Source organism: Acanthochromis polyacanthus, chromosome 1 (assembly GCF_021347895.1).
Source record: "Acanthochromis polyacanthus isolate Apoly-LR-REF ecotype Palm Island chromosome 1, KAUST_Apoly_ChrSc, whole genome shotgun sequence".
Lineage (NCBI taxonomy): Eukaryota > Metazoa > Chordata > Actinopteri > Pomacentridae > Acanthochromis > Acanthochromis polyacanthus.
Genome location: NC_067113.1, coordinates 2,970,667 through 3,042,755, shown reverse-complemented (window position 1 = coordinate 3,042,755; position 72,089 = coordinate 2,970,667). Strand labels below are relative to the sequence as shown.

General features: G+C 39.3%; 1 protein-coding gene across 1 annotated transcript; it reads right to left on the bottom strand.

Moving 5' to 3' along the window:
- Positions 1–16,989: 16,989 nt before the first annotated feature.
- LOC127533058 (uncharacterized) lies at positions 16,990–20,187 on the bottom strand. The gene is made up of 9 exons (XM_051945127.1): positions 19,973–20,187; positions 19,510–19,612; positions 18,904–19,079; positions 18,652–18,788; positions 18,338–18,431; positions 17,911–18,246; positions 17,667–17,823; positions 17,445–17,572; positions 16,990–17,310 (listed from the first exon to the last, which is right to left on the bottom strand). The coding sequence occupies exons 1-9, from the start codon at positions 19,994–19,996 to the stop codon at positions 16,990–16,992; spliced, it is 1,476 nt and encodes a 491-aa protein (XP_051801087.1). The 5' UTR covers positions 19,997–20,187.
- Positions 20,188–72,089: the final 51,902 nt, after the last annotated feature.

Here is a 72,089-nt window from a genome sequence, read left to right as displayed (position 1 = left end):
CTTGAGACTAAAACTAGAATCTTTTCTTCCTTTTCAGATTTACCAAAAAGAAGACTTCAAATGAAGCGGACTTGTAAGTATTGCTCTTTTTGTGCAGAAAAGGGGCTACTTACTACAGCATTACCGCTTAAAACATGGGGTGCCACAGTAGAGTCTCACCAATCCCATGCCTACATAAGGAATGCCTATGTACATTTAAATCGTTTAATGCACTGAAGGTGCACTTGTCAACATGGTACACTCAGAAAGATCTAGGGAAAGTAAGTGAAACCACATTCCACTGCCAGCTGTGTGACTTTCTGGAACCTTGCACTGAAGCAGATTTTTTCACCCATTTGCAAAGACATTTGAAGCTATAACAAAAGGTTACTTGTCCATATCAAGGATGTGACTTTCAGAGCAATGTCTATTCCACTTTTAATGCACATAGACGCAAACAACATCAGGTGCACTGTGACATGACATTCAAAGCAGAAACTGTTGAAAATATACCTGACCAGCTTCCTGCCAGTCTGGATGTTCAACCTGAGACTACTGTCCCTGAGGCTGATGATGGTGAGTCTGAGCTTACAGAGTTTAATGAAGATGTGGAAGATCTGGAGAATCAGTTAAAGCATAATGTAGCTGCTTATTTTCTGAAAATGTCATCAATTCTTAACATCTCTGAATCTGCCCTGCAAGAGGTTATAGAGCAAATCTACCAAATTTATTTGCTGTCTCAGCCATTGTTACAGTCCTCAATTCAAAGAATACTAAACCAGCATGATTATTCTGTAGTGCATGAAGTAGCTAGAGTAGTAACTGAGAACAATGCATTCCTGAAATTCACTTTTGCTGGGGGATCTTTGTCAACCGCTTGCAAGCGATCATCATATATGTGGTAATGCCTACTGAGTATATCATAAACAATGAAAATCAGATAATAGTATATGTCCCCATACTTAAAATGCTGCAGACATTCCTGAATAAAAAAGTAAACAGATGAGACCAGACAATTGAATTTCCCTTTGGGGATTAATGAAGTCTTTGTATTATATTGTATTGTATTGTATTGAATAATGGAGAAATCTTGGATAAGGCCATGCCACTGGAGTCAGGTTTGTCCCAGGGATACAGATCTTGCAGGGATGGCTCCCGCTTTGAAGAGAATCCTTTCTTGACAGCGGAAGAGTTCAGGGTTGCTCTTTGCTTGTACATAGATGATTTTGAGGTGGCAAATCCCTTGGGAACCTCGAGGAAGAAACATAAGCTGTGCTATCTACTGGGCTCTTGGTAATCTGCACCCCAAATATCGCTGCTCTCTTCATTCCATTCAGCTTGCTCTGCTTTGCAAGGTCAACAACATCAAAAACTATTGTTAAAGGGAAATTCTTCACCAACTCATTCAGGACCTTGTTTCTCTTGAGAAACACGTTGTGTATATTGAACAGTTAGACAGTACTATTTGTTGCAGCGGACAATTTAGAACCCCATTCTTTGAAAGGATTTTTAAAAGCTTCAGAGTTAGTCAGATGTGCCAACTTTGTATGGCAAAGTGGGAGGAAATACAACACAAGGATGTGCAAACAGGCTCTTTCCAACCAAGGACAAAGAAAGTCATGACAGGCATGTGCAAGAAGTATTGCAGGATTCTACCCTGGCCCAACAATCTGGTATGAAAGGACACTGCTCACTTACTGAAAGCTTAGAACATTTTCACCTTGTTGATGGTTATCCGCCAGACCTTTTGCATGATCTTCTGGAGGGCATTGTTCCAGCTGAGGTGGCTTTGTGCTTGAGAGCACTGGTATCAAAAGGGTATTTCTCACTTGAAGCCCTAAATGTCTATTAAAATGTTTCCTTTTACATTTTCAGATAGAACAAACCAATTCCAGCTCATCACAAAGAGTTTTTCTTTCAAGGGAACAGTTGGAGGAAACGGAAAATTGGACTCTTTTCCGAATTTTGCCGCTACTGATTGGTCATCACATTCCTCATGGGGATGAAATATAGGAGGTTTTAATGAACTTAAAAGATGTTGTAGTTGTCTGTTTCCTCAACTTTCACTATGTAGTCAATGTACTTTCTTGATTGCAAGATTGCAGAACAGAAAGGTATATTTTAGAAAGCTTTCCCAAACAAAAGACTACAGCCCCAAGCATCACTACATTGAGGACAACCCTCAATCACTTCAAATTTTTGGACCATTATGTGATGTTTGGACAATGTGTTTTGAAGGAAAACACAACTTGTTCAAAAAAGTTGTCCATCATGCTCACAACTTCAAGAACATACCCCTTACTTTGGCTCTCAGACACCAGAAAATGATTGCCTTCCAGTTAGCTACCAATTCCTTTCTCAAGCCCTCTCTTCAGGTGAATCAAGTAAAGACTGTGATGCTTACCTCATTCCCTGAAAATGTGCATACATTTATGTATGACAAGAACGCCCAGCAGAACACAGTTTTTACTGCAGCTTCCATCTGCATAGATGCCATCAAGTACTGTGCTGATATGGTCATTTCAATTGGATCTTGGATTTCAGACAAATAGCAAAGATTGTGGTGATCAGTACTGACATAGTATTTGTTTGCAGACTTATGACCTCATGGTATAATGAGCATCTTAAAGCCTATGAGCTCTGTAGCAGCCATTTGTCCACCCTCTTGGCCACACATCCGTCTGAATTGAATGACATTTTCCCTCTGTAATTTTATAGAGTTAAAAGCCAACAGTTTGTTATACTTGAAAGGTACATATGCTGAGTTATGTAAACTCTGAGATGTTACAATCTCACGCAAATGTTTTCCTTTTTCTCAAGATGAGTAACCAAAATGGACCAAAGGTTATTGCAGAGAGTTGTCATCAGTGAAGAGGATATTACAAAGATAACTTTAAATGAGAGACCAGATTCCACTGAAGAGTTAAAAGTGCAGTTGAAGAATAAATTGTCTTTGGAATGTGACTTTACACTGCAGTATGAAGATCCAGATTCCAATAACGCCCTCTGCAACTTGACAGAAATTGCAGATTATGTCAGAGAACTATGCTCAAAATATTCCCTCTTGTGACTCAAAATTTAACAGACTTATCCTCACCGATCACATTATCTGACACTGAGTACAGCACAGCAGACACTGAGATCTTGTCAACTTCTGGAACATCACCATTGATAAGGAGACAACAGTGGCCAGAGTTCTTTGACATACCCAATTTCTCAGTTGAAGACAAGCCTTTATGAGAGATAAAACACGGATAACTCCATCATGAGATATGAAGCATGACATCCTTGAAAAGCTAGCTGAGACAATGTACAGTTTTAAAGTTTACTCAGAAGACAACGATTTCAGTATTGCGGCAAAAGCACTGATTAGTAAGCACCCCTGCCTTAGTGAGCCAGGTGATCAGCCAGGATGGTATGGCTGGAAGAACGGCCTGAAATTTAAGATGGCCAATTACCGCGCAAAGCTCAGGAAATCTGTACATGAGGATGTAGCAATCAATGGGGGTAGAAGAAGTAAAGGCAACCTAACAGGAGAAACATCGGGCAAAAACATCAAATGACCAAAAACAGGTGAAGCAAATTATCTCCCTAATTTACCAGGATATGATGAAACAAGCCTTGAAAATGCCAGAAAAATTCTTGTGGAAGAAATGAAGAAAAAACAACCAAATCACACCCTGATCTCACAGCTGATGGACCAGACATTCCCACTGTGCAGACGGGAGATCGTGAAAAAGGAGCCTGCTGTACAAGACACGGTTAATTGATGGCCAGGACTCTTCATAGAGAGTCAGGTGTGCTCACATATAACTGATGCACAGGCAAAGACACACAATGTAGAGGAAACAAGGTTGTTTTCTGTAACTACAAATTACACGTGTCCCAGTGCCTCACAAGGAATCTCTCTGTGTATGCTGCAAGTTCCTAAACAAATGATGCCAATCCAAACACAACTTCAAGCTGTGAGGCTGGAGACCTCTGCTCACTTGTTGGAATGATAACTCACATTTCTTTCATGTTAAAGAAATCAGTATCTCTGACAATTCATTCTATTTCAGAATTATTGAAACAGATTATTATTTTTAAGTAGGAAGTAGCATGTATGCTGTTTTAATAATGTGAACTTTTGTATTGTCTTTTATATCTTGTAAGCTGTAATGTTGCGAATTTGCTGTTATAAATAAATTCACTATCAATGTGGTGCTTCTGGTTCTCCTCCCTCTCCTACCCCTCTTTACTTCGGGTGTTTGCTGAATTCAATAGGATTGCTAACAAGAACCTCCAGGGAGACTTCTTCCAGGCACTAGATCAGCACACCCCACAATTCATTGAGCTCTTCAAGTCAAAAAAAGGAACTGTTGGACAGAAACTATCTGAGTTTATGGAGCAGCTCACCTGGGTGGTAAGTAATTTCATTTTACAACTTCTAAGAATTCATATTCAACTTATTTTACTCTGACATGTGCCCAATAAATTTATCCTTAACTGATCTTGTCTGTCTGTATCATTAGACAGCAGACATTACTGGGCTGCACTCACTTGTCCTGAAAGGCATCCCCATCTTACTCGGCGACGACTCCAGTGAGCTGTATAGGTCATGCTATGTAAGTATTGCTTGCACGGCAAACAAAAACAAAAAAAAGTGTTTGGTTAGCATTATTAAAACCTCTCATCCAGAAAACATACAGATAGAACAGAGATGTAACTGTTGTACTTTGACATTTTGTGGTCCAATACATCAGCAGTCCATCTTATCGGCTATGTAGACACTCTGTAAATAATACTGAATGTTGCGCCTTAAGATCGACCTCTTAATGGGCAACTATCATTTTAAGTAAATCGACATCAGCCTATCCTGTGCTCTTGGTGTCAACATAAGAAAATAAAAAAGTAGACAGCATTCAGAGAGTGCAGGCCTCCATCAGCCCCCCAAACAACTACATTTGTAAGAAAGAATTGGTTAACTTAAACCACTGGGTATAAAATCTCCTTTCACATAGCCTGGCCTGTACTGGTAACTAGCATGTTCGACTAATCCCACAGGTTTTTATAAACAGAACTACTGGGTTTTATTTGTCTTATTTACAGGCTTCACAGGACTTTTCTTAATGGTAGCACTGATTTACAGAGTTCGCTAGCTTATGTAAGGTGGTAAGTTAAATGTCCTTCTAGATGATGCTGTTGCAATTTCTGCCTTGTGGGGGATCAAGGAGTTACATCATTTTTGTCATGTCTGGAACAGTTTGGTGTCTGATTCAGTCCATTATGACGTCATGTTTGTCCAGTGTGTTTTTGCGTGCCCCAAGAAGGTGTCTATGCTGATACACATTTGTTACTATTAAATCACTGTATTTCAACAGATGCTAAAAGCACAAAACCAAAATTATAAGCATTAGTATTGCCCACCCTGCTTAAATAGTCAACAGCAGTCATTCAAAACAAACTTAATTGTTGATTCCTGGCTCCCTCTTAAACCCTATGATTATTAATTTGTTTCATTTTTAGTTGCAAGTGTCCAGAGTGATAGTATTCAAAGACACAATTACCTCCTCGTATATATTTTTTAAGTTTTATTCATATAAGATACAATTGTTTTTTCTACAGTCTTACAGCACATTGTAAATGTACATTTGAAACACAGTTTTTTTAGCAAATAATTTTACAATTCAGTTTTTATATGAAGAGCAAAACCAGAAGGCAGCAACACAACTTGTTATTCTAAAAAAAAACGTGTATTCCTTTGCAGGAAATGTAGAAAGATAAAGTACAAGGATCTATCACAGTCGGTGTGCTCACGGTTGTCCATGAAGGCCCTATGCAAGGTCCAAGCACCGTACATGTTCAGACCCATCGTCTGGCCATAGTCCTCGAAGGCAATATTGTCATGGACAGTACTGACAACTTTCCTCAGGCAGTTTGCCTGGTCTTTGGCCTTGCCTATGCCTTGCATTTAGATTACCCTAATAGGATGGCAAATACGCTGAACTTCATGCAAGCAGTCATGCTAGGGTTAGGGAACAAGACCCTCTCTCCAAAACTGCTAACACTAAAGAACACTTTGCTGGGTTAGAACAGTAAGGGAGGATTGATAACCAATTCAAAGAGTTTTTTTTGTGTTGAGTCCCTTATGTGTTGATTGTATAGAACCATGAGATAAATGGTAAATGGTTGTATTCATATAGTGCTTTTTTATCCAAAGTGCTTTACGTGATATGTCACATTTACCCATTCACACACACATTCACACACTGATGGCAGAAGCTGCCATGCAAGGCACTAACCACGACCCACCAGGAGCAATTAGGGCTTAGGTGTCTTGCTCAGGGACACCTCAACATGAGCACGACAGGCTGAGGATTGAACCAGCAACCTTCCAGTTACAAGACGGCCACTCTACCCACTGAGCCATCCCGCCCCCCGCGCGATAGAACCATTTCTAGTTTAAAAGGGTAAATTACTAATTACTTTTTGTTTCGCATGATGGATGTTGAATTTAACATCAGAACATGTTTTTCCCCCCTAGAATGGATCTTTGTTATAGATTGCAACTCTTCACTTGTGAAGAGAATTTTGTTCAGCTTTGCACTGTATGACACTGAGACTTGATTTTTCATTGTTCATTGTTTAAAAAAAAAAAAAAAAGAACTGTGTTTTTCTTTTTTTTTTAAATGTTTGTTGACTTACACAAATGTACAAATTTGTGTGGTCATAAGGAGTAATTTTGGAATATGCCACAATTGCATGTGGTCCAGTTCTTTTTTATAAAATTAGTGCTGCTCGAAATTTATGTTTCTTTGTCCAATATTGCAGCCAGAGGTGTGTAAAAGCAGGTGTTTTGTACTCTAAAGAAGAAATTGAGCTCTTTTTGAGAGAATGGCTTGGTTTTCATTTGAAAATAAATGCTGCAGCCATTGCAAATCCTGTTGTCATTGCATTGTTTTGGGTTATTATAGATTGTTATAGTTTACACAGCATGTTTATAGATACATAATTAGGAGTAGCTTGATTAATTTTTTTAGTAGGCTTCACTAAACAAAATTAAATGATAATAATCAATGTCTTAAATTACATAAACTTAAATATATCCATCCATCCATCCATCCATTCTCTATACACCGCTTTATCCCCACTACGGTCGCGGAGGGTGCTGGAGCCTATCCCAGCTGACTCAGGCGAAGGCAGGGGACACCCTGGACAGATCAACAGTCTGTCACAGGGCAACTTAAATATATGTGCTACTAAATCTAAGTATAGCTAACTTACATGAACAAGGTATTGTAAGTATTGCTCACTCAGAATAAATAAGTTATTGTAACTGCAATCTTAAGTTTACCTTACTAAGTTTTTCAAGGCAACAAGTTTGCATGCTTTTTTTAAGTAAAACTAACTAATTAGATTTTACAGTGTGACTGCACTTCCAGGGAAGCTGAAACAAGCCTCTCTCCCCACCAGCATCCTCAGGACTTTCTACAGATATGTGGTTGAGAGTGTCCTGACATACTGCATCTCAACATGGTACTCCAGCTGCGATATGTTAGACAGAAAAGCCCTGCAGAGGATAGGGGGGCTGAGGGGGTCACTGGAGTTTCCCTTCCCTCTGTTCAAGAACACTTCATTGATGATTTGAGGCTGTATGTCAGGCAAAGGCACTGCAGAGATGGCTGTCATTACATCTTCGATAAATGCACAAGTTTACATTGGCATTTTATACACTTTTCTTTTTCCATCAATTGAAAGGATGTTTGGGGATGATGACACTGTTTTTGAAGATGATAATGCATCTTTCCATAGAGCAAAAATTGCGAAAACTTTCCTTGAAAAAGAAACATTAGGTCAATGTCATGGCCTGCAAATAGTCCGGATCTCAATCCAACTGAAACTCTGTGGTGGAAATTGAAGAAAATGGTCCATGACAAGGATCCAACCTGCAAAGCTGATCTGGCAACAGCAATCAGAGAAAGTTGGAGCCAGATTGATGAAGAATACTGTTTGTCACTTGTGAAGTCCATGCCTCAGAGACTGCAAGCTGTTACAAAAGCCAGAGGTGGTGCAACAAAGTACTAGTGGTGTGTTGTAGTGTTTTTCATGATTCCATATTTTTTTTTCCCTCAGAATTGAGTGATTCCATATTTTTTCCCCCTCTGCTTGACCTAAAAAAAGCAATTGTTATTGACTACCATAATTTTTTTTCTTGATTTCTTTTAATGTTTCTTAAAGCCAGAAAGTTGCCATTTTAAATGACTTTAGTTTTGTGGCATTTCTGTGAACTGCTCTTTTTTTTTTTTTGTACAAAATTTAACAATTGAATAAACATCCTCCAAGACTGGTGATTTCACAATTTTTGCCAGGGGTTGTAGATAGCTTTGCTTGCCAGGTCCAGTGTCCAGTTATAAGCATGACTGCAACCACATAAGCTGGCTGAGTCTGGCCATCTAATGCAGCCCACAGGGGCACTACATCACCCATTTGAAGAAACTCTGTGGACATGCTGACATTCTGGCTGCAAAAATAGCATTGAAGTCTCCATCAATGTCATTTTTTAATAGCTATTATTATTATTGTCAACTATAAATATATTAGTTGAAAATTAAGAAGGGTCCTAAGGGCCTCGGGCTTGCAACCACATGGCCTGGAAAAAGTTAACATTCCCTTTTTTTCAACATTTTAGTATCTAAATGATTGCATGGATTATGATATTCAAAAAAATGCAAGTACTTCTTTTTCAGAAGATATGGATTCTGTTTTACAAGAACATATATGTATATTAATGTATTTTTAACTCAATGCAAGTTCACCACCACAGCTTACTGCTGTTGAATTTCAAAGGGATTGAGGAGTAGGTAATTGTTTTCAGTCCAATTACAACATGAAAAATGAAGTAGAGTTGTATTTTAATGCTGCTCCAGCAATGAGTGACCAAGTATGTGTGTTTACATGGAGTACTGTGTGGGCAGTGGGCATGTTTTATGTGGGCAGCATGTCTTGGAACAACACCCATGCTGTGTCACAGACAGAGTGGATTTTATGTAGCTCCGAAACAAAACATGTATTGCCCAAAGCAAGAAAACTGAGCCAATATTCCACTCTTATAATCTTGTCAAGAGAGACTGTCTGGAGCTGTTCGTTTCACTTCTTATGGGAGAATGACTTTGTGGTTTCAGGTTGTTTGCCTCAGTCTTTTACACCCAAGTGATTTTTATTTCAGAGCTGCACTAACAGCTCTGAAGCATAAAATGATACCCCTGACTGGCAGTTCACCCGTACTGCTGTCAGTTGTTCATAGTCAGCCAACTCAAAGTCACGCAGTTCATGTCATCTGCGTCCTCGTCTTGTCAGCACGAGAGAGCATCTCTTGATGACATTACAGATTAAAAAATACGGCTTTGTAGGAATGATGTTACTGTGTTACCTTAGAGACTACAGAATTATCAAAAACAAAATGATGACCAAAGCTTCACCTAAAACTGGAAAAAAATAGTGTAGACAATGGTTGTCAGTCAATTGTACAACTGCATCCATCAACAAATGCTGCTATTAACAAATCAATGGAAATAAAAATTATGTTAAAACATAACCACAATTAAAATAAGCCATTTCTTATGTTTCTTAATGTAATTCATAGTGTGAACTTGCCAAGCTTGAATTTGCTTACCAGCTGAAACACTTACACTACTTTTGAAGACAGTGAACTGTACTGCTTCACATTCTGTTGGATTAGCTATGTGCCCTGGTGGGTTTAGTTCATGTCAACTTTCCTGAAACCTTTGATATACACCAATCAGCCACAGCAGTTTGACCACTGACAAGTGAAGTGAATAACATTGATCTTCTTGTTATAATGCAATGTTCTGCTGGGAAACCTTGAGTCTGAGCATTCATGTGGATGTTTTACATGTACGCCGCCTAAATTTTGCAGGTCAAGCAATCCCCCCAACAACCCAACACCGACAAACCACAAAAACTGCTCACCAGTGGCCTAGGGAACATGACAGAGCTAAGGTGTTCACCTAGGTTCCACGCTCCTGAGATCCAAATCTTAGTAAGCATCTGTGGGATGTGCCAAGATGAGCCTGATATATTAAGTCCCACCCTGCAACCTACAGGACCCACAGAATTCACTGCCACCATCCCGGTTCCCCAGGACATCTCCAGAGGTCCTGTGTCCATGCCCCACTGAGTCAGAAGAGTTTCAGCAGCATTGTTGCCTGATCGATGTGTAGGCGACATATTTTTCTTGAGGATTAATGATTTCAAAGTAACTAAAATCCACGCAAATTGCAATGTCTATTACATGCACACACACACACACACACACCATACCTATCATGGCATATACTACACATATATATATATATATATATATATACCGGGCTTTGCAAAAGTTCTGTTACACGGTGTCATGATCTTTAGAGATGTTTACATGTCGGAGTGAAAAATTCCATTAAATAAACTGAAAGTTCTACCTTATAGGCAGGTGTCCTTAATACAATTTTTTTTCTCCGGTGAAGTTGTATCAAGATGGAAGTCAAATGAGTTGAGATATCTGCTCTCCTTCATGCTGGCCACAACAAGTCTGACAGAGCCAAGCAGCTGAACATCAGCCAGATGACCGTCCACAGAGTCGCGGAGAGGCTCAAGAATGGTGAAGATCTTTCAGTGATCTTTCAAGAATGGTGAAGACCTGAAAGATCTTGGGTTGTATGTCCCCTGTAATAACTATGCCGTCCAAATAGAATGTTTTTCACACCTTTATTCACAGTTCTTTACTCTGTTCACAAATATTTTGTTACCTTTTTGAGTTGATATTAAAGACTGACAATTTTTGAAAGGAAGAATGTCTTTGGTTAATTTGAAAATTATCTAAATCTGAAGTAGCACAAAAATGGCCAGAAAACATCAGTTATGCAAAGAAATTAGGATTGAAATTCAGGTTTTGAAAAAGGAAGGCTATTCTACAAGACAGATTGCTCAGAAGGTTAAAGTCTCACAAAGTGGAGTTGCAAAAACATTAAAGAGACATGAAGAGAAACAGGTTCACATGAAGACAGATTTGGTTCTGGTAGAAGTAGAGTCACGTCTAAAGTTGAAGAAAAGTTCATCAGGGTCAGCAGTCTTCGAAATAGACAAAAGACAGCCCCAGAAATTAGAGCTCACCTAAACTAAGCCAGGAGGAATAATGTGTCAGTGGATACTGTGCGGCGTGAACTGCGGGAATCTGGTCTGAAAGGCAGGGTAGCTGCCAGGAAATCACTGCTAAGAAAGCAGAACATGAAGAAGAGACTTCAGTGGCCAAAAGTACATAGAAACTGGACTGTAGAAGAATGGAAAACAGTTCTGTTTACTGAGGAGTCAAAGTTTGAAATGTTTGGATCAAAACGGCACAAGTACGTTCGACGTAGGGTTGGAGAACGCTTGACTCCTGCGTGAGTTGTTCCCACAGTAAAGCATGTGGAGGTAGCGTGATGGTCTGGGGCTGTTTTGCAGGGGGTCAGACTGGTGATCTGCACAAAGTCACAGGAATTCTAAATCAGCATGGATACCACAGTATCTTACAGAGGCATGCCATTCCCTCTGGGCTGCGTTTAGCGGGACAGCCATTCACACCACAACAAGACAACGATCCAAAGCACACCTCCAAACTGTGTCAGAGGTATTTGGCCAAGAAAGAAGAGGAGGGGAAGCTAAGGATTATGACTTGGCCAGCTGAATCCCCTGACCTTAACCCCATCGAACTTGCATGGGATGAACTGGACAGAAACGTCAAGAACAAGCAACCCACAAGTGCTGCAAACCTTTATGAGATGTTGGCAGAAGCATGGGAGGAAATTTCAAGTGATTATCTTATGTCACTGATTGCAAGAATGTCTCGAATTTGTCAAGCAGTTATCAAAGCTAAGGGAGGCTATTTTGATAAGTCACGGATTTAGACAGTTTATTAACAGTATTATATGGTAGATGCTTCAATTTTGTTTTCATTGTTCTTATCTATAGTTCTACTGTAATTACAAATGCAACATGGCTAAATTGCGCTCATAATTGAGGTAATATGAACCAATCACAGAAAAATTAGGGGCGAGTCCAAACTTTTGCTGGTAGTGTATATACATATATATAAAATATAAAATTTGGAATATATGGGATGAAAGTCTGAATATATGGAGTGGTTATTTGATTGCCCCAAGTTTCATTCCATATATTCAGTTTCATTCCATATATTCAGACTTTCATTATATATATTCAGATTTTCATCATATATATTCTGAATTTCATTTCATATATTCAGTTTCTTTCCATATGTTCAGATTTTCATTCCATATATTCAGAGTTTTATTCCATATATTTAGACTTTTTTCTGACCGAACCCCAGAAGGGACATGTCGGTATGGTAAAACAACAATGGAGGACACCCACCCGGACGAGAGTTTTATGGAGTTTTATTTTGAAATCGGCTTAAAATACAAAGACGTTCAAGCAGTGTGATGCACAAGGAGTCTGCCTTGTGGACCAGCGATCCTGTTTCTGGTAAGTTTCTGCTGTTAGCCTGCTATGAATATGCTAGCTACAACAGTCCCACATTAATATTATGAATGTTCCACCAGCTAACGTGGTCAGGGCACCGTATCATTGATCAGAGGTTAGCGCTGAACTGTTTTTTTGCCAGACAGTTAGCTGCTGGTAAGCTAAAAACCTATTAAACAACACCTTATAAAACCGGAGAAAAGCAGCAGCAATATTTTATGACAAGACCTGTATTCAAAACCTCCCACACTGTTACACAATTGCCCATTTAATCTTATTACTGAACTACATAGTAATCATTGAAATTTCCCTTGAAGAACCAGTGAACTCTTTGCAAACACATTATAATTTATGTGTTGATTATGTTTTGTATCAGTAATACAAGTCTAAAAACTGATTCAAATGATTAAATGAAGTATAGAGGACTGGTAATCTGCAGCTATTTTCATAATTTCAAGGTAAAATGCTGATTGTTGTGTGATTTTCCAGCTTTGCAGATGTAGAAATCCAATGCACTGATTTCTTATTCACAGATGCTTTTGGTGGTTTTTAGTTGTTAGCAAATAAAACAAGGCATTTAGCGCTGTTGGAAATGATTACAGGTATTTTGGGTAACACTTTCTAACATTGTATGGACAAAGCAATAATTAATCAGTTAATGGAGAAAATGATTTGTATTACAGATGCTATCAACAGCATGTCTTGTTCATTTTATTTAGTTGTCGGCCTTGGATGATGAGGTCCAGTTACCAGGAGCACTAGTCCGCAGCTTACTGGTTCCGTCCTGCAGCTCCTCCACGCTGTCCTCCTCTCAACAAACCAAATCAAGTAAGATCTGTTTAGACTATGCAGACATCAACATGATCAATATGTTATCTTTTGGCTAATGCTAAAATCACAAAATAGGACATTTACTTTAAGTTAACTGTATTTATGAAAATAGAAAATAATTACTGACAACTAGTACTTTTTGGGTGCTTTTATGCAGGAAAAGGGAACCAGGAAGCTGCTGTGGATCCTCTGCAGTATCTGGAGAGGTCAGAGGAACGGTTCTTGGAACAGATCGGAAGACACCAAGACGTGACCACTGCCATGCTCCAGAACATCCAGAGGATGGATGAAAACCTTGGTTGGACTGATGGGACGCATGGTGTCGGTGCTGGAGCAACTGTCCCAGAAATACACTGCTTTGTCCACTACTTTTGCCCTTTTAGTGGGTTAACCCCCTAACCCCCTAGTAGTGGTTAGCACTTTTGTCTTGCAGCAAGAAGATCCCCAGTTCAAATCCCTGGGATCTTTCTGCATGGAGTTTGCATGTTCTCCCTGTGCATGCGTGGGTTTTCTCCGGGTACTCCAGATTCCTCCCACAGTCCAAAACTATGCTGAGGTTAATTGATTACTCTAAATTGCCCGTCAGTGTGAATGTGAGTGTGACTGTGTGTCTGTATATGTAGCCCTGTGACAGACTGGCGACCTGTCCAGGGTGTCCCCTGCCTTCGCCCGAGTCAGCTGGGATAGGCTGCAGCACCTCCCGCGACCCTACACAGCAAATTTGGAAGTGTTAATTCAACTCCTACAGAGTTAATCTCAACACTTCTAAAGTGTTTATATTGGTCCACTCTAGATCGAGTTAAAACAACACTTTTGAAAGTGTTCAACAGTTTACACTGTGACAGAGTTGGAACAACACTCTCAGTAGTTGAAATTTAACATATATCAGTGTTGAATTTACACTACACTAGTGTGTAGTGTTAAAAGTTAACACTATTAGTGTAGTTTTTAACACCGAATAAGGTTTAAACTATATTAACTCTATGGAGAGTGTTATAAAATTCTAATCTAAATAGAAATCTTTTATCATTCAGTTTAAAAGTACTACTGGGAATCAAATAATAACCCCCAATTTTACTCCCAAAATAATACATTTCACTTGAAATTACAAAGAAAACACAAGTTGCAGTTTGAATCAGCCTGTATTTCAAATAAGCACACCACATAAAAACAGCACTGCTTTGCAATACAACACAGGTCACAAAATATGACAATGTGGCACAATGTATATTTTTTCACACATCTCATTAGAAAACTGTTTGTCATAGGGTCTGTGATAAATCAGTTCCTTAACTGGGAAAACAGAAAATGAATCTGCTCTCTCATCAACACAGTATGCATTGAAATGATCATCAAAATAAAGAGTGTCCACTCTGCAAGTCAAAAGGAAAGCTTGCCCATCATGGACAATGATGTTGGTGATCTTTCTGAAAATAGGAATTTCCATTTTTGTTCCAGTACAAATAAACATACCAATCTGATATTCTGTTCCATAGTTCTTCACCCAATTCGTGGTTGACACTTCACAATATAAATTAACATCAAAAACAGAACTTAAAACCTCACCTCCCTCGAGGCGATCAATGATTTTGTTTTTCACTGGACCAAACTCAAATCTCTGAAAATTAAAATTCTCCCAGTGGTAAGCTAACTGTCTCTGGTGTTGTTTCACCAATGATTTTGTGATATTTTTGAAATTTTTCACTGATCTTTTAAAAAAATTGTGTTTGGCCTCAAACCTCATGCACCATACATGAAGGAGTGGACCTATTTTTCGAATACAACGTGGATAATGTAGCATGAAATGATGCTTTGGAATCAATCTTCTTTGTGAAAACAAACATTTAAATAGCTCATGGTGGTCCTTAATCAAGTGCTTTAAATAGTATGTCATACCGTTAGTTACAATGGGTGAAAAAACTATATTCACAATCTGAATCAAGAGGAGGAGCAGATTCCAGTAACAGTTATTTCTTTCCAATACATCACCAAAAATAAGAGGAGTGTTTCTTACAAGACACCATGACTGAACTGCATTTAATCCAAGATCCTTGCTAGCCTCATCCATTTTCAACCCACTTGGTCTATTTTTTCTCTCAATATAACCATAGTTGAAAGTTTGGATCCTCTGTGACAATGATTCCAAAGACAGATACTTCTGGTTTACAAGGTACTGAAAGACAAGTTTGAGTTCGTACTGTACTACACCTTCAAGTAAATCGTGCATTATGTCAACTGCATAGTTGTCAGAGGTGTGGAAAAAATGCAATGTATTGAGCAAGCATGTCTTTTTGACACCAAATGTGGAACTCAACATAGGATTTTCATGTAGAGCTGCACAGTGTTCTGCATGGATTTCCTTTGTACGAAAAATCATGCCAGGGTCATCTTCAGTAAAGACAGACTGCGACTCATCCTTACTTGTCAAACAAAATCTACAGAAATATGTAGCACTGAAGGACTCAACAAAACCGAACAGTCCATGTAAACCTAGGTTGTCACCCGTTACTTGTATAACAGAACCAAGCAATGGTGAGTCTGAGAAAGGCACCTCAATTCCTTGTGTTTCAAGTATTTTAAGATCGTCAACAACAGGCTTCAGGATGTCATCAAACCCATAAGTCTTCAGATCTTGTGAGTGGAAGAGTGCCACAACATGTATATTCATCAACACAGAATTATATTTTGGGGGCAGGTTCCTCAATATAAAGTAAATACAACCGAGTTTGTGAATACCTTTCTTTGAACCTAAGGGATTTGCTGTCTCAAACTCGTCAAAATAAAGTTGAATCTGTAGAGCATGCTTTTTCTGGGAAAACAAAACGTTACTCTTGAAGTATGAACCATCACATATGTCTTTATAAATGCCTTCTTCGTGATGTTTGGCTTGGAAGAAACTTTCACATAATTCAGTGTTCTTGAACATTGACTTAAGAGTTCCCAGGATGGGTGTATACACAAATTTATCTGTTACGGGGACCTGACAATAAACACCAGTTGTTTGATCTCTGCGAACATCAAATCGCACCCCAAGAACATATTCAACAGGTTCAACAATTTCCCATTTGTCCTTAAAGAACTTCTGACGTTTTACTCTTGTGTTCAAGGATGAGAAAGGATTTTCTAGTTGATCAAAGCACTTTTCCACCTTCGTTTCCAAATCCGTACCTTGAATTTCTGAAGAACAGCTGAGAACTGCCTCTCTTGCTTGTCTATTAATGTCATTTACAAGGTCCTCCATGGATCCCACCATTGCTTGGACTGTGCTCTCAGCAACACCAGATGCTTGCAACTGTGCTACAACAGAAGCACACATGTTTAACACATGATCATTGTCAACAGAGAGCTGGGTAGTTGTTGGAGAGGCTTTGTTGACTGTCTGTGAAGTTGAGGGCTCATCAACTTCATTCTGAGTGTCCACATTGTCAGCAGTATTAGTCACAGCAACATCTCTGTGGCAATGAACAAGATGCTTCTTGAAACCTGAATAAGTGCAAAACAAAGAAGAACATCCCGGCTGTCCACATTTTAAGCGTAATGTCTTTCCAGGATATAGACCATGGTGAAGTCTTAAATGCTGACAAAGCAGTGCAGAACTTTTGTGGCATGCCTTACAGACATAAAGAAAAATGTTTGCATCCATGGATATTTATCCCCTCAAGCGTCATGAAAAAATCTTGCTCTTAATTCCTTGACTCTGGGAGTTTCCTTGGCCTTTCCAATGTCAATGTTAAAAACTGTGGTTTGGATGAACGTATAGAAGTTGTAGAGGGATTCATGGTAACTGACACTGAAGATGAAGTGTGCTTTGAAGAACTCATCGAAAGCTGCAAGGGATGTCTGTGCCTTGCAAGGGATGGCCTTGTGATCAATGATGACATAGTATCTTTGGATGCTGCTCTTCTTTTCACCAACACCAAGGAGGAAGGGCTGGCCTGGCTCCACACCAGCAAGGAAGGTTTCAACACTGGCTCCCATCTTGAACAAAACATAAAGAATTATGAGAAAATATGCCCTTGTTACATTCAAATGTCTACCTAAGCCAATATAAAAAGTGCTTCAACCCAAGAAGTAGGATCATCAGAATAATTGCAACACTACTATTTGCATACCTGCAAATATCTCACAACATGGTCAACAGCCTGGCATGGGCTGATTTTAGCACTCTTCTTGTGGCCTTTGGGGGTGGGAGGAAGCAGGTGAACCAACAGAAGAATGCTGGACAGATCACTGTCCCAGCCTAGGGGAAAAACAGGAGAAATATTAGACTCATTCACATTATAAATAATTGAGACATTTCAAAGAGAAGAATGAGCCAAGCTAACCAGACCCACCTGAGTCTTGCTGCAATGACATGAGGTCTTCAATGTGCTCATTAGAAGTCAGTTTTTTGCAGTCTGCCAGGATTCTAGGCTTGAAAAAGGTAGGCCATTTTGCCAAAAATCTGCCCGACACTTCCTCTCCAAACATCATGGTGAAGTCTTGTTCAATCTACAGAATAACACACACTGTATACTCATACACCTTAAGCATATACTTTGAGTATAATTCACTTACAAAAGAAGTTGTCTTTCTTACCAAGCCAGTGATGTCGAGAAATCGTGGGAAGATGTCAAAGACTGTCGAAGAGCACTGCTGATCTTGAACCAGTGTTTGACGGTACTGAAATGTGGCCCTCATTCGCTCTTTGATGGCTGATTCATCAGTTGAATGTTTCAAAAAGGATATTGCTTCATGACAGTGCTCACCAAGCAGCTGCTTATCAGTGCAGAGAACATCCCTCTTTCTCTTTGGACTATCTTGATAGGTTGTGCTTGTGGAGCATCTCTGGGGCTGAGCTGCAGTGTTGCGCTGAACAGTCTTTATCCTCCAGGCCAAGTAGCCAGATCCACTCTCTGGGTCATAGAAGTGTTCCTGTAACATTAAAACAATAGATTATTACATAAATTCCAAACATTTTACCAGTCCATAAATTGACATACAAGCTTTTAATTTATAAACTTACATATCCCTTGTCCGAATATGGATCTCTGAGGCTGGGAAATATAGAGATGATGCCTAGAGCACATGTAGTTCGAACAGAGATGGGTGGGCTCCTCCTGAAAGATAAACATGGCATTACTACAGCAATTCAGTGTTTAAAAGATACAAATTTTGCTTTTTCTTGCTTCAGTTAGTAGCAGTCCCTCAAATTTAGTTTTTGTATAATGTTTTAGCCTTAAAACAATGCTTTACTGATATGCAATGCCTTACAATGAGTATGCTTGTTTTAAAATAATTTCTATATTAAATAAAGAACATTATGAACATGAAACTTACCCATGAATTTCAACCATGTTGGCCACAAGAAGGTTTACCAACTTTCTCCTTGTGCTATCTGTCAATGTTTTCATTTTGTCATATTCATCCAAAATAAACTGTCCACCTGGTTTAGCCTTCAGAACATTTCTCACCATCTAAAAGATAAAGAATAATAAAGTTAGACTCATCCATCACCATCAGTTTAACACAACATCTTTGTGTCTGTCTGATATCTGATAACTAATAGAATTTGTTACAAAAGCGACACACCTCTTTTGCTGATTCCCGTTCAGCATGGGTTCTCCTCCCTCCGTTTGTATGAACAATCACTGTTGCATCTGATGAATCAGAGGATACTAGCGAGGAGACTCCTGACACTGACCCAGATGAGTTGTCTGACATGGGTGACTCCAGCGAAGTATATGAAAGATCATGCTGAAGTGCAACTGTAAACAATTTTTTACAAAATGTAAACACAAAATGAAAAAAAAAATCATGTGTTCTCCACAATATTCATTATACTCCTTCCCTAACAAGATTGAGTCTCACCTGTTGACTTTTCCAATGTCACCCTAACAGTGAGGTTCCCTGCCTGCAAGAGCTCCTCAAACACATCTGCATCAACTTCTGTCCCTGATTCATCTGTCAAATGCAGCTCAGTCTCAAGTGGAAGATCTAGCTTTTGAATAACTGATAAAAAATATTAGATTTAGAGCAATAGAAAAAATACAATAAGAACATTACCTGGCATTTTCTATGCTTGTTTTTGGCAGGACATGGCTATCATAAACAAAATATTTAAATACCACATAAATTCAATAGGTGTTATAACATGTAGCCACAAACGTTGTGGGCTGTATGAAAAGTGATGCCAACCTTTTTGAAGAAATGTGTTGAAGTCATCATAGCCATCTTCAGTCTCAGCCACTTTGACATACTTCTGTGTTTCACCAAATCGCACCTTAACCAACATGATGCACTAAGAAGAAAACAGGACAAAAGACATCCACACTGTGCCATCATTTACACTATGATCACCATGGATGTGTAGAGGCAGGAACATTTTGCCTAGCTTTACTAGACTCTGAGTATTCGTTTTAAGTTTTAGCATTACTTGCTACCTGGACGATAGGAACCACCAGCACAGTGACGTGCTACTGAAGCTTGGCCTGCTTGCTAGAATGACGGCTAGCTAGTTATTCTGCTAAAAACACCCACACTTATCCGTAAACAGTGATACACTATCAACTATGCTCCGTTAGCTTAGCGAAATAATGTCACCCTAAGACATAAACGTGGCAGCGACGTTAAGATACACAGCTACGTAAGTGGAACTCACCAGCATGCGTGGCTCCGGTAACATTAGCTTGAAAAGTTAGCGTTTTTTAATCTTAAAATGTTTTAATCGAAGCAAGGCTTGGCATGGCTGGTGTGGTGGCCCGGTGTGTGGAGGTGTTCCACCGGTGGAGGAATACAGCAGGAAGTCTGCAGCTGTCTCGGGCAAGCAGCAGCAGCTCAACCGAACCCCCACCCCCGGTCCATGTAATGCAGGGGTGTCAAACTCAGTTCCTGGAGGGCCACTATCCTGCATGTTTTAGATGTTTCCCTCTTCCAACACACCTGATTCAAATGATCAGCTTATCATCAAGCTCAGCAGAAGCCTGATCACGAGCCTGATCATTTGAATCAGCTGTGTTGGAAGAGGGAAACATCTAAAACATGCAGGATAGTGGCCCTCCAGGAACGGATCTTGACACCCCTGATGTAATGCCAACAACCATTCGACAAGACTAGCTAACTGCACTCCTCACCAACTTGACACGGATTTGATTGTCGAAATGACAAGTGGCCCTGAGATTTTTTCTGGGAAATATTTGGTTAACCCGCCATGCGCGTGCTACATCACTTTAGCAAACTCTGACCCCTTACAAAATGTGCAGCTGTGCAAATGTAACATGTTATACAAATGTGTATTCCTGTAGGTTACACATGTTTGTATATTTATCGACACGTGTGCAAAAGCGACAAATAGCATACAACAATCATGCTAACTTACCTTGTCGCAATGTTAGCTGCAGACAGGCTTCGGCGACACCTATTGTCGTCACAAATATAACACTATTGCATAGAAGTGTTATTAATTAAACATGCCGACATTCATTTACGCGCACAATATCCTCATTTGTACAAGTAGAAAGGAAAAAAAAAAAGAAGGGAAAAACAGTTGTGCTTCGCTGCAGCCGCTCTATCCGTCCCGCTCTTCAGGCAAACACGTCACAGATACGTTGGGATGCTGGGAGTTACTCTATTAAGTGTTGATTTTAAAATCAACACTTTACAGAATTGTTTAAATTTAACTCTGTGTATGATCACCAACTCTTTTGAGGGACTAACTCTCGGGTAGTTGAATTAAACTCAGCAAGTGTTGAACTGACACTTTATTTTTAACTAACAACACCAACACTGGAATTTTAACACTTTTGAATTTGCTGTGTACTGAGTAGTTTACTGCCAGAACTCACTCATTTAGTTAACATCTCTCTTCAGACTGGAGCTTTTCCAAAGGCTTTGAAAATGGCTGTCATCAAACCTCTTCTAAAGAAGAACAGTCTTGATGTCACAGTATTAAACAACTACCGGCCAATATCAAATATACCATTCTTAGGAAAAGTCCTAGAAAAAGTTATATACCAGCAGCTCACTACCTTTCTATCAGTTAACAATATTTTTGATATTTTCCAGTCAGGCTTTAGGCCCCTTCACAGCACAGAGACTGCTCTAATTAAAGTAACAAATGACATCCGTCTAAGCACAGATGCTGGCAAAGCCACAGTCTTAGTTCTTTTGGACCTGAGTGCTGCCTTTGACACAGTGGATCATGGGATCTTATTACAGAGGTTAGAGAGCTGGGTGGGAATCTCCGGTACTGCCCTAAACTGGTTCAGGTCCTACTTTGAGGACAGAACTTTCTCTGTTGAAATTGGTAACTTTGTCTCAGACCAAATGCCTCTGACATGTGGAGTTCCCCAGGGGTCGATCCTGGGACCGCTTTTGTTTAATCTGTACATGCTTCCTCTCGGTCAGCTAATATCCATGAATAATGTGTCCTACCACAATTATGCAGACGACACTCAGATCTATGTGTCACTCACTGCAGGAGAACATGAACCTGTAGATTTACTTTGTCGCTGTATCGAACAAATCAGTGTTTGGATGCAAAACAACTTTCTCCAGTTAAATTCAGATAAAACTGAGATCATTGTTTTTGGCCCAAAACAGCAAAGAGAAAGTGCTATCAGTTATCTAGAGTCTCTCTCTCTACAACCAAAAAAATCAAGTTAGAAATCTGGGAGTAATTATGGACTCGGACCTGAAGTTCACCAGCCACATTAAGTCAATAACATCTACAGCCTTTTTCCATCTGAAAAACATTGCAAAAATCAGAGGAATAATATCTAAACCAGACTTAGAGAGGCTGATCCATGCATTTGTCTCCAGTAGGTTAGATTACTGTAACGGTCTGTTCACTGGACTCTCCAAACAAGGTTTAGGACAGCTACAATCCATCCAAAATGCTGCAGCTCGAATCCTGACTAGAACCAGGAAATATGACCATATTACTCCAGTACTCAGGTCTCTGCACTGGATCCCTGTAGCTCAGAGAATAGACTTTAAAACAGCTCTGCTAGTGTACAAGTCTCTTCATGGTCTAGCTCCAAAGTATATCTCTGATTTGTTAGTTCCATATGAACCATCTCGAACTCTGAGAAGTTCAGGACGAGGTCTCCTTGAGGAGCCCAGAGTCAGGACTAAACACGGTGAGGCTTCCTTTCAGTTTCATGCGGCTAGAGTCTGGAACAGTCTTCCTGAAGATCTGAGAAAGGCCTCTGATGTAGCAATGTTTAAATCCGGGCTGAAAACAGTTCTGTTTAACTGTGCATATTACAACTAAAAGTATTTTATCTGCACTCTTTGCTTTTAATGTGATTAATAATGTTTTTATTTCTCTATTTATCTTTTATCTATTGTGATTTTATGAAACTGTAAAGCACTGTGAATTGCCTTGTGTATGAATTGTGCTCTATAAATAAATTTGCCTTTGCCTTGCCTTGCCTTGCCTTCTTCATGGCGAGCAAACACACTTTATGTTCATTTCCACCATCTACTGGGTTGGAGTGTTCATCAGTGTTACTGGTATGCCAGAAATTAGCGAGAAAGGTGCAGTTAAATCCATTATTTTTTAATCACGCTTTTTTCTTTAATTAATTGAAATTAATAAGTTAAAGTCCCAGCCCTAATAAAGATTTGAATTGCCTATTATTTTGCACATATTCATAGGGTTAGGTTAATGTAATTTCATTTTCTCTGTAGCAGTTCATTGATTTCATAAATATAACACATTATAGCTTTTTGTTTTAATATAAATAGCATAAAGATAATGATATATGCAGTGTTATCTTCATTTTAACCCTTGGATGCATGGCCAACCAATACCTACACTCTTCCATGGGTGGGGTCAAAAATGACCCCAATTGAAATCAATGCATTTTTGCAATAAACTTGAGACATTTCTTTCATGTTGGTTAGACATTATATATTGTGTTCAACAAAAGAGTATTTTCAGTTTTGATATGTTCTTTCTTCACTTCTAATTCAAATTTTATCACATAACAATCACGGAAACGGTATCAAAACATGTTTAATCTTCCTCCGTATTTTAAAACAGACAGAGGGACACATAAATTAACATTCAGTAACAATAATCAATAACATTCATAACAATAATAACATTCAATAACATTCATTCAACATTCATGTTCAGACACAAACATGTCTCTTCTCACTCTTCACAGCTTTCACGGACTATTTTCTTGTGGCTGTGACCATTGCAGACAGGGCTTTTGCATTTCCAACAGAAGTTGGTGGCTTTGCGGTCTTCGCACACACACACACACACTAACCCATTAGGTAGCCTATTATATGATCATCGATTATTCAATGGTGTGTGTGTGTGTGTGTGTGTGTGTGTGAGAGAGTGTGTGTGTTTGTGTTAGCTAACAATACTTTAGCTATCAATCCTGTTAGCTAAGATACTGTGTAATAACAGTGTAACAACAGTGTATGAGTGTATGTGTGTGTGTGCGTGCGTGCATGCGTGTGTGTGTGTGATTCTGTTAGCTAACAATACTGTTTGCTCATAATAATGTTAGTTAACAGTATTGTTAGCTAACAGTATTGCTAGCTAACCAGAAACTAGGCAAATTTCACAGATATTCACATAAAATTCACATATTCTGTCAATGAAAAATAAGTTCATAAATGGAGATAATACTTACATGTATAATGCTGTGCAAAAATGACCTCCTAGGTGGTGGAACTGCTGACATCAGTTGTATGAGGGACAGTAAATGTTTATTTACACTCACAGTTGCCAAGAACCAATGTTAAGTGAAATATCCCATTGGAAATACTTGGGGTCATTTTTGACCCCGCCCATGGAAGAGTGGGGTACTGATACAAAAACTGAATTTTTTTTTAATTAATGAAAAAATGAATAAAAATGCAAATGGCATCATGTCACAAACATGTTTTATGAGGAATACCTGGAATATGAAAATATCGAAACTTTTAATCTTAAAGATATTAAGGAATAACAACCTCTGGGCTCAATTTTGACCCCACCTATGCATCCTAGGGTTAAATGTCAAAAGAGTTTTGTGGCTCCCGGTGTTTTCTTTTCTGTGGAAAATGCGTCCAAATGGCTCTTTGAGTGTTTAACGTTGATGACCCCTGGGGCCTATTTCACGAAGCAGGTTTAGTGAAAACTCGGAGTTTGTTAACCCTGAAATGAGGGAAACTCAGAGTTTTCCATTTCACGAAGCGAGGTAACTCTAACCAGGGAATGTGGGGTAACTCGAGCCTGTTTCACAAAGAGGGGTAACTTCAACTCTCGGTCAGTTACCGCAGTAACAGACTCTATGACTCTAACCTGCTCGCCAGCAGGTTTATCTGAGAAAACCTCGAGTTTCTCTCTGTCTCCGCCCTCTTTCAGCCACACACACTGTTTCATTTCCTCATTCATTCAGTCAGTAAGCGAGCGAGTTTTGGCGTAGAACAGCTTTTATTAACGATCCAGTGGATAAAGGAGCAGCATTACTGCACAGATAATTAAATATTCGTCGGTAGATTGTTATCAGACCGCGCATAAATGTTCTCGCATTTCCGGACAAGTATCGGTTTGAGCGGTACCGTTTTATAATCGTTTCAAGTCCATAATCTACATAAACTACCTAATCCGTCCTTACATTTACATTACCAGCCGCAGTCATGCTCTCACATCCAGCAGATATTGTGTGTTGCGCTGCGGTTCTTTGCAAATGGAAGTTTTTATATAATGTCAGAGATGCAGAGCACTACAGTAAGACAACTGTATGCAGGACAGTCAGAAAAGTTTTCCTGGCTCTGAAATGACTTTTACTCGTCATTGTGGTTTTCCTGGACACAAACCTGTCAGAGCATCAAGGAGGATCCATGGGATTGCAGGTGAATGATGTAGAGATCTGTTAAATTCATTTTAAATCATATTCTGTTAATGACATTGTACTGCAGCCTCAGACTGGGATTAGTCATTTTAATTTCTTTTAGGATTTCTCAGTGTAATTGGCTGCATAGATGCACACACATCCCCATCACAGCTCCCTCACATCATGAACAGGAAGTCCATTCACAGCATAAATGTGCAGGTAGGCTACAGGTAGACTGACTACTGTTTCTAAATGTTAAAGACTGCATCATAGTTCAACATCTGTCATTCTCTGCACTGTCCAGATCATATGTGATGCTGCATACATCATTTCTAATGTGGAGGCCAAGTGGTCTGGGTCTGTTCATGACTCCAGGATTTATGGAGAGTCTAACCTGAGCAACAGACTGCAGCGTGGTCAGCAGCATAAAGATTTTCACAATAGAATTCTCTTGTCTCCCTCCTTTAATATACTCTGATGTATCCACTATACATTACAGGAGAGTTTGATGGGCTTCTGCTGAGTGACAGGGGTTACCATGCCAACCCAGGCTGATGACCTCATACCCTGACCCTGAACCAGGCCCCCAACAGAACTTCAACCGGACTCACTGCAGGACCAGAGCCCGGGTGGAGATGACCATAGGCCTGCTGAAAGCCCGTTTCCAGCGCCTACGTCACCTCAGGGTGACCCCTGAGAGGGCCTGTGATATTACTGTGGCATCTGTTGTTCTTCATAATATTACCACTATTAGAGGAGAGCAACACCCTGCCCTACAAACTGAAGACCCAGATGATGAGCCCATCCACCTGCAGCTATCCAGGACAGCAGAGCAGTCAGAGACACCGTATGCAATAATCACTTTAGAGTTTAAGTCACCATCATCACCACCACAGCAAATAAAGACATGATACACATTTCATTTGGTCTTCTTTATTTCCTACAAATAAAAGAGATAGTTCAGTTCATGTTCCAATAGTTAACATAATTCACCTGTGACCATCACCTCTAACTTGTGCTCCAGTATTTCAATTTCCAGATCTGCCCTCCTAATCTGTTTTTTGGATTTTTCTCAGCAAATGCAGTTTGTAAATCCGTTTTACTGATAACTGGGAATACATAGAGGACATTAAATTATACAGTTGCACATGAATTCCACAGAATGAACCTCTGGTGTTTCCTGAACATCCATCTCACTGTGTCAGTCTGTGCAGTGGAAGCTGAGGAACCATCCTGCTGCTGTCCAGCCATGCTCTGTTAAAAAAGATGAGAATGTGCAATACTTCAGTGTAGGCTAAATGTCACACTCTATATTCCACCCAAAATCTGAATGAGAAGAGAACTATCAGTAACATACCTCTGTATGCCTTTCTGGATCCCCCTCTGTAAAGGCAGCAGACACACTTTCATCCTCTTCATCCTAGATCAGTGACATGTTTCAGTACATTTAAACTACCATTTGGATAAATCTTTGGAGTGTTGACTACTTACAATTACAAGGTGTGTGTATATATATATATATATATATATATATGCATCCATGGCATTTTATACCACCGTTTTACAGGCATCTGCTTTCTTTCTGTTGGCTGAGCAGAAGTCTATGTTAGTTTAAATAGGCTTAATTATTTAACAGGACATGATATGGATGCAGACATTTAGGCTATGTGTGGATAAAACAACTGCACAGTCAAACAGCCACTTAATATTTAGGCTACTTTACAATGTAAAACATGATCAACATGAAGTACCTCCATGAGATAATGCTGAGGTCTGACCTGTTTGAACAATGTTTTTATATTTCATCTTAAGCTGATGCCCCGTCGGGATTTCACCTAAATGAAATAACTTACTAGGCTGCCATTCAGACAGTTATTCCCTGCAATATTATTATGATTACAAAGGACTACATTTAAACTTACGCATTGATCCGGGCAGCAGTGTTCTCTACGCCGTCTCCCTCTCTTTTGCAGCTGCAGCGGTGTTGCACTTCTTTCTAAAAACGTGTTCAAACTCACCATATGAGCGCGTTAAAAACTTCCAGTTCAAAAACGCAGCCTTTCGCTTCCCTGTTTCCATGGTGACTCGTCGAATCGGGGTTCCATTGATGCTGTCTTTTCAGACTTGCGGTGCACGCGCGTAACTCCGGGTCAAACTACTCAGAGTTGATTAACCCAACTCAAATCAGCCGTTGTGAAACCGAAAACTCCGAGTTTTCTATCTCAGAGTAGATCAACTCAGAGTTGTGGAAGAAACTCAGAGTTTGTAAAACCTGCTTCGTGAAATAGGCCCCTGGAGTAGGTGATCAGAATGACACCAAACACAATACGTTCATCTCATATGGTTCCTGAGATTAAAAAAAATAAATAAATGAAGGGTGTAAATGTGACCAGGTCCAAACAAATTGCAAAAATAAACCTCAAGGTCTGGGATCACCACCATTAATGTGCGGTGTCCTGGTTCGGAGTTTAAAGACCAAGAGATTTACACTAAAAATTTCTAAGTCTTAGGCAGCAGAGAAATGAAACACACACATCCGATTCGCCTCTTTTCAAATATTATTATTCAACCATCTTCAAAATTTTCTTTGTTTCCCTAACAACACACAAAAAAAAAACGTCTGGCCAGAAGAATATATTTGCTGCAGCTTTCCGTCTTTTCATTCTGTTGTGCTCAACGAATTATCATTTCATGTTACCTATAGCGGTTTCACTCTCCGTCACGACGGTAGGAACAGAACAAACCCCCACTGAAGCAGGATATCAGTGATCCACAACCTGCTCCAGAACATCAGCGCTCCACAGCTGCTCCAGACGGTTGGCGATCCAAACTGCTCCAGAAGATCGGTGATCCCAAAGCTGCTCCCTAAGGTCTGCGGTCCAAAACTGCTCCAGACGATCGGCGGGCCAACCGAGCGCAGTCGCACCAGCACACACACACCTCGCGGCAGTCCAGTCTATTGCACTATTGCACACAAATAATATTTTCAGACACAAATACCGGTAAGTTCCTGGTCGGTCCCATCTATCCCTGCTACGAAGAGCTGCGGTCATGTCTACCTCCCTCTACATCCAACATGGAAAAAGAACGTGGACAACGGAGTACCGCTACAACCCCAGCTACAACAGACTAGGCTAACCGTTCTACATGTCCATGTGCACGCTAAAAACTGAGCTCGCACACCGCTAATTCAATAACTGGCCAAACAACTTTTAAAACAGCTTGGACAAAATTCAAAACAAGTTTACTTAGTAAAAGTCCATACATTTTCTATATAAGTATACCCATTTATTTATTTATTTATTCATTTAACAAACTCAACGTCCATACAAAAGAACAAATAAAAAGAAACAGACACACAGTTATAAAAGGCACTGATACCAATGCTTCCACAGCAACTTCACAGTATGCGCTATGATTAAACGGTAACATTTAAATTTTCAAACGAATTATAAATGACACGAGAATGATTTACATGAGCTTACCTATTGCACACAAATAATATTTTCAGACACAAACTCCGGTAAGTCCCCGGTCGGTCCCGTCTATCCATGCTACAAAGAGCTGCGGTCACATCTACCTCCCTCTACGTCCAACATGGAAAAGAACGTAGACAGCGGAGTACCGCTGCCACCTACTGACAGCTACCACCAACCGTTCATCACTGCTGCAAAACTGTCAAAAATAACAACAGTTCATAATGCAAAGAATTGGATGACCTCACCAGGAATTTTATGTCTAAAACAGTGCAATAGGAAGCTCACATCATTTCAACCACTCAATATATACCATTTTAACCTCTGGAATGTGTTACATATTTAATATTTACTCAAAACCATACTTATTTATAAAAATAAACTAATAACCATGTACAAAACATATGAAGTCTTTGTTTTTGTTTAGTTTTTTTGTTAGAGATAGAAATTTCTAGGTGGGTTACATAAACATAAGAACAAACTTATACATTGTAGACTTGAGGCTATATGGAAGTAAACTTATAACATGTCTAAACAAACAAGCACATATATTCAATAAAAAGAAAATCAAGACCTAAGAAGTATATATGCTTACAGTAAAAAGTCTCTTTTGCCTTTATGGCTGTGGTCTGTGACAGAGAGGAGGGTGTCTGTGTATCATGAGTGTGCATCTTCCACAAACACTTCAGATTCAAGGTGCTCTTCTTCCATACTGGTCCTGATCAATCTTGTATCAGAGACTGAGTCCAGATCATCGCTCCGGTGATGCTGCATTTCCTTAATGTTCTGATTTATAAACTATTCAATTTCTTCCTGCTGTTACTGACCCGTTGTTCTGCCATCCGCCGAACCATGATTGGGCAGGATCAGGTAGCGCTAGCCGGCTTAGCTTCGTGCAACTCGTTAATGGTAACAGCCAATATAATTCAGGAAAAACTTTGCAGGGCGAGAATGAGACACTTTGTTGAACCGGCAGCAACTGTCCACACTTACAGTTCATCCAGGGTACACTGGCTTCTCACACTTGCCTTCTATGACTGGCTATATCGCCATGGTGCAGCTCTCTATGCCTCCGCTTCTACACTCGTCTCTGCAACAATAACACCACCACTGCGGTCCCCCTTACATCACCTTCATTTGCACGCATACACACATTCACACATTCACACACACGCACTACCTACCGAGGTTAAAGGAGAGCAGGCTTGGTCTGCAACACTGCATACCAAGTTCTTTGTGTTAGGTAGGGTGATCAGAGTGACCATGAAGACTGCAAATCCTCTTTTGCAGAGTTGTGGTTTTCCTCAAAGTTGACACTTTATGACCTTTGTCAGATTCTGGTTGAGGTAGAAGGCATCCTGCTGTCTCCAAGAGAGCTGTTAGTGGTCCTTTATTAGTAAACATCCGCTCAGCAGATGTTCCATTTGGAGGTGAATTTTGGGTTAGCTGTCTTCTGAAATTATGTCTTACCAAATTTAGAGTTTTGGGAAATGGTCTTTGGATCTTTGTCTTTTGCTCTGGAATGTTCTGCTTCTCTGTACGCTACACTCTTTTATGCTGCTATAACTCCTCTGACCCACTGAAACATGAACACAGGACCTCTGGGGATGTCCTGTGACAATGGGATAGTGACAGTGAACTCTGTGTCCTGTGGGTTGCAGACTGGGATCCACCTAGATCAATCCTACCCTGGCACATCCCACAGATGCTCACTAAGATTTGGATCTAGAGAGTGTGATCTTGCGTGAACACCTTAGCTCTGTCGTGTTCCCTCTGCCACTCCTGAGCAGTTTTTGCAGTGTGTCGGGGTGCATCAGTGTAGTTAAAAGCTGACTGAGGTGATGTGTTTTATGGCTTTTCAGGCTCAAAACCGAGCCAAAAACTTATTTCAATAGCATTTATTGACTTTTTTTCATTGTGTAGCAGGTTTCTGTCAACTCTACGATGGCCTGTTCTTCTCTATGTCAAATTTCTGAGCTGAACTGCTTCGTGCTAGTACTTATAGCAGAACTGCTCTGTTACGAGGCACAACAAACTGAACTGTCTGTGTCTGTTTCACCTGTGACCTTCTGTCTGGTTTGCAATTCCACTTAGTGCCACAGAGTGGAGTGTCAAACAAATAATCTGTAAAAGAGGTCAGGTGAGAGGTCAGATTAAATATCAGCAGGACCTTATTAGAGACTACCATGAGGATATTCCAGGACAGCTGGTTCAAGATTCTGCTCTCCATGCGCACACAGTATAGGTGTGTGAGTGTGTGCATGTGGTGATGTGATAAAGTGAGGATACATGAGGTTAATTCTTTACAGGCGGATTGTAGGGTTACTGAGGTTGGAAAAATAAATTAACTCTATTAACTTTAATTAACTTAAGGCCTTGCTCATTTTGTCTCTTCCTCTCTCTCTCACACACACACACACACACGCACACACACACACACACACACACGTGAAAAGAAAAAAACACAGTCTTTGTGGGTTTTCAGTGCAAATTTCCTACAATGCATATATACACATGGAACAAAGATTTGTTTTTTTCTACTTATTTATAGCAGAAGTTCACATACACATACCTTATGCAAATATATATATATATTCAATATTCATTGCAAACAAAAACAAAACCGAAAAAATAACACCAAAAATGCATTTAATGTGCCTCAGAATCATTATATATCACATGGTTCTTCAGTATCTAAGTAGTCCAGTTATAGCGGTGGGTGCATTCAAGGGTACAATGCCAACAGGAGCTTCCAGCAGCTCTGTCAGTATACCTTTAATAATCCTTTTGTGTAAACTGTAAAAGCAAATAAATGATTATTATTAGATAATAGTAATCATTTACTTCCTTTTACATTTTATACATCAGAAAATGCAAATAGAAGGGGAAAAATGTTAAAAATACCAACCCAAGCAGCAAAATTCAGTTAATTGTGTTCAGGGACACTCTATATATCTCATGTACAGACAAATACAGATAAGATGATTAGAATAAAACTTAGTGTATTCCAAGATTATCTTTCAAAATCCCCTTCAAGAGCGCATTAAGTCAACACATAAATAATAAAACCATTATCTCAAAGATGCCTTAAGCTTGCATAGTTTAGGAGCTTAGTTATTAACAAGTTGCAACCTTAAGTTTGTTCATCCTTTGTTTTGGAAATTCCAATAAACCAACACTGGGTGATTTTCGTGACACTGAAGACAAATTAAATCTATTTTATATGAGACCAGAGGACTTGGATTAAACCAGGGGTGTCCAAACTTTTTTCACTGAGGGCCACATGCATAAAAATATAGGAGGGGCTGGGCCACTTACTAGAAATTAGGTATATAGCCTTAACTTTAGTGTATTAAAGTTAGAAAAATCAATTAAAAGTGGTCAAATATGTTATATTGTTGAATATAATTAAAGACAAAACTGCCTTCATCACAGCTTTCCATAAATGGATCTTTACTGATTTATTCAGAAAAAAGCTTTAGTAGCTCATTCTCAGAACAGCAGCCTCAGATTTATTCTTAGAAGATTTACAGTGCAGAGAAAAAATAATAAAGGGGAAAATGGGACAGGTAAATTTCAAGCTTGTTTTTTTTTTTAAGTTACTAGGCTTAGCAGCAGACCTATTAACATTCGTTTGAAACGGTTATCAACATTAACAGACTGAACTGGACTTAATAACAGGAGTGCATATAATTTTAGGAATTTATTCTTGTGAGTATCAGCTGTGCTGGGTATGTAAATCTGGCCATGCAGCTGCGGTGCTGATCCGACACCACTCGTGCCAAAAATCCAGACAAATGTCACTTGATCAAGGAGCAAATCTGCATCAGATGAGATCAGCTGACTTTGCGTGTGCAGTGTGTGCGCTGTGCACAGCGGTGTGTACTCTGTATGACAACAAGAAAAACGCCCATTTTGTCCCATTTTGTCCCATTTTGTAAATTGAGTCTGACACAGCTTCAAAAATATTCATATCCGTTGTTGGGCCTGACTCTTAAGATCAAGCAGTTTCTGTGTAACTCCAAAGTTCTCGTCAACTCCCCGCAAAAAAATTAACAGCTGTGGGGTGTCTGTGGCATCAGTGCTCTCATCGCATGTGATGGAGTAAAAATCAAAAGCACACGCTTTATCAGGCAGTTTAATGTTGGCTGACAAGTCTTCAATGCGTCGCACAATTGTATTTCTGGACATGCTGTCCTGCACTTTCTCCGGGCACACTATTTCGGCAACTTTAACGAGGCAGTGTTTTATGAGGTCTCCATCTGAGAAAGGCTTGCCATGTCTTGCGATGAGTTGGGCAACCTCGTAGCTGGCTATTGTAGCATTTTCCAGGACTTTTTGAGCACGAAAAAAATACTGATGCTGACCCTGTAGGATAGCTACCGTTTGCTTTGCTTTCTGCTCTCGCTCAGCACCAGTGTAGGATGCATAGGCCTGATGTTTGGTTTCATAATGACGTCGTACATTATACTCTTTCATAACTGCCAAAGTTTCAGTGCAGATCAAACAGACACACTTCCCCTTGAATTCTTTGAAGAAATATTCACTCTCCCACCGTGTCTGAAATTTTCTGCACTCACTTTCTACTTTTCGCTTCTTTGGTTCTGCCATGTTTAGTAACTTGTGGTAAATTTCTTCTGTGATTGTCCTTTTTGGTGGAGCAACTGCCTTGATCAACAGTAGCTCCCCCTGGTGTTAAAACTAAGAAGTGCAATACACTCAGGCAAAAGTTGAAGTGCGGGCCATATTCTATTCTATTTCTAAAATTTCTTGCGAGCCAATTAAAAATGGACCGCGGGCCGTAGTTTGGACACCCCTGGATTAAACAGTGGGTGACAGTAATACGCCGTCCTGACAGTACAGTTTTAAGTAAAATGTAGCCTCTGGGTTGATAGTTTCAGTAAAAAGTGCACTGCAGCAATCTAGACACTGGAGATAAGGACATGGGTTAGCTTTTCCCCACCTTTCTGGCTGAGAAATGACTGAAGCTTGGGAATATTTCTCAAATGGAATAAGACTGATGGGGAACCAATGACCAAAGATCCAAGCTTTTCAGTTACAGAAGCTCTTTTGGTCTTGGAATCCAGTGAAAGTATATATTTTTTCTTTAGCTTCAAGAAGTTGTACTACTTAGGGCCTCCAGACGGACTCGCTAGGAGTGTACTGAAACCTTATTTTTAGACTCTAGAAGGTTCGTTGAAAGGACTAGATGTTACAATCCCTGGTGTTTGCACCACTTCTAATTCGGAAGTTCTTGATGGCTGCTATAAGGTTTTACCAGTGGGACACATCATCAGTTGTGTACCTCAGCGTCACGGGGTGTTTCGGCCAATTATCGCAATACGCCCTCTGCTGAGGCAGGCCCACCAAAGGTTGATCAAGCCTGGGTTTGTGTCCTGTGGTTAGCTGTTCAGCTTAGCAGCCCAGGTAGTGTCGCTCCTCTTCAGCCACAGGCAATGGCTTGTCCTCTCGGCGGTGTAGGCCAGCACTTTGATAGCTTTTCTGTGAGCCTGTCCCCTGACTTCGACCTCCCTAAGGTCTTCCGCTGTTGTGTTGGCTACGAAACCCCTACACCCCACCTTCACCGGGCACACCCTTATCTTCCAGCCTCTGTCCTCTGCCTCAGCTGCTAGGTTGGAGTAGCACAGCTTCTTATGCTCATACTCTTCTTCGATGGCATCTTTCCAGGGAACTGTCAGTTCTATGATGCAGGCGAACTGGCGGGAATTAGACCAGAGGATGAGGTGTGGTCGCAGGGTAGTTGTTGCAATCTCTGAAGGGAAAATGAGCCTCTGATCTAGGTTGACTCGCATATGCTATTTCCTGGCTGCATTCAGTGGGGTCAGGTCAGGGTTTGAGGAGCTGATCCTTGGCTTGTCCCCATCCCGAACACACAATAGTTGGTGTCGGTGCACATCCAGGTTGTTGAGAGGTTGAGCGTTGATGGATACTCTCCTACACTTGATTTTACTGGCTAGACACCCGAGGACCTGGTTATGGCTCCAGGTGTATCTGTCTTGAGTGAAGCTTGTCCTACAGCCTACCAAAATGTGTTTGAGTGTTGCAGGTGTTGTACACAGGGGGGAAGATGGGTCCTTTCCAAGCCATAGCTGCAGATTTGTGGGAGAGGGCAGCACATCATATGTAGTTCGGACAATGAAGCTTAGCATGTTGGATTCCATGCCCCAGAGGTCGCTCCATGTGAGTTTTCTCTTCTCGATGCCCTCCCACCTCATCCAGCGGCCCTGTTTGGCTTGTGCTATGGCTTTGGAGCATCTGGCTGCTTCCTCCTGTCTCTGCACCTCCTCTACCACCATAGTTCAATGTTTGGTTGCAGATGCATTTTGCCAGAGGGGTGTTACAGCTCCAAAGCCAAAGCCAAAGCCTCCTATGCCTTGTTGGATGTGGCCCACCACGTCACGATGGAGGAGAGCAGATTCGTCCTGGAACACAGCTGTGGTTGGGGTCTACTTCTTCACTGTAGCCAGGGTAGATGCAGCGCCTTCACCACAGGGTCTCGAGGGTCGGTGAGGGACATGTCCAGCCTCACCTTGGCACACTTGAAGTCTTCAACCAGACTAGAAATTGGTAGTGACAGGGCTCCACCACTGTAGACTCCAACGCAACTGAGGTATTTGGGAAGTATACAGAAACATATAGCTATGTTTTATCAGCATAACTATTAATGTTATCATTTAGAAAGGCTTCATTCAGGTGAAGCATGTAAACCAAAATGCATGGGACGATGACAACTTCCCAAGAACGATATTATGTGATATAATTGTGATAGCTGACCAAAATGTGAAATAACACAAGCTAACTACTGCTACTGGGATTCTTGCTGCAACTCACAGATAATTTTTTGTTGATGAGGAATGAACATATCATTAAAAGCAGAAGGCTATTCCAATACAAGACCCTTAAAATTAATTCTGTATTTAACAGAGTCAGACTATAAATAATAGGGCAGCTTAAAAGTGAAGAATAATTAAGGCAAAATTCCCTTTATGTGTTTTTTTTTTTTTTTTTTTTTACTACAAGGCTCAGAATGTTCCATCAGCCCAGTTTTTTTTTCTTTTTAAAGCCCTGTATAGTTTCACATTTAGATTAGTACTGGGTAGAAACAGCTAACACGAGTCTGCCCTAAAAAATCTCCTCACTGTCCGAACAGAACATTAACATTAACTAACACATTAGGTGGATTTCCTCTGCAGGGGTGATGCAGACATGAGATGGTGTGATATTTTACAGGAATGTCAATGCAGTAAGCCCTTTCAGCCTTTTACTTTCCATTGGGGTGTATTGTTCAACAGCTTATGTGCCAAAATAATGACTTAAAGAACAATGGAGGTTTGTTATGTTATGTTTATATGATGATATTTATGTTGTTGATGGTGATGTTAAAGAAGAAAAGATTGCTACTCAGCAAGGAGAGTGCTGAGAAAGGGCACTTATTCATCTTTTAGTTTAGGTAAGAATTTTGTGTTTTCTGACTTTTTTTAGGTGCCATTCAGAAGGATCTGGAGGAGATACTTAAATCTACCCAGAATATATCCCTGAAAGAGTTTCAACAGAGGCGTTTCTTATGGTCAAAACACACACAAAGGTTTAGGTCACCCTGAAATGACCTGCAAGGTCCTTCAGCGAGAAATGGCCTGTTGTATTTAGCTTTTTTGGACCCGAACTGTGCTTCCAGCCTCAATGTTAAACCTGTTTGTCTCATAGCTCTAAAATATTTCTCCAAAGTGCCGTACTACTGCTACTCTGTTTTATAGAATAGAATAGAATAGAATAGAATTACTTTATTTTCTTTTCCAAGTAAAAACAGAAATTCACCTTTTGTTATGGCTGAAAGACAAAATTTAAAAAAGCACACACTCAAATATTTAAAACATCCTCATACTCTAAAAACACAGTGTAATAAATAAAACAAATAAAACATATAAGATAACTAAAAACACTAAAAACACAGGGCAACTTATTTTGTGTTATTGAGAACAGCTATTGCAGAGGGGATGAAATATTTTTTGTAAATTTTTTCCTGGCCAGCGGGGTTCTGTAGCGTTTGCCTGATGGCAGCAGTATGAAGGAGTGGTGGAGGGGAAGTGAGGGGTCCTCAGTGATGAGGGTGGCTTTCCTCATCACTGAGCGTCCATACAGTTCACATGCGGGGGGGTTGGGCTTTTTGAGTGATTTTACTGGCCTGAATTATTATTCAGAAGAGTTTTGTTTTGTGTTTGATGGTAAGGAAGTTGTACCAAGCTGAGATGTTAGAGGTGAGGATGGATTCAATGAGTGATTACGAGGGTTAAAATGTCTTTTCTGATATTGAAAGAACAGAGTTTTGTGAACAAGTGGAGCTGCTCAGTGTGTTTGTGAACAGAGTTCGTGTGTTGGCCAAAGGACAGGCAGGTGTCAATCTCCATCCCAAGATATTTAAAAGTTTCCACCTGCTCCATAGACAGACCCTGGATCCTCAGGGGTTGGAACAGCTCTGGGCTTTTTCCTAAAGACCCATAGCATAGTTCTTTAGTCTTTAAAATGTTGAGTTCCAGTGAACTTCCAGCAAAGGTTTGAACCGGGGTGTGAACCTCTTGCTGGTATTGAGTCAGGGCCTGAGTGTTGGTGATATGTGCCACCAGGGCCATATATCATCTGCATATTTATTGAGCTTCAGTCCCTCCCTGTTACAGGTGATGTTGCTGGTGTATGCAGAGAACAGGACCGGCAACAAAACACAGCCCTGGGGAAGCCCTGTTTCTAAAACCATTGTACTGGATTTAAAGCCATTTAAAAACACATGCTGTGGTCTGTCTATTAAAAAGTCCTTCCCATCCATAAAATCAGTGTGGGTGAAGCTGGAGGTCAGAGAGGTGATGTAGCAGGGTGTTGTTATTTACAGTGCTAAAAGCTGATGAAAAGTTCATGAATTAAATCCTTGTGTGGGGGTGTGTGGAGTCCAGTTGTTTAGTGACTGTATCTAAAAGAGTGAGACTTGCATCATCAGTACCTCTTTTTGTTTTGTAGACAAACTGGAGTGGATCCTACAAGCTCACCCAACAGCTGATGACATACAACTCCCTCCGTGCATTTACATAGGATGGATGTCATCGCCACTGGTCTGTAGTCCTTCAGGTCTGTCAGTTTTGTGTGTTTGGGAATAGGAATGATGGTGGATTCCTTCCACTGTTTTAAAACGATGCCTGAGTCCAAGAGGTGCTGAAAAAATCTGGTAAACACTCTACTTAGCTGAATGGAACAGTCCTTCAGTACCCTGCCCCTGAGCCTGTCTGGGTCAGCAGCTTTGTTGGGGTTTACTTTGCATAGGATGGAGGTTACCAGGTGTTCATTGATGGTGAGGGCTTGTGTTGGGGGACTGAGGGGTGCTGGGATCTAGGTGATTGATGAGATATTCCTGTTAAAATGGGTGAAGAAGATGTTGAGTTGTTCCGCAAGAGAGGCGGGGTCTAGACAGTAAACCACTGCAGGCTTGGATGATCTGCCTATCATGATGTTGAGACCCTGCCATGCCTCTCTTACATTTCCTGATGTTTTTTTTTTAACCTTGTCCTTGTACCTGATTTTAGCCAACTTGGCCTTCCTCCAGTATTCTTTCTGTAGCTCCCTCATTCCGGCTTTGTCACCTTGGTGGAAAGCCTTTTGCTTTTCCACTGAACAGGCTTTCATGTCTTTGGTGACCCATTTCTTTTTGTTTGGGGGGATGGTTACCTGTTCAGTTTGGGTGACAGTTTCTTCACAGAAGATAATGTATGAGGTGAGTACATCAGAAAGTCTGCTAAAATCATCCCCACACTCATTAAAAACATGTCCCAATCTGTTAGCTCAAAACAGCCCTTTAGTGTACATTTGAAAAGGCATCTAATGTCATCATTGAAAACTGAATGCAGTCCTTTGGAAAGGTGGATGCGTATAGATCATGGATGTATAAATACAAAAGACTGACTTCCCCGCACACAAGTAGCTAGCTTCTTCTGGAGAGAGATTCGTCATTGGTGTGGACACCTGTCACTCAAACATGCCCGACAAATGGAGAAGCATCCGCCCACTGTGGGATGTTTGTGTCAAAATGATTCAATCGCAAAAACAGGCTTCAAAACTTTTTCATTTCGATCGGAAAAAAAGGTGTTTGAATGCTAAAACAAAGTCGAAACACTCCGAACACTTTTTTTTTGTTTTTTTGCTTTGATTGAATTGAATTGAAAATTTGATTGAAGTTATATCTTTTGTGATTAAGTAATAAAGAAACAAACATCCTACTCATTTTATGGCTCAAATCCAAAAATATGACTTCAATCAGAAAATATATTTTCAGTCAAATAAAAACTGAATTCAATAATGAAAAAATTTCAATCAAAGAAAAAACGTGTCCGAATGCATTTGTTTTTTAGTCTCAAATATTTTTTTCTATTGGGAAAACGTTTTTTCTTTGATTGAATTTTTTTTTACTATTATTGAAGTGACCTTTTTTTAATTGAAAACATTTTTTGAGGTTGGGGCTGCTTTTGTTTTCATTGAGTAATAAAGAAACAAATGTCCTACCCATAATATGGCTCAAATCCAAAAATATGACTTCAATCAAAAAATGTATTTTCAACAAAAAAAAAATTCTATCAAAGAAAAAACGTGTTTATATGCAATTTTTTGGGTCTCAAATATTTTTTTTGGTTTGAACAAGTTTTTTCTTTGATTGAAAACGTTCTTTTTATTGAAGTGAAGTTTTTTTCTGATTGAAAACATGTTTTGCGATTGGAGCAACTTTTTTTTCGATTGAACAATAAACAAATTTACCTTCATACATATGATACTGAGAACAGTGATTAAGAGCAGGTCACACACACACACACACACACACACACACACACACACACACACACACACACACACACACACACACACACACACACACAGTATCAGCCGGTGTATTAGCCTTGACCTAGTAATGAGGTTGAACCAACAAGGTTTGCCCTGAAGGAATTAACAGTCTTAACAGTCAAAGTGAGGACACAACGTGCCACTTGTCTGGCTACTAGTCCCAATGTGTGTGTGTGTGTGTGTGCGTGTGTGTTATTTCTTTCATTCCTCAGCTTCTTATAGGGTCAACTGTGACTAAACCACCCTGTCTCCAGATTTGCAAACACTCTATTGTGTGTGTGCGTGCGCGCGTGTGTGTGTGTGTGTTGGAGGATGAACTCGATAGTCTCCCAGCAGGTGCAGGGTGGTGAGGTTACACTGACTGTTCTCAGGTTGAGTGGCGTTTCGAAGTGATAAACAACTCTGTGGGTTGATGTGGGAGCAAACTGTAGCACCCATGGGTGAAAGTGAGGTCAGAATAGACAGCTCTTGTAAAACTGCTGGAGTTTACCTTGAGGAATAAACACAAATGTACAGTTTGCACTGTGAAAACATTGTCCAAACTCTGCTCTGTTTAATGTGGATTCCATTTGTTAAGAAAGCTTCAAACTTAAATATAACTTCAATACTTGTAACCTGAAAGACGTCCAGGTGACAAGAATAAAATTTAATGAAGACATCAAGCCTTCGTAAATAAGAAAAAGAAGAAAAAAGAAAACAAAATCTTGAGTTTATTGATAGTACCAATATCTCAAAAGCTTCTGACACCTCTTTTTTGAACTATTTAAGCCATTCCTTGTGTGTAAAATCTTCCAGATCACACATAATCTTTGGTTTTCATGCTGCCGCTGCCATGTGTAATTTCCACCAATAGTTTGTAGGAAATATGAATTATGAATTATGAATTACGAATTATGAAGCACTCGTTATGAAATGGGGCATCACTCTACAAATGTAGAGAAATAAAATAACTGGTAATGGATTAATTCAGTTGAACAGTCTAATATCTGAATGTCGGAATTCTAAGAAATAGTGACCCAGGCTGTACACACAGAAATGCCAAAAACGGTAATTTTGGTCTAAATGAAAGATATTTATTGACTAAAACTAATAACAAAACAGTGATTAATACAGTAATAAGTATAATGGGTGTTTATGTGTGAGATAATAAGTGTGTGTGTGTATGTGTGTGTGTTAATTATTCAGATTTGCATTTCTAACTAGGATTATGGACTGAGTAATCAGACCGCTGAAGGTATGACGAGATGATTAATAATTTGGAAAATGAACGACTGATAAGTGACTAAACGGAGTTATTAAAGAAGATTTCGGAAGCTATTTAAGGAAGATTTCAAGCTATTTTAAGACGTCAACCCAATAATTCAGATCACACCAATGTGTTTGCTGGCTTACTTTGTTGGAGAATGGCTGCTCAGAGGTTCGGCTGGGACAACGTGGCCTTGAACGGAACTTAACTTCAATCCTTGGTGAATCCCCGAGTCATGAAGTCTGTCGCTATGGCAACGTCTTGGCGTCCTGCCTGCTGATGCTTTTGAGCGCCTTTGGTTCGGTTCAACTCAGCTGGGTGGATCTCAGCAGATGGTGGAGAGAAAGCCAGAACAGTTCGTCTTTCTTTTGGGGTTGACTTGACCGAAAAATGGCTTGAAAAAAAAAGGTAGGCTCTCGTTCTATGGGTCAGCAGGTTTAGCTGGAAAAAGTAGCAGACCTGTGACCGGAGCCGCTGCACAATGGGAAGAATAAAACTGGAACGGGATCGAATTGGTTCTCATCAAAAATCGCCGGTAAACAAAAATGTAGCTCTATTTGTTCAGGTAGTGAGCGAAGATATCTATTCTTTGATTAAAAGAAAAATGATTAAGGGTCGTGGTTAGCAGAGGCCCGCTCTGTAACCAGGATAAGCTTCAGAGTAAAGAGAAAAAAGAAAAGGCGCCAAAGGAAAAACAAAAGAATCGCTCAACGTAGTTTCTGAAAGCGAGTTAGGAAGGAAGAGCGTAAGAGGAAGAGAGAGCGTAAAATGGCTGGTTTTAAGAGATTTCTCCAAACGGAGGCGGGGAAGCTGACGGCTGAGCGCAGCTTCCTTTGAATCTGGGTGCCTCCCACTTTGGGAGGGGAGAGGTGAAACCAGATCAAATAAGGATTAAAAATATTAAAACGCGCAAAAAGAACGATCTGTTTACTCCTCCATGATCCTTACAATATATTTTATTCATTATACAAGCTAGTCTAAGAATATGTGAGTTCTAGTTTCTATTTATATGTTCGTGTGCATTCTAATGGTTATTATATGTATCACAGTGAAAACAGATTAATATAACATACATATTGTGAACAATAGAACAGTTTTCCATGTCTTGGTAACCTGAATAAAGCAAAGTTTTATGGTTAATACAGTGAAATTCTTGATAATGTCATGGCATTCCGGCGTCAAAAGGTGGCAATGTTGAGCTGTGGAAGCAAAATGAATTAGAAAGACAATGAACCATAAGTTTACTAACTTTTGATTTAAACCAGCTAGAAAAACGGGAGTTGATTCAAAATGCATGTTGACATCTCACTATATCTTTGGTAAACACAGAATAACAAAATACATTTCGGAACAAGGGTTTTAAGAAAAGTCCTGTGGAATGAAAAGGGAGAAAGTCTCTGCCAGAGTCTGCAGGAGGTGATGAGGAGGTCATTAATATTTACGATCCTTGTTTATCTGATCGCAGAGAGGAGAGGAGCAGAGGTCCAGCTGAGAGGGCACTGAGTTCATCAAAGCATTTTCCAGAGTTGCAAACAACAGTTCAGTTCCTTAAGAAGGTGTGAAAGTTCTGTCTCCAATTCCCAGTTCTCTGCAAAAGTCTGTATGTGAAGTTAGAAATACACGAAAGCATATATGTCCCAATTTAATACAGAAATAGTGATAGTCTGCAAAAAGGGTCTCTTAAGCAATGTCAGAGGTCGTCATAAACATGAATTTAGGATGTCTCTGGTGGAAGGTACCAGGTTCTCTGGCCATAAAGAATCCTTTTAAAAGCACTTAGTTTTGTTTGTTTAAGCCGCTCTGAATAGAGAGCTTGTGGTTATCTGAGATGAGATCAGATGAAGAATTTCCAGGCCTCCTTTAATGTTGGATGTCGCCTACAAGTTGGATTTAAATCTTGGGACTGAGAGGAAACTTAAGAACACTTTAGAAACAATTCTTGAACCAAGCTTTGTTTGATGTGCATGTATGTTTGGGATCATTGTGTTGCTGGAAAGGTCAAGGGGCATCACATTCTTCTTCATCATGGTCTGGATTAGTCAGTGTACACTACATATGTGAGTTTTGTGGTGTGTTTGTGTCTGTGTCTGTGGGGTTGTCAGGCTGTGTGTGGATTTTTTTAATCACATCATCTTGGATATGCATTTGTATGTTGTATTGATTATTGTGCCTACTCTGGGATTTCAGAGAGAAATGAACTGAAAGCTGAAAGCAGCTTTTTTTTCCTGTGAAAAATAGTTTCTGTGCATGGTCCCTGAAAAATAAATGTTGAATATCAAGTGCAAAAACAACAGAACAAAGGAATCCTTGCTTGATTGCTGGGGATTGTGTTCTTATCATATAGACCTTGTCCATTTTAAGCCAGATATATTTCTGATCCATCACTTCCCGTTGATTCACTTCACTTTACATAAAAAAAAGACTCCTAGAATTTAGCAGGCCTATAAGCAATGCTTTTCTGGCATCTTCAAGAGAACATCTATATGATTTTTGATCAAGGATGGAGCACAGCCAGTTTTCTGGGCGTGGAGGCGTTGCTTGTTTAGTGTTTTTCTAATAATCTCCACTGAAACTTTTGTTCCAGCCTTATTCAGGTCTTCCTGCAACTCTTTGGCAATAATACCAGATTTTCCTCAGCTGCTGTTTTGAAATGTCTGATTCCCAGTGGAGAAATGTTGGTCTTACTATGAATCACAAAACTTGCATTTAGTGTTGCCAATTGATGTTTTGGAACATGTTTTGATTTTTTTTTCTTATAAACCATAGCTTTTTGGGTGTAATGAAATAATTCTGTCAACACTTGAGGGCTCCTTTATGTTTGCAATGTTTGCTACTCAGTTTGAACCCATGTGTAGGTGGGATTTATATCTGTAGCACAGCTTGAAGAAATTCATTTTTGCTGAGTTCCTAAAAGCTCAATTGCATCTCGTGATCATGTACAATCTTTATGTACTGTGAAGGTGTAACAGCAATGTGAGATAGGAGGGCATCACAAAAACATTCTGCAGCTGCTAAAGCTCATGTTACACACGTTTACTTCTTATTATCAATTTGAATTTGATGCTCAACTCACAAGCCTCATGAAACAACCTATATTGTGTAAAACCCTACATACCTCAAAACAGACTTTCAGAGGTGCAATCACTGCAGAAGTTGTTGTTAAGCTAAAGGTCTTTTAAAAGGGAAACATCCATCCATTCTCTATACACCGCTTTATCCTCACTAGGGTCGCGGGGGGTGCTGGAGCCTATCCCAGCTGACTCGGGCGAAGGCAGGGGACACCCTGGACAGGTCGCAAAATGTTTACAGTTCCTGCAAAAAATTACAAAAAGAAATGATTATTAATATTGATTTTGGGTTTTAAGAACCAATACTGGATCATTTAAATAATAAGAAATTGATGAAAAAAAAGTCTAACACCTTAGAAAGAAGACAATGCAATTCAGTGTTGTGTATTAGGGCTACAATCAGCTGATTATTTTCTCAAATAACTGGTTAGTCCAAGGAATGCAGTAAATCCTCACATTTGGGAAGCAGGAACTTGATAATGTTTATTGTTTCTCAGAAATTACTTAGTTGTGAAAAAAAAGTCAATTAAACAACTCATTGTGTCAGGTCTAATCAGACGCTTTACAGTGTTTAATTGCTATTTTCAGCTAAACAGTATTTTCCTCAAAACATTTGAGCTTCTATGTGGGCTTTATTGTGGAGTGCACATACATATAGGTACAACAATCAATTTATCTTCTTAGGAGAGTGAGCTCATCTGGAGCAAGTAAATAGATCCTTCTGTTGTTTTTCCAATCTATTTTACAGTCTGCAGTGGTGCAGTTTGTCTCTCTGTGCAGTTTCAAACTCAAATGATTTTACTTCCACTCAAAAATGTTGCCTTTGACAGACCATATTTTGTTCAACCGTTATATTGTATTTGAAGAATATCAGCTTTTATCATCAAACAGAGACGTTTGAGTCCCATAAAGTCAGCTGAACTGACTGCAGAACTTTTTGGTTTCACAGTCTGTCAAACTGGGTTCCTTACAGGCCTCACTACTCTGTGTGGACTAAACGCTGAAGCAAGTCATTCCATTGATGCAGTGCAGCAACTTTTTATTCATGATGTCTAAATGTTGTAATATATGTTGTAGTATTTGTGTTGTTGTTTGGTGAAATGTCTAGTGCTTATTGTGCCTTCACATTCATACAAACACAACAATAAGCATGGCACTGGTTTGACACTGGGACACACTGAAGGTTCAGTGTCTTGTCCAAGAACACTTTTATATGAGGACAACCTGCTCACCAACCTGAGTCACAGCCATCGCTAACAAATGCTGTATTTATCACTGTATTCATTCTGTTATAGGTTTAAGTTTTAATACATTTTCATCCCTTCCTCAGTAATTCATGCAGTTGTTCTTTTTATGTCCATTATATCTCGTTTTTGTGAAGGAAACAAACACTAACTCTGAATCCGGCACTGCACTTGTATATCCTATTTCTCTTCTCTATCTGTCAGAGAGGCTCGTTCCTGTTCATAAATGTAGTCAAAACTTTCTGAAAGTGTCGCAGCTGTCACAGACTTGTAATAATCCTGTGAAATCATCCTGGGTCCTGTCACAGTGTCCACAAAGCCAGTCTCATTTCACTGTCAACTACTTTCTGTCAGTAACGCTATGGGGGGGGCCCACACCCACGCATGCACACACGCATGCACGCACACACACACCTTTACAGCAATCTGTTGTGCTTGTTAACCTAAGGCCCTGCAAACCTGCCCACGTCGCCACCATTCAGTGGGTGTGTAGCCTCCATAAGCAGAATAAAGACAGTCCCAACAAGTGATAAATCTGATTCTCGCTAGATTTAAAGAGGCATACTGACACCAACAATAGAATCTAATATGAAGAGGATAGAAGATCACACACTAACTCTGCCACAGAGACTCGCAATCATTGCTAAAATGATCCTGTTGAAGAACTGGGGCTATGTTGTAAGAAAACACACACACTACTTTAGATTTCAACTAGACTCTAGACTTTAGATCTGTGATGATACTTTGTCCCTAATGATACCCAGCTCTTCCTGTCATTCCTCCTGGATGACCACATGATCTCTGTCCATATCTCATCATGCAAATATCTCGGGATGGATGAAAAACGCCACCTTCAATTCATCCTTGTCATCCCAGCCAATCCCACTGTAAAACAAGAAATCAACATCCAGCTTGAATCAATCCCACTCAAGCCCGCAAAGTCCGCAAGAAAATTTGTGTGTCATGATTGATGACCAACTAACCTTCTAGGACTCACGTGACCTATGTTACTCGGTCATGTCGATTCAGCCTGCACAACATCAGGAAGATCAGACCCTTCATGTCTGAACATGCAGCATTATGTGGGATCACATGTGAGCATTAAAAGTGATATAAATAGTGAGGCCCAAAAGTCTGAGGCCATGGAAAATTTGTCATATTTTCATCTAAACCTCGAATTAATCAGAAAGTGTGAGCTTGTAGAAACATTTACAAACAAATATGTCAGATTTCCTTGAGTTGTATCCTTCCTTAAGCAGCGTTCAGTAACATGTGATGTAACCTCAACTGTTAGAAATATGTCTGTCTCAAGCTTCTAGGGCAGGGGTCGGCAACCTTTAACACTCAAAGAGCCATTTCGACTCGTTTCCCACAGAAATGAAAACACCGGGAGCCACAAAATCCTTTTGGCATTTAAAATGAAGACAACACTGCATACATCGCTTTTTAAAAAAAAAATTTTTTACCGCTATGCCCTTGTTAATCAGTCCTGATTAATTAATTACAAAGCCTCTAATTAGATAGATTCATTTTTTTTAATTGTGTCCTTCCACTAATATTTATCTTACTTGGTGAATGTCATTTTTGCTACTGGACCTCATATGTTATGTAATGTTTTCTGGAAGTCAATATTTTGTGAATGTCTATTTAACTTGTAAAATCTATTTATCTTAAGCTAATAACTTTTCTCCGGTAAGTTGCTGCCCTATTTTCCAAGACGACACTCCTCTGACTCTCTGACCTGCTGCCTGGATGTGACATCCAGCCGTATTCTTGCGAGTAACGTGTATTATTACCCTATCAAAGAGTAGATACTGAGCAAGACAATTATCCATAGTTTACCTTAGTACACATGAGCTTTAATATACAGACTTGCCATTCTTGAGTACAAAACGGTGTGAAACTACAGGCGTTGCTTCTCCAGGAGTAAAACAAAAAAAAGGCATGAAACATGTGAGAATTGAAGCTCCGTGTTGTCTCTCTGCATCAACTTTGCGCTCTCATGTCACAGGGGAAAACGCCAGCAGCACATCCGGTGGAGTGACACGTCAAAATAAGAGCGGTAATTTCACAATAAAACTCTCTATATTAAAATGCATTGAAACGCCCCTGAAAGGCCGAACAATTTATTTTCCAAAGTGACAGGGAGCCACAACAGAGGGCTGAAAGAGCCGCATGTGGCTTCGGAGCCGCAGGTTGCCGACCCCTGTTCTAGGGGAACACTATGCTGTCATAGTGTGGTTATATTAAGTAGCACTGTGATAGTGAGCAACATGGCATTACAACTCAGTGAAAGTGTCAATAGTGGGATTGTTTTTCTTAGCAAAGAGGGGGCATCAACATCAAATCACATCTCGATTGAAAGTTGCAAATGAGGAAACTGGTTCAGTGGCATCCCAAGCAGGATCATGAAGACCAAATGTGTGCATCAAGCTTGTTCACTGAGAGACAGAAGAGCAGTTTCATCGCCATAATTGAATTTGATAAATAAAGAATGCTCGGCTCTTATCAGCAAAAGTCCTGTCAAAAGAAAATACAAAATCCTTGCATAACACACTATTCTAAGCATGAATAACACATCATCAAGTCGACAAAGGAGACTGGACAAATTGGACACCTTGAGGAAACAAGCTTAAGGAACCGGTCCACACTGACCAAAGAGAAGTCTACCTTTAAGGTACAGATGTCATTGGCCAGTCTATTAATTGCTGTTAATACTGTAGTATATTCCAGGTGCCAAATTTGAGGTGATATGTTTACTTTTTCAGAAAAGCATGGAATTTTTAGTTGTACTTTATGGAACCATCACAGAAACATCTTGTGAATGTCCTGCTGTACCCGAATGTGAACTCTGCTCTCTGCTGTGTGAAGCAGTGGCTGCTTGTCAAAGATGGTAGTTTGGCATAAGCAGCAAAACCAACAGGCAGACACCAACACAGTAGCATTTTTACAACTTTATCCATCCTTGAACTCTGAAGTTGTGGCTACATGAAAGGCTGGGGGCACTGAAAATACAGAAAAAGCCTTTTAAAAGAGTGCAGCTCAGTCTCAATGTGGAACAGACTGTGAAGGAGACAGTGAAGAATAGGTTCAACAACAACAACAAAAAAGCATCAAATATGTCCTTGGAATATATTTTTGAAATAAATATTTGTCTTTGACTGACTCTTTTGAAGCTTAGAGGGTCATATTGCATGATGTTCTCCTTTATTTATTTATTTTTTACAGTCATTGTATTGTGAGGATTAATGAACAGTAGGATCAGCCTTCAAGAACTCAATACAAGATGAATGCTACAGACTTGGTATTATAAAATCCAGCAAATGCTCAGAAACTATGGTTTCTTTCTAACAGCATTTTTTAAATTCACAAATACCTATTCATCTAGACAGTTTAGAATGTTGTGTACAGTCTCATTGTAATCACTATCAAAACATACGGTCAAACATCACCTTTTCCGTGATGTCATGTAGAGTTCTGGACATATGATGCAAAATACATTTGGATTTATAGAAAAAAAAAAGCCTACTACGGCTGTTAGTGGTGGCTCTATTTCTAATTATGTTTAAGCCCCAGAATGTTCAAATGTAACAAGTTCCATGCTTTAATGTATATGTGAAGATTATTTCTACTTATCACCTGGACTTTTAAAATATTAATTTTAATTGAAGCTAATTGATGCACACTGCACTTTAAAGTTGTTACATGTGTGAATGTGTCGATATGACCTACTTTCCTCCCAGCAGACTTCTGCAGATTAGGCAGGTTAAATATTAGAAGCTTTAGTGGTGTTTGCAGCTATAGGGCTTGATGCTGTTGATGTTCACATCAACAGGACTCTCACTGCATACACGTTACATGTTTAATACACTTTAGCAGTGGCTGTAAATAGTGACACGTTTCATGGACTGATGAAGCTGGTTAAGCTGAGCAACTGTTTCCAGCAGCTGGATTGTTAAACACAGCAAAAAAGATAAGTTAATTAGATGTCTCCAACACATCCAGCTCGATGTTGTGCTGCTGTTTGCTATATACTTTAGGTTTTGTAGGGCGAATCACAAAAAAGTTACAGAGGGGGAGTGCAGTTTTAAATGATATTACAGTTTTTGTATAACTTGGGATTCACAGTTTTTTTCCCTTAAATCTAAGATTTTGTCTTAAATATGATTATCACCAGTGGAAAATTGTCCCATTAGCTTTTGCAACATGAAATGCATTTCAAGTTGTTTTGTTTGTTTATTAGAACAAATAATTGGTCAACACTCAGTTAAGGAAATTAGCCTCCCGAGTACTGAGCTATTAAATCTGACGAAGTGTCTAGAGGAAGGTTATTTTCTTTATGTGATGTTAAACTCACAGTGAAACTCTTTCTGACTTCTGACCAGGGAGGAGCAGCAAGAACTCACCTGTATGGCAGCTCCCCGCAAAGTCTCCAACTTCACTGTGCAACTTTTGCAATAAGGAAAAAAAAGAAGATAAACTACTGTATTACTACTGATTTTTTTCACTACTGATTCTCAAATGTATTTGTGTTAAATGAAAATGTCAAACTGCATTGAAAAACAAGCCGTGAGTAAGTTTGACTTTCAGCAAATGGAAACTTGACTCGTTGCACCCATGAAACTGCTATTATTACTCGAAGAATATCAAACATTTGAATACATTTTGCAGACAGGAACGAGATCAGAAACAAACACACACACACACACACACACACACACACACACACACACACACACACACACACACACACACACACACACACACACACACAGACACCTCTACGTGAAACAAATAGCCAAAGTAATAGTAGCAGGCAGGACAGTAGAGTCTACAGAGGCTCAAGAATAAATGTGAGTCCTGGCTTTCCACTGAGAATCACACAGCACATTTTGCGGCTCATCAGCTCACAGAATGCTGAGTGCTGCACTCTGCTCAGTAATAAATGATCATTTACAATAATTTACCATCTCTCTCTCTGTCTCTCTCATTCATCTCTGTTCCTCCCATGCTGTTCTTTCCCTTCTTCCCTGTTGTCCATCCTCTCCCTTGACCATTTACATCACTCTCTAACTATTCTCATTTCTTTGTTTCCTGGTGACCTTTTCTCCATCATTTTGTTCCCTTTTGAACCCCTTTGTCTTATGTTCTGTCTCTTTTAGGCCTAAATTGAGTTATCTTACAGAGCATTTGAGTGGTAGCCTCTAGCCATGGCTTTTATTAGAATGATGCTTCAATGAGGACAAAAATGTGTCTCTTCCTGTATCTGAATGGACACAAATCTTATGATTCTAACTGAATCAAGGCAACGATTTATCTCTGAGTAAATGTGAAAAGAGACTAAAAACCAAAGAGAAAAGAAAAGTCATAGTGATTTAATGCTGTAGCATGGGCTGCCAGGAAGAGGATTATTGAGCACATGTTAATGAAATTCTTCACTCAGAGTGTCTAAACAGACTCACATCTTCCTTTGGTTGAAAAAATTCACGTAATATATCACTCTAGAAAAACTGTCAAATTGAATTACTTAAAAACTGTGTAGCTTAGCTTTTCTGGCAAGTGGCAAATTCCTTCATTTATTAAATGATAAGAGTCCATCACAATCAAAATTCATTTCCATTTTAAGTGCATATGTTGTTTATTGTGGTATGAGGCACAAAGTGTCATTTTAACATGTATAGATTTAACAGTACATTTCAAATAAAATTAGTGACTATTAAGTAAGAATACAACAGTTAACAGCTAAAAGACAGATAGTTCCATTAGAGGTTGGAAGAAAGCAACACAAAGCTGAGAGTAAATAAATGTATTCCAAATGAATAAAAAACAACTGCTACACTTAAAAATATGCAGTTGCGGAAGCACATTTGCTGTATTAACTTTAAAGGTGATAGCGTGTCTGTGTTGATCAGTTTTCTGTTGCTCCTAGGTGGCCAAAAAATAATTTAAGATTGGGTTTCTGGAGCATTTTGTCTCTCAAACAACTCATGCTGAGAAGTCTGCAGATACATGATTGACATATGTTTTAGAAACTAAATTTAAGTAAATAGTAGCTCGACAAAATGACCTCCAGCAGACCACTGGTGTGAATGTCTCTGATCAAACAATCAGAAAGAGATTTAATGAGAGTGGTCTGAGGGCCCAGCGTTCTCTAGTGCCCGCTGTGCTCGCTGACTGGCACCATGGAGCTTGGCTGGCAACACAGGAATTGGCAAGTCCACCACTGTTGCCCTGTGCTTTTTACAGATGAGAGCAGATTCACCCAGAGCGCATGTGACAGACATGAAAATGTCCGGAGAAGCCATGGAGAACGTTATGCTGCCTGTAACATTGTTCAGCATGACCGGTTTGGTGGTGGGTCAGTGATGGTGTGGGGAGGCATATCCATGGAGGGAAGCAAAGACCTCTACAGGCTGGACAATGGCATTCTGACTGCCATTAGGTATCAGGATGAAATCCTTTGACCCATTGTCAGACCCCTACATTGGTGCAGTGGTCCTGGATTCCTTCTGGTGCACGACAATGTTCAGTCTTATGTGGTAAGAGAACTCATGCAGTTCCTGGAGGATGAAGGAACTGATACCATTAGCTGGCCCCCACGCTCACCTGACCTGAATCCAATAGAACACCTTTTGGAACATTATGTTTTGTTCCATCCGACACCATCAGGTTGTTCCTCAGACTGTCCAGGAGCTCAGTGATGCCCTGGTCCAGTTCTGGGATGAGATACCCCAGGACACCATCTGTCGTCTCATTCAGAGCTTGTTCCGACATCGTCAGTCATGCATACACGCACATGGAGGCCATACAAACTACTGAATACCATTTTGAGTTGCTGCCAAGGAATTTCACCAAGATGGACTAGCCTGCCACATCAGTTTTTCACTTTGATTTTGGGGTGTCTTAAATTTAGCCCTCCTGGGGGGTTGATAATTTTCATTCCCATCAAACAATGTGGCACTTTTCATTCCTAACACATTATCCAGTCCATATCAATGTAAATATCCAGTTTGTTTTTTCCCCGTATTGAAATATGATGTATTTTCACAGCGTTCCTTTAATTTTTTTGAGCTCTGTCTATATGTGTGTGTATATAATATATATAATATTAATATATATATATGTATATGTATGTATATGTATACACTCAACAAAAATATAACACAACACTATTGCTTTTGCTCCCATTTTTTATGAGATGAACTCAAAAGATCTGAAACTTTTTCCACATACACAATGTCACCATTTCTCTCAAATATTGTTCACAAATCTGTCTAAATCTGTGATGGTGAGCACTTCTCCTTTGCTGAGATAATCCATCCCACCTCACAGGTGTGCCATATCAAGATACTGATTAGACACCATGATTAGTGCACAGGTGTGCCTTAGACTGCCCACAATAAAAGGCCACTCTGAAATGTGCAGTTTTGTTTTATTGAGGGGGTCCACTTCTCTTCAATGGCTGTGCGAAGTTGCTGGATATTGGCGGGAACTGGTACACGCTGTCGTATACGCCTTTATTCAATATATTCTGACTTTCATTATATATATATATATATATATATATATATATATATACAGTGCCTTGTGAAAGTATTCGGCCCCCTTGAACTTTTCAACCTTTCGCCACATTTCAGGCTTCAAACATAAAGATGTAAAATTTTAATTTTTGTCAAGAATCAACAACAAGTGGGACACAATCGTGAAGTTGAACGAAATTTATTGGATATTTTAAACTTTTTTAACAAATAAAACCTGAAAAGTGGGTGTGCGATATTATTCGGCCCCCTTGCATTAATACTTTGTAGCACCACCTTTTTCTGCAATTACAGCTGCAAGTCGCTTGGGGTATGTCTCTATCAGTTTTGCACATCGAGAGACTGAAATTCTTGCCCATTCTTCCTTGCAAAACAGCTCGAGCTCAGTGAGGTTGGATGGAGAGCGTTTGCGAACAGCAGTCTTCAGCTCTGCCCACAGATTCTCGATTGGATTCAGGTCTGGACTTTGACTTGGCCATTCTAACACCTGGATACCTTTATTTGTGAACCATTCCATTGTAGATTTGGCTTTATGTTTTCGATCATTGTCCTGTTGGAAGATAAATCTCCGTCCCAGTCTCAGGTCTTTTGCAGACTCCAACAGGTTTTCTTCCAGAATGCTCCTGTATTTGGCTCCATTCATCTTCCCATCAATTTTAACCATCTTCCCTGTCCCTGCTGAAGAAAAGCAGGCCCAAACCATGAGGCTGCCACCACCATGTTTGACAGTGGGGATGGTGTGTTCAGGGTGATGAGCTGTGTTGCTTTTACGCCAAACATATCGTTTTGCATTGTGGCCAAAAAGTTCGATTTTGGTTTCATCTGACCAGAGCACCTTCTTCCACATGTTTGGTGTGTCTCCCAGGTGGCTTGTGGCAAACTTCAAACGTGACTTTTTATTAATATCTTTGAGAAATGGCTTTCTTCTTGCCACTCTTCCATAAAGGCCAGATTTGTGCAGTGTACGACTGATTGTTGTCCTATGGACAGACTCTCCCACCTCAGCTGTAGATCTCTGCAGTTCATCCAGAGTGATCATGGGCCTCTTGGCTGCATCTCTGATCAGTCTTCTCCTTGTTCCAGGTGAAAGTTTAGAGGGACGGCTGGGTTTTGGTAGATTTGCAGTGGTCTGATACTCCTTCCATTTCAATATGATTGCTTGCACAGTGCTCCTTGAGATGTTTAAAGCTTGGGAAATCTTTTTGTATCCAAATCCGGCTTTAAACTTCTCCACAACAGTATCTCGGACCTGCCTGGTGTGTTCCTTGGTCTTCATGATGCTCTCTGCACTTTAAACAGAACCCTGAGACTATCACAGAGCAGGTGCATTTATACGGAGACTTGATTAGACACAGGTGGATTCTATTTATCATCATCAGTCATTTAGGACAACATTGGATCATTCTGAGATCCTCACTGAACTTCTGGAGTGAGTTTGCTGCACTGAAAGTAAAGGGGCCGAATAATATTGCACACCCCACTTTTCAGTTTTTTATTTGTTACAAAAGTATAAAATATCCAATAAATTTCATTCAACTTCATGATTGTGTCCCACTTGCTGTTGATTCTTGACAAAAAATTAAAATTTTATATCTTTATGTTTGAAGCCTGAAATGTGGCAAAAGGTTGAAAAGTTCAACGGGGCCGAATACTTTCACAAGGCACTGTATTTGTACTTTCATTCAATGTATTCCGAATTTCATTATATATATATTCATACTTTCATTATATATATATCAAATCTTTTTTTCCTACCGAGCCCCGGAAGGGACATGTCCGTATGGCGAAGCGACAATGAAGGACACTCACCCGGACGAGAATTTTATTGAGTTTTATTTTGAAATCGGCCTGAAATACACAGACATTCAAGCAGTGCGATGCGCTAAGAGTCTGCCATGCAGACCAGCGATCCTGATAATGGTAAGTTTTATTTCTCCAACATCCTGCTGTTATCCTACTATGAATACGCTAGCTACAACAGTCCCACATCAGTATTATGAACGTTCCGCCAGCTAACGCGGTCCGGACACCGGATCATGATTAGAGGTTGGCGTTGAACTATTGTTTGCCAGCCAGTTAGCCGCTGGTAAGCTAACAAGCTATGAAACAACTCCTTATAAAACCGGAGGAAAGCAGCAGCAATATTTCAGTCCAAGACCTGTATTCAGAACCTCCCACGCTGTTACACAATGACCCATTAATCATATTACTGAACTATATGGTTATCATTGAAATTTCCCTTGAAGAACCAGTGAACTCTTTGCGAACACATTTTAATTTATGTGTTGATTATGTTTCGTATCAGTAATACAAGTCTAAAAAACTGATTCAAATGATCAAGTTAACACAATGAAGTAAAGAGTACTGGTAATCTGCAGCTATTTTCATAATTTCAAGGTAAAATTCTGATGTGTGATTTTCTAGCTTTGCAGATGTGGAAATCCAATGCACTGATTTCTTATACACAGATGCTTTTGGTGTTTTTGTTGTAAAATAAAACAAGGCATTTATCACTGTTGGAAATTATTACAGGTATTATTTGTAACACTTTCTAACATTGTATGGACAAAGCAATAAATCAGTTAATGGATAAAATCATTTGTATTACAGATGCTATCAACAGCATGTCTTGTTCATTTTATTTAGTTGTCGGCCTTGGATGATGAGGTCCAGTTACCAGGAGCACTAGTCTGCAGCTTACTGGTTCCGTCCTGCAGCTCCTCCACGCTGTCCTCCTCTCTACAGACCAAATCAAGTAAGATCTGTTTAGACTATGCAGACATCAACATGATCAGTATGTTATCTTTTGACCCATCCTAAAATCACAAAATAGAACATTTACTTTAAGTTAACTGTGTTTATGAAAATAGAAAATAATTACTGACAACTAGTACTTTTTGGTGCTTTTATGCAGGAAAAGGGAACCAGGAAGCTGCTGTGGATCCTCTGCAGTATCTGGAGAGGTCAGAGGAACGGTTCTTGGAACAGATCGGAAGACACCAAGACGTGACCTCTGCCATGCTCCAGAACATCCAGAAGATGAATGAAAACCTTGGTTGCACTGATGGGACGCATGGTGTCGGTGCTGGAGCAACTGTCCAGAATTAAACTGCATTGTTGACTATTGGCTTTTCTAGAAAATAAATCTTTTTTACTTTACTTTAGTACTTCACCTGTTTTGTATTTTACTCATGCACTTTGGTGAATAAACAGAAATTTGTGATGAGAGATGCAAATTTTGTATAATCTACAGAGACTTTATTCAGTGTTCAGTGCACACTTTTGTTACACACATTTTGACAGATAAGCAGTTGTGCTTTTCAAGCAGATTTTAGTCAGAAACATATCATATGTTGTTGTTTTTTTACTGTTACACCAATCTAGGTAGATAAACTGCACTACTGCAGCAGATATATTATTGAAATGTGCTTCTATTATGTGTCTACATACACTGCTCACAAATAGTTATTCAACTTTTGGGTGAAATTGATGGAAAATATAAAAAGTGCATGCTGTAGTGATATATCATAAAGTAGGGTATTTAACTAGAAACATGCAATAGTGATTTCCTCATCTCAAAAAAATTATTGAATCAAAAGCTAACAACAGTGGAGGGTATGTCACAATAAAAATGTCTCAGTTTGGACAGAACAGCAGCCTTCAGCTGAAATCCAGTACAATTGTGTCCCACCAGTGGCGTGATCATGGATGTGTCCAGGCAGCAGCTGACCTCTGCCTCGTAATTAGCCTTAAGACCAGCTATAAAGATAAACATAGATATTATCATTATCATCAAATATGGTGTGTTTAACCGCTATGTAGGGATGCAAATGTAGTCGAAGCTAAGTAGCTAAGCTAATGCTAACACGTTCAGTGTTCAGAATCAAAACATCTCTAAAAATTACCTGTTTTCTCAAACGTAGTCGCCGTTCCTGTGACAACCATGAAGACAGATATAGCTCATCTGAAGAGCAAATGTCCAATAAGGTTCCTGTTTTTGTTTGCCATGTCCCTTCCCGGGGCTCCGTAGAAGAAAGTCTGAATATATGGAATGAAAGTCTGAATAGATGGAATTAAAATCTGAACATTATTTATATTCCGACTGTCATTCCATATATTCCGACTTTCATTCAATATATTCATACTTTCATTCTTTATATATCGATTTTCATTCAATATATATCGACTTTCATTCAATATATTCCGATTTTCATTCAATATATATCGACTGAGGCAATATTATTAGGAAACACTGTATTAATTTCCACTGATACAGTGACGACACTCAAATGTATTTATCTATGAAGCCAGATGAAACTAATCAGCTCGCAAGACTGCAACATTGTCTGAGGACATATAGGCCTGGATGACCTGTAATTTCCTACTACTAAATTCAGACAAGACTAAAGTCATTATATTTGGCCCCAAACATCTTAAAAACTCACTTTCAAAGCATATAGTTAATCTGGATGGCATTACATTGGCCTCCAGTACTACTGTGAAGAACCTCTGAGTTATCTTTGACCAGGACATGTCCTTTAACTCACACATAAAAAAAATCTTTAGGACTTCCTTTTTACCTGAGAAATATTGTAAAAATCAGGAACATCCTGTCTCAGAGTGATGCAGAAAAACTAATCCATGCATTTGTTACTTCCAGACTTGACTATTTCAATTCCTTACTATCAGGATGTCCCAATAGCTCTCTGAAACATCTACAGCTGATCCAAAATGCTGCAGGCAGAGTACTGATGTGAGTTAGCAAGAGAGATCATATTTCTCCTATACTGGTTTCTCTTCATTGGCTTCCTGTTAATTCTAGAATAGAATTCAAAATCCTTCTTCTGACATATAAAGCTCTTAACAACCAATTTCCATCTTATCTTAAAGACTGGATAGTACCATATTATCCTAGCAGAACTCTTTGCTCTCAGACTGCAGGTTTACTTGTTGTTCCTCGAATTTCTAAAAGTAGAATTGGAGGCAGAGCCTTCAGTTATCAGGCGCCTCTCCTGTAGAAAAGTAGCAACATGTTGTGAAAGTTTGCTTTGCTCTGTCTACTTCATGTGCACTTGTAAGTTTGGAATGAAAAGATTATCAAATAGTGCACTAAGAGAGTTAATTTAAGATCATGTTAATCTTATTTCTTCTATGAAGAGAAGCCATAGAAGCCATAGTCGAAGGAAATGGAGCCCCATAAACACTAAATATCATGCTGAGTGAAACAGTATAGTTTAGCCTCTGAATGGAAACTGCCCACCTCTACAAATGAAATAATTCTAAAATATTCCTTTCATTATGCTTGTGTCATGTGAATTCATTTCCCTGCCTTTATCTATTTCATTTTATTTCTGCTCTCTGGCATACATCGTGACACAGGGATAAATTGTTCTTCCACATTACTGGATAATACACAATTAGTCATCCTCTACACCTTAATTTGAATAATCCTAAACCTTGTCACCATATCAGAGTAATACTACTCTATTTAAAATTATAGTCCGGCGATTTACTCCTCCTGTTATCCGCAACAGTTTTTTACATGAAAACTCACTTCCCTTACACTATCAGTGAATAAGTGAATTTTGTGCCCTCCTCTCCCAAAGTGAGGCTTTGATTTAAATTATTCCTTATTGTGTAGGCGTAATGGGTAGAGAGAGAGATGGATCGAGGTGCACTGGAGTACAGTGCTGTGTTCACCTTAATGGTTGGAGCCATGCATATTAAATAAAGAGACGAGAGGGAAAGAATTGGGGAAGAGAGATGGTCGAGTACACGCTCCATTCCACTTTAATCGCTCTCATGGACAGAGAGGCTTTTAAATACAGGAGTGATGGGAGGCTGAGAGACATGACTGGAAAGATGCAAACAATTAAGCCAAGGAGGGGAGAGAGGGGGAGACAGGGAAGAAAGGTGGTGGTGGTGGGGTCATCTTCTGCAGTGACCTCGGGTGGCGTTTTGCTGATGACAAACTTAATGGAGCCTCATTTCCCCAGTGCTGTTCACCTCACTGCACCTGTCTTGGCCGTTCTCCCTCTTCTCCTCTGCTCTTTATCCCCCCTCCTCCTTTCTCTGGGTACCACAGTAATTATGTATGCTTGAAGGAGACTGATCATTTTGCCCAGTCACCGTGTTAACATTAATAAAACAGGACTCTTTGGAAACTATCTTCGCCCCTCTTTTCCTCTTCTCTGCCAGAGCATCTGTTAATACACTGTCATTACAGCTAAACAATCTAAATGGAGAGGATGAATCCACTGCAGTTAATTTAGCTTCTGAGGAATGTGGACTTAAAGCAGTGAGGGTGAAAGCTAAGCCAGCAGTGAAGGTTTCAGAATATTTCTCAAAGAATGCAAATGAATACAGTCAGTGAGCTGATAGGAAGTACAGGAATAACTTTTGGACGATACCTAACATGAACTCTGGTTTAATCTTTACGCCTGAGCAAGAGAGCAGGGTTAAACTGATAATACATTTTTAAGAATGAAATGAAGATGCTATTCACTGGCTTAATTTTACCAGGAGTGAAACGGGACCAGCCACAACTATTTAAATCACTATATGCCTAATATGGTGTCGGTCCCCCTCTATTCCGCCAAAAATGATCCGTGATTGTTTCAGGACGGGATAGTGACAATGTGCCTTTTGGTGGATTGGGCATCCTCCTGCAGGAGAGACTGTTGCTGTGGGGACATACCTTTGCCATATTGGTGGCATGCTTGGTCTGCAACAGCGTTTATGTGGGTACTAAGTGTCAATGTAAAATCCACAGGAAAGTCAAGAACCAAAGTTTCCCAGCAGAACATAGCATTGTAATGAGAAAATCAATGTTATTCACTTCACCTGTCAGTGATTTTAATGCTGTGCTGATTGGCGTATACATTTTGTGTACGATCTCTCCATCCCATCTTATATATATATCTTTTAAAAAGGAGGTTACTGGTGTCGACCAAGAAATAGACAGCCACATAATCCCCAGTAATAGAGTAAAACTGTTATTTTGGTGCAGCTGTCTTTTGACCTTCTGATTAAATCTCTTTTCCTAGTTTTGGTCCTTATGCTATGCTTGGCTCACTGGTTCAAATCTTGTTTTCCAGATTTTTTAATGCAGAATAATGAAAATGGCCCTAACTAGCATGAATGAATACCTGTATCAGCTGTCAGCTAAGGGTACTGTTATTTTAATGCCTATATTTGGTCTGAACAAAAGAAGAAAGAAAAAAAGTCTTAAGATCTGAAAATTTAAGCTCTGATGTAGAAGCCCATATGCAGTTTTGCTACAAGCCTAATTTGGTTACATGGCATGCTTGTGAAGCACAATTTAAAAATGAACATTGCTGACCACAGCAGGTCTTCATCAGGATTAAATCACATTTGCTCTCTGGCACATTTTGAAGATTCAAACTGTTTTTGACAAGAACAACATTTAGCATTTGTTGAATCAAAAGTATACCCACTTTTGTTATTATGAAACGTAGTCCATGAGCCAGTGAAAGTTGTGTTGGAACCAGCTGCAGAAAAAAAAAATCATTTTATGGATGAAGCTGGTAGTTATGGTCCATTTCATGCTCTCACTGTCTAATTATAAAGAAATCAGCAGGCGAATACATGAAGTCGTGATAAACAGGTAGCTCATTCGGTGTTCACTATGAGTGATTGCAATGACTCATAGGGCAAAAAATATGTTTTTGGACATCATTAATCAACACCTACACAAAATGGTCTCAAGTAGACACACTGCTGATCAGGGAAACAGGTGCCACACATAATCCAGTGGTTTTCTAGAAATGCAGTTTGGTCAATTAAATTTAAAAGTAATTTTAGAAGTCTTGGAAATCATACCACTGTCACTTGCATCAAGTTCCTTGGAAGCTGATCGACATCTCAAGATGATGTGTGACTGAACTCGCATGTACAGCTGGTTTATGAATAAAAGTCATGCTTTTCACAAGCCAAAACCTGTGTCAACATGTCCACTTAGCTGTTTATATCTATAATAAATCCATCCAGTCAGATGTGTGTGAAGTATAGAAATAAATGAGAGGAGCCAATCACAGCTCACCAGTAGTGTTCTGCTACTAGAATGTTGACAATTAAAAACAAAAACACATGCACAGTTGAATGTATCAATAGCAAGTATTTGCTTATGATACACATATTTAAGACAGTAGAAATGCTGCAAATCAACATGGACTGCTTCCAGGAAAGCAACAAGCAACCCACACATGATGTTCACATTTACTGAGAAAATGCATATATTTAACAGACTGTACATCATCTGTGGCAATGTAAAATTGAATATAACAACAACAGCTAGAGCTTAATGTCCCAACTTACCAAACGTTTTATTTTTTTAAACTAACACTGTAATACTTGAACCTGGCTTTGGTCTCGAGTTTAGTCTTAAGATGTTCAGCTCTTTAATTTGCCTCAGTCTAGTAGATATTTTGACTTGGTTTTTGCCCCCATTTCTGGTTTTGATCAAGTCCATTTGGTTCTTTCTACCCTGCTGTAGAAACAAACAAATAAACAACATTAGTTTCTACCACATTTTGAGCTACATCAACATTGTGCTTGCAGTGTGAATGATGTGCATTGTTATCATAATTGACTTCACCATATAAAGAGTCTGTGGAATCAGTAAATAAAGTGTTGGACTCTTTTTTTGACTCGATCTTGACCCAATCTTACCATCTATTGGACTCTCACTGGGAGCTGCTCAGACTTGACATTGTCTCTGTCTCAACTTGCTGTAAATGGTCTTGGCTAGAGCCCTACTTGAACCACATACAGCATCATAGAAGCAGGATCACACTTGCACTGACTCCTGTATAAAAACTTACCTTGCAACTTATTCACTGCTTCTTGAAACCATCCATTTTCTACTGACTGTCACCTCAAGGTCAGATCTCTTGTGAATCAACCTCCAGTCTGTACAGTCTGTGCTTTTGTATTGTCCGACATTCTACTGGAATGCTGGAATTGTCCATCCATTATGTCTTTTATCCTGTGTTAGGAGACTAAAAATACTGCAAAACAACTGTCAGCTGTCCACTGGGCCAGACAGTGACAAATACTATCATCCTGTTTGTTCAACTATTTTAATCATGCTTATCTTATAGCATGTTAGGAGCTTATCTGCCGGTGCTCGGCAGCTAAGAGCGTCAGAAATGATTCATCACCACCTGTTTCTGCGGCATGAAAACATGTCCATGGACTGAATTCCAATGTGACCATCCATATAACATGAAAGCAGGCCATTGGGGCACCTTTGTGCGAAAATACTGTTTATATTCCTGCATTAGCTCACAGGCTGTCGATGTGTCAACCATACTGTGGGGTCATGGGATTGAGTAGAGTTACCAAAAGTCATCATTCCATTCTATCAGAAGAGTTAGGGTGAATTGATCACATCATGCCTGTTCATTCATTGTAAGATTACTGTAATACTTTCACCTGTCCACTTTTTCAGTACACATTGTCATCTAAGTGCACTGGCTATACACTGGATCATGCAAATGAAGACAAACAGCAATGTGCAACATGCTGCTTTTAAATTGAAATATAAAACAAATACATACTCTATGCTCTAATAAAATGCATTAATTCATCTGGAACTTTATCAATCAAATTTCAGTTTTCAATAAAAGTTTTGTGTGGTGAGGGGCGCTGTTGCACACATGAGAGAGTAGACATGTTTGGGTAAGGCTCCTCACTGATGAATCAGGATTACAATGAAAAAACACCTTTTCTGACTAGACAACCTTTGGGTACTGATTCTTAAAACATAAGTTTGTAACGGCTACCAAAATGCCAAACAAGTTAGCGCCACAGAAGAAGTTGACTGAAGAAGTCTTGGACAATGAGCCTCTAAACAGTGTTAGACGAGCCGAGTCAGAGGCTAACCATGCGCAAGCTACTCAGGCTACTTTGATGGAGCATGCCAACAACATTACAGCAGTGTAAAATATGAGCAGCGATCATGACGATCGGCTGCTCAAACTGGAGCAACAGGTTATAAATCTGGAGGGTGCTAACACAGTCCTACAAGAGAAAGTTATCCATCTTTAAGCAAGATTCAGACGCCAGAATATTAAAATTGTTGGCTTGCCGGAAAATGTTGAAAATGGACGGTCGATTGATTTTGTGGCAAACTTATTCCCTACTGTTCTTGGAAGGGAACAGTTTCTAAGGTCTGAAAAAAGTTAACGGTGCACACAGGTTAGGTAGCCAGCAATAATCATACTAACGCTAACTGGCCCTGTGTTTTGATTGCCAGGATTCATGATGACCGTATCAAGGAGCTAATCATGCAGCTAGCAAAGCAACAGGCTCCTTTGATGTATCAGGGCCAGCATGTCCACATTTTCCCGAACTTTCCTTTGGAGATTTTGAAGCGGCGTCAATTTTTTTCAGGAAAAGACTGAAAGATGCTGGCATACGCATAGGATTCATCTACCTGGCTCACCTGATTGTTACCCATGGCAACGTTACGTCCCGGTTTGACACCCCAGAGGAGGCGACGAGATTTGCAGATGGTGTGGTATCTAGTGTCGAGGCTTCCAGACAATAAAACTGGATGCTAATAGATTCACTCGATTATTATAATGTGTTATGGACGACTTTGTCTGAAAACTCAGGTAACAGTTTCTCAGGGTTAGCACTTTTGGTGTCTATATTTGGTTATGCTGCTCATATAATTATAGTTTTATTGTTTGTGAATTTGTATTTTTGATATCTTGAATATCTACCATAATAAACAATTAGGTGTTTTACATGATGTTGTTTACAGTATCTGAACGGGAGCAGGATGGTAGTGTTTTAGCAGCTTAGTATGGCTAAGTACTGTTGGAAATCCCCCATTGACAGTTTATTATGCTGGGTTTTTTCCTACTTTGTTTGGGAAAGTGGTGCGGGTGGCTGGTTGGGGTTCTGTACACATTCAGTACAGTTGCTTGTTTATGTATTTATGTTTGTTTGCTTGGGGTATGCATGTCCATTAGACCTTTTCAGAGAGTAAACTGCATAATTCTTCATTATGTCTAGTATTACCAATGGCAAGAGCAGAGGGGTCACTATAGTGAATTGGAATATAAGAGGTCTGGGTCATCATATTAAATAAGCCAAGGTTTACACCTATTAAAATCTTTGTCTTCTGACAGTTTTTATTCAAGAAATGCATATCAGACCATTTGAACAAGCTCGCCTGAAGTGTAATTGGGCAGGACATATTTTTCAAGTAAGGCACGTGGGGTTGCCATTATAATTAAAAAGAATATTCCTTTTCAACATATAAACACTCTTAGTGATATCAACAGTGGATTCCTTATTGAAGCTGGAGAGTTATATTCTATGTATGTTACCTTGGTAAATATTTACAGCCTGAATGTCGATGATGCTGGATTTTTTTCATAAAATATTTGAGAAATTACCAGTTCTTACAAAAACAAAATAGATTATTGCTGGACATTATAATGTAATTTTAGACTGGTGCTTGGACTGATCCTCACAAAGACAAATGGGACCCTTAAATGCTTCAGCAACTTTAAATAGTCTTATCTCTTCAATTAATTTGATAGATAAATTTGGCGCTTGCTACATGCAACAGACAGGGAGTATTCCTTCTTTTCTAAACTACATAATTCTTATTCACGAATTGATTTATTTTTATTAGATTAAAAATTTTTACCTACTGTGATAGTATCATAAAATCTGGATTTCAGATCACGTCCCTGTCATTGTTATATTTGATTTTGATGTACCAAAGTGAGAAACTACATGGAGGCTGAGAGCCTCACTCATTAATGATGCAGATTTCTGTAAAAATCTTTCAAAAAAAGTAGAATTCTTGCAAACTAATGATAATTTAGACACATCTGACTCTATTTTATGGGAAACATTTAAGACAGTCATGAGGGGACACGTTATTTCATATTTTATGGAAAGAAAAAGGAAAGAAATTTACGTTTAAAATCAATTGATGATAATTTAACACAGTTGGAATTGCTTTACAGACAGCGTGGTAATAATGAAACATTGCAAGAGATTGTCAATCTGAAATATGAATATGGCTAAGTATATAACACAATTTTAACTAAACAACTCAGCGATCAAATGCCTTGTCTCCGGTTACGCTATTTTGAACTCGGTGATAAACCACATACATTATTTGGGACAAAAGTCGTGCAATTCATAGAATCACATCTGCTACTGGTGACATCCTTACCCATCCTAAAGCTACAAATAAATGCTTTTTAAAGTATTATCAACAATTATATAAATCTAAGGCAAAGGGGATGTTGATGCTTGGCTTAACAATGTCCCTATCCCAAGTCTAGATTAGGATTCACAAATCACTTTGAATAGACCAATAACTGTAAAAGAAATAAACGATTCTATTAAATCATTAACTAATGGCAAGGCCTCCAGGCCGGATGGCTTTGGGACTGAATTTTATAAAAAGTTTTCTGGACAGACATCTCCACTCTTGTAAAGGATGTTCTCCCATTCTATGCAAGTAAAAACATTACTTTCAACATTATAAAAGGCAGATATTTCATTAATACTAAAACCTGACCCTCTCATACAATTTCCATGTTTAATCTAGATTGTAAAATTTTTACAAAAATATTGGTTAACAGATTAAACAACTGCGTTGAATCGCTAGTACACAAAGATCAGACAGAGTTCATCCTGAATAGATATTCCTTTTTCAATACCGGAAGAGTGCTCAACATTATGTACTATAAATTTCTTTACAATTCAAAATGCGCCATTTTACGTTTTGATGCTGAAAAAGCCTTTGACCAAGTGGAGTGGGGTATCTGTTTAAAGTACTGTGGAGTTTCGGCCTGGGGGACCCTTTCATTTGTTGGGTGCAGATGGCAAATCTTAACCCTACTGCGTCAGTGGTAACAAATCAGGAAAAGTCACCACCATTTTTACTTGAAAGGGGCACTCTTTAAGAGTGTCCCCTGGTCACCGTTGTTATTTGTCCTTGCTATTGAACCGTTAGCAATCAGCATTAGAGAAAACGAGTCAATTAGACGCATTTTTGTTGGTGGTGTAGACCATAAAATCTCACCCTATGCCGATGACATTGCCATTTTTGTAGCTGATCCCAAACAGTCTGTTCCTCATCTACTGGATTTAATAAATTCTTTTGGGAATGTATCGGGGTATACTATAAACTGGCAGAAGAGCGATCTAGTAGCTCTTGGAGCTGATTTGGAACCTACCTTTGTGACGTCAACCCAATTTAAGCTTTCAAACACTGTGAAATATCTGGGGATAAAAATTACCAAACATCCTAATTTGCTTTTCAAATATAATTTCTTGGCGAAATTAAATTCCTTTAAAAAGAACATAGAAAAATGGAGAACATTACCGATATCAATAATAGACCGAGTATATACAGTGAAAATGGTGCCGTTGGCGAGGTTCCTCTACATATTTCAAAATATCCCGCTATGCATGCCGAGGTTGTTCTTTAGACAGACTGACTGTTATTTTACCATTTATTTGAGGTTATAAGGTATACAGAATTTCTAAACAGCATCTTTAAAAGCCAAAGGAATGTGGAGGTCTAAGTTTGCCGTGCTTTATTTTACTATTGGGCTGCCAACAATAAGACAATGGTATACTGGCAATTACATAACAATCAGGAATCAATAAATGAAATTCCTTCTTGGTTGGCAATTGAACATAGTTGAGAATCAAAACTTTCTTTCGAGAAATTTGGTTCTCGTCACCCAGGTCAATGTCATCTTGTAAAGGGGAACTTTTTTTTTTCTAACTGTCAAACGATCTGGCTACAAATCAGAAAACAATGCTGTACATCTGTACATGCTCCTATTTGGCATAATCATGCTTTTACCCCCTCATTACAGATGCAGTTTTTAAAGAATGGGATCGGAAAGGCCTTAAATCCATAAAACATCTTTACATTAAGAAACAGCTCTGTTCATTTGATCAATTACAGAGGAAATATACGTTACCCAAAACTATTTTTTTCCCCGTTTTCTGCAATTAAGGAATTATATAAGACAAAATTTACAATCGTTTGAGTCCCTTCCTGAAGATAATTCTCTATTTAAACTTGTACTTGGTCCCCAGATACTAAAGGCTTGTTTTCATCGCTGGTTAAGTTTTTCTTACAGAAGATTGCTCAGCCTGCAATGAAGATCAAAGAAATATGGAAAGAGGATCTCAATATTAAAATCACAGAGGATGTATATAAGAATGCATTAACACAATCTATATCATTGCTCTATCAATTCCAGACTTCAGCTAATACAATTTAAAGTTTTACATAGGTTGCATTACTCAAAAGTGAAGCTACCTAATTTTTTTTCCTCAGACCTCTCCCCTCTGCAATAGATGCAAGACAGCTCACAGTACCTTAGCACACCAATTTTGGTTATGCCCATTAGTCCAAGACTTCTGGTGTTCAATTTTTAGATGGTATTCTTGTGCCTTGAAAACACACATCGACCCTGATCCTGAATCTGCCCTGTAGGGATTTTCCAGCACCTTAGACAATCTGGGTGTGATTTAAGTACAGTAATAATGTATGGTATGGTTGTAGCGAAGGGATGTATTCTGAAACTGTGGAAATCCGACGAATCACCTCAGTTTGCAGTTTTGCTCAGGGAGTTCGTCGGAGTTCTACAAATTGAAAGGTTGAGGTATGAGATGTCGAGTAACCTTCAGAAATGTCATGCTGTATGGAGGCCCCTCTTGGAATACCTAAAACTATAAATTACCCTTTACAGTTTTTTACAATTGCTTAAACACGATTTTGAAAACAGTACTCGGAATTTCAAAACACTACACACAATTAGCACAACCACACACAATATGGAAAACACTTCAGATCCTGTGCAAAATGAAACACTATTGTAAAAACTATATACACATTTATAAAATCCATACTATGTTACCATATGAAACACACACATTTCATAAGGCTTAGTTCTGTTTGAACCAGTTACACACTGCTGTGTTTAACTTAAAACACTTTTGGCAGTTCTACCTCTGGTATCTCAATCTCGATTCTACCTTTGGCAATTCTACCTCTGGACCTCTCAGTGAATAGATTATTGTAAGTGAAGTACACAGAGAAAGTGCAAATATACAACATAGTAAATTCAAACACATCACAAGATCAATGCTGCAGACTTTTGAAAATATGATTTCATTTTCTTCATATAACCACATTCAGTCAACATAGACAATCACAAGAAAACATATCCCAACACTGTAAACCCACAAAATAGACAAATAAAAATACTGTACTACCAGTACAGGTTAAAAATATGTAAAGAAAATGGAGAAAACAAAAAGAAATCTGAGTAAAATAAATTAAATACTAAACATCTCTTCGCCTAGCTGGATCTGGCCAGAGAATTTCATCTACATCACAGGCAATATCTTCGTTGGCAAGACAACGTGGGAAGAACCGTCTTGAATGATGGATCCATCCTTGCACAGCTGCAGCGTCAATTTGGTTATAAGCCTCTTCCATGGCCTGAATGAGGGGCATCTGAGTCTGGGGCCGGAGATCATAAACTTTCCACCGCCATGCCGAGAAAAATTCTTCAATGGGGTTTAGAAATGGAGAGTATGGTGGAAGGTATAGGACTGTAAACAGTGGATGGTGCTGAAACCAGTTCTGGACCAGAGCAGAGTGGTGGAATGACACATTGTCCCAGATGACAATGTAGTGGATCTGGTGCATTTGGTTATTTACTGGGAGGAGGTTGTGCAATCTGTCCAAAAATCTGATCATTTGATCTGTGTTGTAAGGGCCCATATTGGCATGACAGTGGAGGACCCCATTCAGGGAAATGGCTGCGCAAAGGGTGATGTTACCCCACGTTGCCCTGGGACATTAATTATAGCCCTGTGGCCAATGATGTTTCTGCCTCTCCTTCTGACTTTACTGAGGCTGAACCCTGCCTCATCGATGTAAATAAATGCATGTGGGATTTCCTCAGCATCCATCTGTAAAACTCTCTGAAATACAGTGAAAGACAAGATTGTGTAGTTCAGCATAGGTCTAGTATGCAGTAAATTTACATGTAAAAATTATTACGTGTGCAGTATGTAACATCACAATGTTAAAGTGAACAACGCATACCTCCACATACTCATGCCGCAGCTGTTTGATCCTCTCTGAATTCCTCTCAAAAGGTACTCGATACAGTTATTTCATGTGAACTTGATGTTTTTTCAAGATGCGTGCTATTGTTGTCAGAGAGACCTGATGGACATTATTGAAAATGGTGTCACTAATAATTTTGTCTTGAAGTTCTCTGAGCCTAATGGCATTATTGGCCAAAACCATGTTTATGATTTCTGTCTCTTGCTCTGATGTCGTTCTCGGCCCTCAGTCCTATGTAGAAAAAAATACATGTAAGCTATTGTAAAATGACACAGGAAGAGGCATCAAAAGTGCCGATATGGTGCATACAATACAGCAAGCAGCTGATTACTGTAACTGTTGACAACTTTTCTTTTTTTTTAACCCGTTTTCTTGTCGAAATGTCCTTATGACCGATGCCACTGTAAATCTGCTAAGATTTGGCTGAACTCTTAGTCCAGCTTCCCTCAGCGTCAATCCATGATTCACGACGTGATCAACTAGTGTTTCTCGAATCTCATTAGACAAATTTGGTCCTGTTCTTCTTTGAGGGTGTTCTCCTCCTGCTTCAGGTCTTCCTCTTCCTCTTCCTCGACCTCTGCCTCTACCTCCTGCTCGTCCTCCACGGATTCCCCCTCTCATCCTCACTCGTCTTCCTCTGGCTGCTTCCATTTTAGTGGAAAGCAGGTGAACTCACCTGTTGCATTTTTATCGTGCTCAAACCTGATTGGTGTGTCTACAATAAAGCAATCATGTGTTTGCACACCTGATGTGGGTGTTTAACCAAACGGCTCATGGGTGTGGTGATTTGTCCATCAGTGCTGTGGAATTGCAAAGAAGTGACATCATGATATACGTCTGTGTCTAATGTATACAAGTGTGTTTAGTGTTTTGCAAATGACTGTGTATTGTTCTGCAAAAAGTGTGAGGCTGACTTTGTGTTTATAGTGGTGAAAATCTGGTCCCGTGTTTTGCTCCTTGAGTGTAAGGTATTGATAATTATGTGATTCTTTTGTTTTTAGTGTTTATGCAATCATAAAAAACTGTAATATTTAATATTTTTAGTCAGAGGTCTATGTGGACACTTGTTTTGATACATAGCTTTTTGCAGCCCTTTTTGTGTGTTCTGGTTCTGTTGTTTGTTATTTAATATCTTTATTACTTTTTTAAAATTTGTTTTACAAGGCTAAAATTTTTTATTTACTTTGTACTTTAATGAAGTTGTTTCAAGTTCCATATCTTTTTGTGATTTGTAATAAGCCTTGTTTAGGAACAAGAAGTTAATTAAAAAAAACAAAACAGTAGAACGAAAACGTTTTGTGTGACAAAAAGTCTAAAACCCAATGACACCAATGGTTGATGGCCTCGTAGTTGAGGGCAAATACCAAAGCATGAGAATGGCCGGGACATCATGTCCCTGGCTTTGTTCCTAGCTGGGAATAATTTGCTGCTTGTCAATCATCTCCACTGCCACTGTAAAATAAAGGCATTAAACTTAATAATAATAAATATGATAATAAAAAATGAATCGAAAATCCAAAACAGACCCAAGGAAAACCTGCTGAAACTTAAGATCCATTCATGAATTTCTGAAGAGGACCGGGATCTGGGGGGCTCAAGTACAACTAGAATGAACCTAAACAAAAAAAATGTAATTCGACCTAATTTAAAATGCTGTCAGCCAACCTGCACAATTTACAAGCAGCTTGATGGGAAAGAGCAGAAAAAAATAATATTGTAGGCTAAAATGTGAAGGCCTGCAAAAGAAATAATTATTTTCTATGCCGCAAAGACAAATTTAGCATATGCAAAAGATTTAAAGTTATTTTCTCACTGTCTGCACCAACAATAAAAATAATATATAGTCTGGAGACCAGAAAGAACAAGATCCTACCTACTTGGAATAGAGTTTCTGCTCAGTCTGGGGTCGGATCTCAATTTGTCAGAACTCACTGAACCCTCATAGAAATGTAGATGTAATAATAGGTGGATATACAGTAACTTTATCCTAAGTGTTATATAAAAACATTTACATTATCAGCATTATCACATTAGCAAAGTGTGGAAAACAGTAGAGCAGGATTTGTCGTGTAAAAGCATTTGCTCCCCTACAGAAATCTTCTATTTTTGCATACTTCTCACACCTAATGTTCCAGACAATCAAACTAAAATCCACATTTATTGAATATAATACAAACATAACCCACAAAACACAAAATTTAATCTTTTTGTAAATAAGGATTTTTTGAATACTGAAAACCAAAATCACCCATGTGTAAAAGTAATTGGCCCTCTAAACCTTACCTTCTTGTGGAGTGTATCTTTACACCAGATGCAATGAGACTCATGTCTTCCAGAGTCTTAGCAATGACTTTGTAACCCTTCCCAGACGGATACATATCAATGAATTTGTTTGTCATCTGTTCTTCAATCTTTTTAGAACATGACATCATGTGCTGCTTTTTGAAACCCTTTCGCTATGCCACAATGCCAGGCAGGTTTTGTTTAGTGATGCTTAGATTCTACCAGCCTGCCAATGTGGCTGACAAGAATGAACCCAGTTGATAATGGAATTTGGTTGTTTGGTGGATTGGTAGCTAAAGGGGCAATTATTTTTTCACATAGTGCAAGATGGACTCAAGAGCATTTTTCTTTCAAAAAAATAAATCCTCATTTAAAAACTGCATTTTGTGTTTTCCTGGATTGTCTTTGTCCTAAATAAAATTTGTTTGGTAATCTGAAACATTTAAGTGTGTCAAATATACAAAAATAGAAGAGTTCTATGGGGAGCTAATGCTTATGTACAGTGCTATATATATGTTTGTATAATCCGACATCCCAGCTCTAAAATAATGCAGAGGCCTGTAAGAGGCTCAACTGTCATTTATGGACTTTTTAATCGATGAGGATCGGTGCTCAGAGGAAATCTATTACAGTGAAAACACTCCCATCACAAACATAATGAATGTTGGTGTGTGGCATCCACAGAGAGCACTTTAGCCTCCAGGAATACAGCTCCAGGATGTCTAAGGAAGACTCTTTAACCTCTCAGCAGTACCAAACATTTCAATCAAAGAGCCATTGGTTCATTGAGAAAAAGCGATTTGTACACTCTAGGATCCAAATGTCAACAATTACATCAAAGCATATGGGTGAAGAAGCTGAAAAGGTCAAACCAACAACATTAGAGTCCACAAGAGGTTCTTTCTCACTTCAGGGCTGGCAGCCCTGCTGTCACTGCAGTTTTCCTCCCCTCTGATGAGTCATATCCTCAGGCTAGAGAAAAGGCCAGGCACTGAAAGACTGTGATAATGAAGAGGAGA

What these genes read in the sequence shown, in the direction of transcription:
- LOC127533058 (XM_051945127.1), bottom strand. Translation starts at nt 19,996, where the DNA reads ATGTTACCGGAGCCACGCATGCTG. An exon ending in CAACACATTTCTTCAAAAAG is followed by an intron (nt 19,080 to 19,509) that starts GTTGGCATCACT and finishes AATTGTTTACAG; the next exon opens with TTGCACTTCAGCATGATCTT. An exon ending in GTCATTGCAGCAAGACTCAG is followed by an intron (nt 17,573 to 17,666) that starts GTGGGTCTGGTT and finishes TTTTTCCCCTAG; the next exon opens with GCTGGGACAGTGATCTGTCC.